The sequence below is a fragment of the Glycine max genome, chromosome 15 (assembly GCF_000004515.6).
Source record: "Glycine max cultivar Williams 82 chromosome 15, Glycine_max_v4.0, whole genome shotgun sequence".
NCBI lineage: Eukaryota > Viridiplantae > Streptophyta > Magnoliopsida > Fabales > Fabaceae > Glycine > Glycine max.
In genome coordinates this window covers 33,464,620-33,536,708 of record NC_038251.2, presented here as the reverse complement: position 1 = coordinate 33,536,708, position 72,089 = coordinate 33,464,620, and the positions used below count along the sequence as shown (strand labels likewise).

Sequence of the window (72,089 nt, the reverse complement as noted above, 5' to 3'; positions counted from 1 at the left end):
CAGCCAAATACATGTCTTAAAATTTAATAATAATCTAAATCTATGAAGGCGATGGTGGAAGGTCGAAACACAGACAGATGAAATTCATATCCTCCTCATGCTGAGTGATGCGTGTATCAATTCCTGCAAACCGTGCATCAATGGCATCAATGCGGCTGTCCAAGGAGTCAAAACGCTACCGACGAAGGTATGGAGACCATCTAACTTGTCTAGAACGTTTTGCATAAGGGATGAAGAGTCATCCCTCTAAGGAGGAGGAGAAGGAGAGCGATCATCTGCTTCCTGTGGCTGAGCGTCCTTCTTCACCCAAGAACCTTCCCTCTCTTTGCAGTATCCAAAGGAGGAAACCACACCAGCATCGATAGAAAAAGATCTCTTGACTTGAACAAAGGGCTCAGAGTCAAGAGGAACATTAAAATGACACAAAAATAGAGTGATCAAATGGGGATAAGGAAGAGGAGCGTTTGATCGCAATGCCTTATGCATGCGATATCTGACAAGGTGGGACCATTTGATTTGACGACCGGTAAGTAAAACCCACATGACAACCAAGTCTTCCTTAGAAACCTGAGCAAGGTTAGATGACCAAGGAAGAAGGATACGCACAATCAGATAGTGCATGATGCGGCATTCAAATGCTAATGATCCGGAAAGTAATCTACCGGTCATATCCGCTTGATTGGTGCAAACCAACCTGCGGGCATCATGACTGGAGAAATCAAACTTCCAGTCCTCATCAATGGTGCCCTCAAATGCTACACCATCACTAGACAATTGGGTTAACTCAAAGAAAATGGATTCATCAATAACCATTTTAATCCCATATACCTCGGAAACTAGAGTACCCTCCTAAATTTCTAAATTTGAATAAAAAGCTCTAACTAATTCAGGATAGAAAGGAAGTTTCATAGTCATGAATTGGATTAACCCGAAGTTTTGAAATGCTTGAAAACAGTCAAACATTTCATCATCAAAGAACTTCAAGTCAAGAAACTTAGGGTCTAGTATAGAACGAGAGGAGAAAAAGGAAGTGTACCAGATACGTTGTTCTTTTGAAGAAAACGACATGGAAGATGAAATAGTGGGAGGAATTGGTGTTGTCTACGCTCTAGAGGCTTCGTGGCTTCGAGTTCCGGTGGATGCGGATGAGGTGGAGATGCCTTTTCTTTTCTTTGATGATTCTGCCATTTTAGGAGTTTTTTGAAAGTGTTGATTGGTAGAGATGAAAGAGAATAAAAAATGATGAAGAATGGGCTTTGTGGGAGGTGATTTGGTTAAGAAATGAGAAAGTTATACGAATTTTAAGTTTTGGGGGTAAGGAGTCCCGCAGAGAAGAAGAAATGCGACTCTACGTTTCTGTCTGCTTCGTATTTATAGGAAGAGATGATGAGTAGTAATCGATTACACCTATCTTGAAATTGATTACGTAATCAATTACACAGTTCTTGTAATCAATTACCAGAACCAAGTTTGTTCTACTGTAATCGATTACACATAGTGGTAATCGATTACCAGAGAACTAAACACTAAATACTAAGTATAAAATAACAATCATCAACACATATCATGATAATTCTTTACTTAATTCAATTATTCTAACATGTCAAAACATTTTTTTAACATAATCTAATCATCTTAGAAACAAAACATAAGCAATTCAAGCATTAATCAATTCAAGCAAAATTCAATTAATCATGTATATTCAAAATTAAAACTAAATATAGTTAATTAAAAATTGTAAAAACACAATCAAACAATTTCAACAATTATTTTCTATTAGCCACAGTAATAACTTAACTGAAAATATTAATCATACCTTAATTCATAGAGATAGTTTAGATGTTACCTTTTTTGAGATTTTACCGATAGTGTTGTCAAGAAGATGTTTTAGGAGACAATCTACACTTTTTGAGAGTCATCCTCCTCACTTTCATAGTTTTTTGTTAAGAGGTTGATCTCTCTTTCTCAGAACCTTCAGATGAATCATTATCGTCCCAAGCAATGTAGGCTTTCTTACCCTTCCTTTCTCCATAATTTTTATTTTCAGTTTTCTTAGTCCATTGCTCATTTGTTGGACAATTTGCCTTTAGATGTCCAGGCTGATTGCACTTGTAACATCTTAGAGTTGGAGAAGTCTCTTGTGATCCCTTATTTTGATTGAAATTTTGACGTCTTTGATTTCTTCTTGTTTTGATGAATTTGTGAAATCTTTTCACAAACAGAGAGAAATCTTCTTCATCATCCGAGTCCTCATTGTCAATATCTTCTTGGAAGGAGGATGAGGCTTTAAGTGCTATTCCCCTTTTTCTTTTGTTGCTTTCTTCATTTTGATTGAGTCTTTGCAATTCCATCTCATGTTCTTGCAACTTTACAAATAATGTGGCAAGAGACATACTAGATAGATCTTTAGATTCAGTAATGGAAGTTACCTTTGGCTGCCATTCTCTATTTAGACATCTGGGAACTTTATTTATTAAATCCTCATTTGGAAATGTTTTTCCTAGTGATGCAAGATGATTAACTATGTGAGTGAATCTTTTCTGCACATCTTGTATGTTTTCATCCTAAAAAGTTCATATTCATGGGTTAGAGTATTAATCCTAGATCTCTTAACATCAGTTGTGCCCTCATGTGTGAGTTGAAGTGTGTCCCACATCTCCTTGGCATTTGTACAGTTTGAGACTCTAAAATATTCATTTATTCCTAAGGCAGAAGTAATGATGTTTTTGGCTTTAAGATTATATTGAACTCTTCTTCTATCTTCTTCAGACCATTTATCTCTAGATTTTTCTGTTGTCGTGCTTGTGCTTCCATCTACTATGGTGGGTACATAAGGTCCTATTTCTATGGCTTCCCAAATGTTTAAATCTATTGCTTCAATGAAGATTTGCATACGGGTTTTCCAATAGTGGTAACCCTCTCCATTAAAGATAGGAGGCCAATTGATGGAATTTCCTTTTGGGAATAAGAAATTTCCTGAGGCCATATTTCTTGAAGTTTCTAAACTTTCTACAAGAAACCTGCTCTGATACCACTTGTTGGACAAGTGGCCTCAGAAATTTTAAGAAGAGGGGGTTGTATTAAGGTTTCGTTGACTATCACTAATTGAAAATTTCCCATTTCTTAGATATTCCCTAGATTCAATTATTTCTTTAATTGTAAGTTACTTGAATAACAAATAAGGAGAAGTAAACTTAAAGAAATATAAACACAACAGAAAGTAAAAGAGATTACGGAAAGAAAGAATGCAAAACCGGATTTATATTGGTTCGACCACAACCCGTGCCTACGTCCAGTCCCCAAGCAACCCGCTTGAGATTTCCACTATCCTTGTAAAATCCTTTACAAGCCATGAACCACAAAGGACTTCCCTCCTTTGTGTTCAGTGATTACAACCAAGAAGTTATTCCACTTCTTGCAATGAACCCCAAGGAATGTTGGTCCCTTGTGTCTAGTGATCAACCAAGAAGCAAATCCTGCTTCTTGCAATGAACCCAAGGAACGTTGGTCCCTTGTGTTCAGTGTTTCAACCAAGAAGAGCTTCTCTTGAAAACAGTCACCAATAGTAGGTCTCTTGAAAAGCTTTTTGTAAGAATGGAGGAGAGGAAGAAAATAGAATAGCATAAGTTTTTGCCCAATAAACTTTTCTTGACAAAGCAAGTGTTGAACAAAAACTTTTTGAAAGATGTTCAGAATCATCATTTTGAAATTCATGCCATGGTCACATATTTATAGCCTTTGATGGCTCTTGAAGAAACCATGTTAAAAGTTGTGACCTTTGACAATTTCTTCAAAACCAGTCACTTTAAAAAAGTTGTGACTCTTGGCAATTTCTTCAAAAAACCAGTCACTTTAAAAGTTATGACTCTTGTCAATAACTAATCACTTTAAAAGTTGTGACTCTTTGGCAATTTATTTGTCAAAACCAGTCACTGGTAATCGATTATCATTATGGTGTAATCAATTACACAGTTTATTTTATCAAAAGTTGTAACTCTTCATGTTGAGGTTTGAAATCGAACGTTCAAAAACCATTGGTAATCAATTACAAATATTGTGTAATTGATTACACTATTTTGAAAATATTGTCACAAGTTGTGACTCTTGAGATTTGAAATTCAACGTTCAAAAACATTGGTAATCGATTACATGCCCATGGTAATCGATTACTACTTTGTAAAACAGTTATAAAACTGTTTTGGTCTTATGATAATCGATTACCAGAGAGTAAAAACTCTGGTAAAAGATTTTTCTTTGAAAAATTCTTTTGGACAAATTGTGCTATTAAATCGTTTCTTTGAAAAATTCTTTTTGTACTTATCTTGATGCTTTTCTTGAGGTTCAATTCTTGCATATCTTGAGTCTTCTCTTGAATCTTCACTTGAATCTTGATTCTTGATTGAATGACTCTTTGATTCTTGAAACTTGCTTGAATATTGATTCTTGAATTGAGTCTTTGGCATCATCAAAATAAGCTTGGAAGCTTTGCTTCCATAGAAACAAAGGCCTTCACCAAGTTCGAATTAATGTGATTCGTAATTTTTTTGGACTGATTGGTTTAGAAGACGATACCGTTTTGATGTTGGGTTTTCTTAATTTAATTATGTTATCTCCAAAGTTAAAATAGTTTACAAAACCTGAAACAATAAAATGTTTAAAAAAAACAATTAAAGATATAAAAAAGTGAAAATCATTACAATAAAGAAGAACATGAAAGGCAATGTAAAAGTAAAAATGAAAATAACAAAAGAGTTTGATGCTTATGCAATGTAAACTAAATTTAAATTATCATTTAATAATAAATTATCATTCATGACTTTTAAGATAGTTCCTAGAGCATCTTTAGAAGTAGTTTTTGACAATGGTTCCTATGCCAAGATCTAGGTTCTTCAAAGAACTTCCACTAGAGCACAAGGTAAAATCTCCACGATGGAAAAGGTAAGATCTTGTGGAAGAAGTCTCAATATTCCAACTTTTTCAAGAAAAAGTTAATCAATAGTGCTTAAGAAAAAAGTGAAGGCACTATTACAAATAAGTCTTTCTAAGTTGATCATTGAGGCCAATCTACGACAGTTTTGACCCGTCTTAAATAGGGGTGTCGTAAAATATGGTGGGCTATACAAGGTCAGTTTTGAACCTGTCTTAGTATATCAGTATTTCTAAGATGATTATTTGGATAACTGTCTTAGAATGTGCATGGCTTTCTACATCAGTTATGTGTATAACCGTCTTAGAAAGATATTACTGTAGTTGGCTTTCTACATCGGTTGTATGAATAACCGTCTTAGAAACGCATTACTATAGATGATTTTCTACATTGGTTATCTGAACAACCGTCTTAGAAATGCAATACTATAGATGGTTTTCTCGATCGGTTGTCCAAATAACCACCTTAGCAGCTGTACCATTCTAAGACGGTTTTTTGTGTAGCCGACTTAGAATTTAAATTTTTTTTGGTGCTATCATAGCTTTAAGCAAGACACTACTAGCTTTACCTCAGTCCATCAATCCAAAAGATTTGGAGGAATAGAAACTATGATAAATACAATACACACACATGCACTCTTCTGTATTAACTCTTTTTTATTCAAAGACATGATTCTAATTGTTCTTTAGCATTTGGCTCAAGAGTGTTGAATCTGATTGACGAACTTGTTCACTAAAATCCAAACATCTACCCAAAATATTATCCCAATACAACTGAACTATACCCCCACATATGTTTGTATCCCTAGCACCAACAACAACAGGTACACTATGCCCAGCTCCAACTGAGTAACCAACAACATTTTCATCATTTTTATCTGTTCCCATTTGGCTTTCAGCTTCTAGAAGATACTCGAACATGTTTTGCCATCCTTGAATCTAATTACCAAAAAGATTTAGTATACACAGTATATGTATATATATATATATATATATATATATATATATATATATATATATATATATATATATATATATATATATATATATATCAAGACAAAATATATTACCTTAATGCGAGTATCAGACGCAGAGGCGCAAAGGATAATGTTTCCTCTAGTATTTTTCCAACATCATTTTCCAACATATATTCAGGCCTAGCAATTAGAACAAATCCTAGTGCCTACAAGAGTTAAAATAAAATATTAACAGACTTCATGATGAAACCAAGATAAGAACTAAGTTAACAAATAAATCTTACCTGCAGTGATCTAACCTTGACAACAAAATCCTCCACAACCCAATGAGTTTACTACTGGAGCTTGCTTACAATTGATTGCCATAACGGATAAGCAACCCAAGACAAAAGAGAGATCATCCAACTTTTTGTAAATAGCAGGGAATATCAAATTTTTATTTTACATCCCATATAAAAATAAAACAACCTTCATCATCAAGGTAAATAAAACATAAGTATAAACACTCCACAACCCCAAATTACATAATACTTTTCATGTCCAAGCTAAATTTTCAAAACTATATTTCTCTACACGAGCTACAATCCACAACAAATAACAATTTTCCTTGACACTAATGTATGTCAGATGTATAGTCCACATAACAAGAGTTCATAATACATAAACTACCTCATACATCATTTAGCAAAATCCTACAAACTTTTAAGAAACAATAAATAGAGTATTGAAATCAACTCCATTTGATGTAAATACAAAAAAATGTAGGTCAATGTCTAAAGGCGAGAAGATTGTCCAAGTCATAGGAGTATTTTGACCACATTCCAACTCCAATTGATATTTTTTTACTAAATCCCCATTTAACATAAATGACAACTTATCAAAGTCTGACGATGCACAATATTTTGATGATCAAAATATAATTTGACGTATTGTTAATTTAATTTTTATATTTTAATCGCAATTTGAATCAGAAAGCTACATCAAGAGTTGGATGCAGAGTTCAAAACGCGATGTCTACCTTGGAGCCTACCTGAATGGGTAAGTCAAACATAACAACTGAATTTAAATAATCTATACCACTACAATAACCCATATTCATCTCCACTACAGCGGACACTGGCAAATGGTCGTCATTTTGCCTAAGGAAAACCTAGTTGTCATGTTTTGTTCTTTAGATAACAGGCCAAACAACTACCTTAAGGGAATAATTAACAGGTCAGTGTTATTTTCAATACATTTGCATTAGCATAACTCAACAACGTCAATATTTTAATGTTCCTCGTATTCAACAGTGCTTTGAAAGGACTTGATGATACTCCACAACCTAAATCCAAGGCTGCTGCTAGGTGGATTGTTGTTAAGGTACGTGATTTAAATAAAACTTCTACTTATATATATTGCTTACGTGTGTGTACACTAATTGTAGTTAACGTTTAATTAATATCCAAATTTCATTATGTATTTAGTGTAATAGACAAAAAGGAAGCACTGAAAGCGACTATTACGTTATGCACCGGATGTCCACGATAATCTCAGGAACTTTCAGGAATAGTTGGGAAACGGTAATTGTTTATTTCAAACAAAGTTGATTTTCTTATCATTGTTATTACATCATTAATTTATCTTTTATTTGATCATGCATTATTTTAATGATGTTAGACCATTGGAAGCAGAGAGATTCAAGGCGCTTCGCATCCAATGGGCACAGTATTATCTAAAAGTTAGAAATCAAACATAGGATGTTAGGGAACTATGTAAATTTAGGTTACTTAATTAGTTTACTGTACTTTGCATTATATTTTTTGCAATTGCTGTTTCATTTTAATAGTTTACTAGCTAGTTTTCTGCTAAAACCTATTTGCAAGCAGAATGCAAATCATATATGTTGTGTGGTCTGATTTTAAATTTACAGGTTAAATTTTGGTTTTTTTGTAAAAACAAAGACAGTATTTAAAAAAAATTCCTGAAAACAACATCGGTTATTTGGAAAAACCAATGTTAATCGTTAACATCGGTTTTCTGTAAAAAAAATCGATGTTAACATACGTTAACATCAATTTTTCCAAATAACCGATGTTAACTGTCAACATTAACACATACGTTAACATCGGTTTTTTCAAAAAACCGATGTTAACTGTCAACATTAACACATACGTTAACATCGGTTTTCTGTAAAAAAAAAACCGATGTCAAGTTATGTTAACATCGGTTTTTCCAAATAACTGATGTTAACTGTCAACATTAACACATACTTTAACATCGATTTTCTGTAAAAAAAAAACCGATGTTAAGTTACGTTAACATCGACTTTTCTAAAAAACTGATGTTAACTATCAACATTAATACATTTTTTTGGATGTTGTAAATTTAACGTTAACATCGGTTTTTTGGAATCGATGTTAACGAAAATACATTCAACATTGGCACTTTTAACATCGGTTAAAAATCAATGTAGAAAGTCATAAATAACCGATGTAGAAAACATATTTTCTAATAGTGTTTATATAAGGCACGAAATAATAAAAGATATATGTAGAAAGAATCCTTGGGTGAAAAATGAGTAGTATTTGATAGTATTTAGATATTGTGAGGTGACATAGATATATGTAGTGTGATGAAAAATATTAAATATTTAAATAAAATATTTTGGTAAGTAAAAAAAACAAATATTAAATAATATATATTATTTATTATATTTATTTATTATTAATGTTACTATTATATTTAATTATTATTAGTATTAGTATTATTTACTATTATATATAGATATAACAAAATAACATAGATGAATGAAAAATAAAATAGAAATGAAAGATATTTGATGAAGACAAGAAAAAAACACAAGAGACAGATAAATGAGTGAAAATAAATTAAAAAATATTATAATTTATTTCACATATTTTAATGTTATTTTTTCTCTAAATCTTCTTTACTAGACAACTAACTAATTTTTGTCTCTTTCCCAATTTCTTATATACTAAACAAAACATTAGTGTTATACTAGCTAGGTAAAAAAGATACATGAAGATATATATGTAAAGGCTCGTTGATTTATCATTTAGGGTGTAGATTAATTGATAAAATTATTTTAATGTAACCAATAGTTTTAAGTTTTTCTCTAACACTACAATAAATTTATTGTAGTGTGATGAAAAATAGTAGTTTTAGGTTTAAATTAGTTTATATGATTATATAAACTACCGAGCAGTGTGCAGCATATTTACAGCTGCAAAAAGAGAATGGAAAGGATATAATATACTATAGAATAGAACATTTCATATTTCTTTTAATTGGTTGTGCATCCTATAAACAATAATATTCATACCTAATTTCCAAAGCAAGCATCGGGTCAAGTGGATATGCTATTGCATGGAATGGCTGGACACTAGGAATAACGAACATCTGAAAGACATGATAATTATTGGGTCAAGTGAATATGCTAACACTGTAATTTCTTTTTAGGTTGTGGGAATGGGCAGAGTATCATCACAAGGCATTGAAGGCAATGCTAAAGATAAAAGTAAACAACAATGAGAGAACATTGTTGCATTATAACATATAGAGCATCATTTAAACCATGACTTCAATCAATTTTACTGGAAAGCATATCCAAAACCCAAGTTTATGATATAATCTAATCAGCTTTAACAACAGAAGGCTATACTTATTATTCATTCCAACCACATGACATGACTAGCAACATCTATTTGAAGCCAATCAAAGCAATAGCCACTTAACCATATCGGGGGTGCATTGGGATAGAAGATAATGAATTCATGTAACAAATAAGCAACAGGATTATATCAAAAGATACTTTGCCAAAATCACTGAAAATAATAAATATTATAATAAAGAATGGACAAAACCTAGTATGTATGAAGGAGATTGCAAGTTGCTTCAGGGAAGTCTGGACGAAGAATCAATGCTTGTTTATAGCTCTTCACAACATCACTAACTCTACCAATCTCCTTATACGTATTGCCTCTATTAACTAGCCCATAAGCTGCTAAGGGATCAATGTGGAGGACCTCATTGTAGCATGATATGGCATCAACATAATGGAAAGGTTGTTATAAGAAGCAGACAATCCAGTTTTTACATTCAGTGATTCGTATAAATTATGTTTACTATATCGATAATTGTAAAGCAGCATAATTTATATAAATGAAAAGTAAATTTGGAGTTTGCAAATGGGCAATAGTTATCTGCATATAGGACACAAAACTGGGAATCATTTAACTAACGGATATTCCCCAAGTGTGCTTCAAAGTCTAGAAGCACTCATAATGGGTGAGAGAGGATTTGGCAGTTGAAGTTGATGTCATACCCTAATTTCGTCTGGGGACCATCTGTTTGGTGGGATGCGACCTTTGCTTGACCACTTCGAGGTACTTGATACCCATCGTTAGGCAATCCATGAAGTTCCGCGACATGCCGGAAGTCGAAAGGAAGCATTGTTGCGCAATCCATAAAGTTCCGCAACATTCCAGAAGTCAAAGAAGGGATTATTGCACAATCCGTAAGGTTTCACGACATTATGGAAAGAAAACAAGTATCGTTACGTAATCCGTAAAGTTCCGTAACGTTACGGAAAAAGAATCAGCAAAAAAAGCAAAAGGCGGTGTATTTAGTAAAATGGGTCCTTGCTTAAGGTGGAAGCAACCTAGCTCGCCTGGGCGAGCTGGGCGGCAACCACCTCACCCGTTTTTGTTAAAAATAGCTTATGGGACTCCCGTAATGCTTCCATAAAATTCTCATAACCCTAAATAAGCATATTTCACTTAATATGGGAGCTCGCCTGGGCGAGCTGGGCGGCAACCACCTCACCCGTTTTTGTTAAAAAATGGCTTCCGGGACTCCCGTAATGCTTCCGTAAAATTCTCACAACCCTAAATAAGCATATTTCACTTAATATGGGTGAGAGGGAAGGGAAAGAAGAAGAAAATCAAGTCCTATATGCTTCCGTAACTTTTCCATAAATTACAAAAGAAGGGGGTGAACTTATCAAAATGGGGGGGGGGGGGGTGCAAATAGCATATTTTGAAATTTTGAATTTGCGCCTTCTAGAGTATTTTTGAAGCAGGGTTGCTTCTGAAGGAAGTAACCCAGCTCTCTGGGGCGAGCTGAGCTCGCTTGGGCGAGCTGGGCGGCAACCTCCTCCCCCTTTTTCCTATAAATAGGCGAAATGGGACTGTTCCAATGATCCCTCATCCCCCTGGCTATGCATTTCAGCTATTTTGGGTGAAAAAAATTGTTTCCGTGAAGAAAATCCAAGCCGAGGTGCTTCCGTAACGCTTCCGAGACGTTTCCCTGAGCGAATCCGTGAAGGTTTTCCATCGTTCTTCATTGTTCTTCATCCGTTCTTCGTTCTTCAACGGGTAAGTTTTTGAATCCGAGACTTTCAATTCATTTCTTATTTTTTAAGCTTTCATCTTTATTTTGTTCACTTTCGGTTTCTTTTCTTCCGTTTGTAACGAGCTTTAACCGATCGTTTAAGCCGTTTTTCTCACTTAATAAATGATAAAATGAATTTCAATCGATCATTTGCGTTGTAATCTGGTTTAATCACTGTTAAAACAAAATCTAATCGATCGTTCACGTTGTAACCTCGGTTAAACCAAAAAAAGCAAAAATAATAATAAAATAATCAAAATATCTTGAAAAATAATAATAAAATAATCAAAATATCTTTGAATAAAATAATAAAAAAAAATCAATCGGACGTTTTTCTTTGGAAGTTTCCTTGGATCAATTGATTAATAAACAAAGTGAAATTAAGGCTAAAATCAACTCACAAATCAAGCTTTGCCCGCAAAAATCACTAAAAACCGTTTTAAGGTCCAATGCCTTAAACGGTCATCTTTGCTTTTATCGGTTAACATGGACCGTTCAAAAGCATAAAATCAACATGTAACTTTACCGCTTTTTGCAAGAACTACGTAGGTCTGATTTCCTCATCGCAATTGAGGATACGTAGGAGCAAAAGCCCCGCTTTTGTCGACCACCCTAAGAGATCGTTAATGGTCCAACGCCTTAACGTTTCTCTCCTTTCAAAAACAAGAGATCGTTAATGGTCCAACGCCTTAATGTTTCTCTCCTTTCAAAATCAAAAGATCGTTTAATGGTCCAATGCCTTAAACGACTTTTGTTTGGTCAAAATATATCTTGCAAAAAAGATAAAAACAACTTAGCCAACGTTCAATTCTCAAAGAACTACGTAGGTCTGATTTCCTTATCACAATTAAGGAATACGTAGGAGCAAGGGAAACATCCTTGTCGACCACAAAAAGATAAAAAAATACAAAAAGCATAAAAAGACATAAAAACGTAAAAAGGGAAAATAAAACAAATTGAAGTCATATTTGCACACTTGATTAAAGGTTGCTGTCCCTTGTGACGGACGCGTGGGGTGCTAATACCTTCCCCGTGCGTAAATACAACTCCCGAACCTTTCACACTTAAAGTTCGTAGACCACACCTTTCCGGTTTTTCCGACGTTTTCCTCGAATAAACGTTGGTGGCGACTCCACGCGTTTTCCTTCCTTGGAAGATGCACCCGTGAGTCTCGCGTCGCCCTCCCGCCGAAGGGTAGGTTGCGACAGTTGGCGACTCCACTGGGGACTATTGTTAGAGAGTTAGGCCAATCAATCAGTGTGCTTTCCTTACTATGACTTCCCTTTTGTTCTTTTTCTTTGTCTTTTTTTTCTTATGTTCTTGTATATATAAACTCTTTTGATGCTTTTAGTGTGTTTTAAAATGTATGCATGAGGTAAATATTTATTCATTTGATGCACACAAACACCAACACTATTTGCACACACGGTGAGTTGAAAAGGGGCCCTATACCCGGGTCATGGGAACACAAGGAGTGGAGGTGAATCTGTGGTCATGCTGGGTCTCCGACTTGCTTGATAACAGTGAACCCTCATCTAGAGTTTTTCTCTTTGATAACATATTGTTGCTAGTAGTCCCTACTACCGCAATATGTTCTTCGAAGGGGATGATACCTCTAGAGACCATCAAGAGAGATATGACCACCTTGGGAATTATCACTAAAAGCCTTTTAGTTCCTCCCGTTTAGGTCCCTAAAATTGGGGCACGAAGCGAACACACTGCGTGCCTTTTAAACACTGCCATGCATATAACCTAAATGTCATGGGTGCCTTTGCTGTGTGATTTATTTGAGGATATTGCCATGCTGTGTACATCCCCTGTTGCGCTTTTGCGCATCTGCATCATGTCGTCACACATGCATTGTATGTTGGTCTCTTCTTTTGTCACGGGAAGCCGGAAGGTCCATATCACCTTCTTAACTGTACACATGGGGCACTGCGCCCCCAAATGCGCAAGTAAGAAGATATGATTTTTCAGTCTCTCATGTCCGTAAATGCATTCATATCATGCACCGCATAAGCATCTCTTCAAGGCATCATAATGAACATATTGTTCCTGCATTTGTTCGTTATCATATTCCAACATCGCATTTTGCATGAGTCATTGTGTCATCATGCATATGTATTCAACATGCTTTTTGTTCTACAAACTACATACCTTTTGTTTTCATGTTTGCTCATGCATGATCCTTGTGTTTTCCTCTGCAAAACAAAAAAAAAAGAAGTGTGAAAATTCACACTACATTCTTAGTTGCATGTGTTAGGTACCATGAGCCAACCATGTTGGGATCATAAACCCATTTCTAAAAAACAAAAAAAAAACAGCAAAACAAAATGATTGAGCATGGTACCTAATGTGTTGCTAACTAGGAAATGATGTTTCTACGGGCATCTCAATCTCAACATTACATTTTCCATGCATAGCATACGTATTCCCGAGTCTTTCATCTCTATGAAATATTGTTGAAGTATTGGTAATCAGAATTGCCATTCCTTGGATTACGGGGTTGAACCAAGCTCATGCTTTTACAAAAAGGTTCATCAAGTCAAGTTGAAGTATGGAAGTAACCATCTTGCAAAAAATTGGGGCAAGAGATGGGTTGAGTTACATCGCTGCTTCGTCTACTGCCAAACACGTTTAGGATTGTTGATATCCTTGTTGCTTCCAGTTTCACCTTGACAAAGATGTCATGCACCATGTTGAAAATCTAAATTAATTCAACCCCATGTCCTGCGTAAAAATTAGCAATACTTCAACTATGCATCATTCGCATACATCCATGCTTTTCATTGATCGCATCACTCATTGCATTCTTTCCTTGAAAAAAATGAACTTAATCATTGTTATCATAAAGAAAAGAACATGCTTTACAGCACCCTTACCAAACCCGTGCTAGTGCTAGAGTAATGGGTGAAGTAGAGGAGGTGCAAGAGCAGATGAAGGCCAACATGGAGGCCATGTAAGAGAAAATGGCCACAATGATGGAGGCCATGATGAGCATGAAGAAGATAATGGAAGCCAATGCGGTTATAGTTTCCGCTACCAGCACTGTTGCTAAGGTGAACCCGATGCCCCCATCTGATCTCAACCAAATGAATCATCCAACCTCAGATATGGTGGGCAAAGATTTGGGAAGTACAGACAGCCCCATGATGTGTAAATTCAAAACGAGCACGCATTCCCGCCATATGGCTTGCCTCCCAACTATACACTACTCAATGTGGCGTACACTCCTAATGAGGATGTCAATAACTCTGCCCCCATACTCATTGAGAGCCGACAACCTCATCATGTACATGTCTCTCAACCCATGGGGGAGACACATGAAATTCCCTACCACAATCTAGCGGACTTTGAGCCTTGCCTCAGATATGCCACTGAAGGGCAAGCAGTTGCTGGTATACCCCTACAAAACACTTTGGAAGGCCCTCAGTTTCGCCTCCAACCACAACCTTTGCATTCCACAGTAGGTAAAATCCCTCTTATTATGGAAGGAAAGGGAAAAGTTGGATCATCTAGAGGAAAGGCTCAGGGCCATTGAAGGAGGCAAAGATTATGCCTTTGCTAATCTAGAAGAGTTGTTCCTAGTACCCAATATCATCACCCCTTCCAAGTTCGAGGTGCCGGACTTTGTCAAGTACAAGGGGACTACTTGCCCCAAGAACCATCTAAAGATGTATTGTCGGAAGATGGGGGCATACACAAAAGATGAGGAACTGCTAATACATTTCTTCCAAGAAAGTCTTACTAGGGTAGCTGTTACTTGGTACACTAACTTGGAACCTCCCCGAGTCCATTCTTGGAAGGACCTAATGGTTGCCTTCGTTAGGCAGTGTCAGTACAATTCTGATATGGCTCCGGATAGGATGCAACTACAAAAACATGTGGAAAGAGGGGGGCACGGATCTTTCAAAGAATACGCCCAAAGGTGGAGGGATCTGGCAGCCCAAGTGGTTCCCTCAGTGACGGAGAAAGAAATGATAACAATGATAGTAGACACATTACCAGTTTTCTACTATGAAAAGATGGTGGGCTACACACCTTCAAGCTTTGCTGATTTAGTTTTTGCTTACGAAAGGATCGAAGTGGGTCTGAAAAGAGGCAAATTTAATCATCCTGCTTGGACGAATGAGAAAACTGGGGCAAATGAAGAGGGTGAGAATGAGGGAGAAACCCATGCTGTGACTGCCATTCCTATACGACCAAGTTTCCCACCAATCCAACAATGTCATTACTTAGCCAATAACAACCCTTCTCCTTACCTACCACCCAGTTATCCACAAAGGCCATCCCTAAATCAACCACAAAACCCACCTTCCACACAACCAATGCTAAACACCACCTTTAGCACGAACCAAAACACCAACCAAGGAAGGAATTTTGTTGCAAAAAGCCTGTAGAATTCACCCCAATTCTGGTGTCCTATGCTAACTTGCTCCCTTATCTACTTGATACTGCAATGGTAGCCATAACCCCTGCTAGGTTTCCTCAACCTCCATTTTTCCGAGGATACGACTCGAACGCAATGTGTGCTTATCATGGAGGAGCCCCGGGGCATTCCATTGAGCATTGTATGACCTTGAAGCGTAAGGTGCAAAGTCTAATTGATGCGGGCTGGCTAAAATTTGAGGAGAATCGCTTGTGAATCCTAACATTGACAAACAACACCACACATGGGGCAATTTTGAAAGCTATTGTTAGATGTCTCTAATGACTCATCAGGATTTTCAAGTTTATGCCATTATTATAAACCACAGTTACAATGCTAAAATGGATGAATTTGACATCCTTGTCTCTCTCATCCTCTCACAAACACATCTTTGCTTATTCAACTTCCACCGGAATGTGAGTGTAAGCCATTGGTTTGTTTGCTCAAAGCGACCTGCGCTCCTGAGTGTTGACTTCCAAGACCGTTCAATCAGAGATTACTCGTCCTGCACGTTGGTGGGGTGCCGTAAGCAACGAGTAAAGCAGAAAAGTTCAAAAATAAAAAAAAAGCATTTGATTGACTGTGTTTTCAAGTAAAAATATAGACATTCATGTGACCTCATTTTATCATTCCAGAAATTTTGTCTTTTTAGAGAGAAGTGAGTTATCAAGAATAGGAGTCATTTGACTTAATCTGTCGATTGAAAAAATCCTTCAGCTATTTCTCGTCCTTGGAAAATTCTTTTTGCAAGAATCAACCGCTTCTTTCATTCTTCCTTGCTACCAGGTTGTGAAAACAAAGATGGATACCTCAGAGCCCTACACTGGGGCAATGAGGGGCATCATGCATGAACCTCAAGTGAACCTAGGGGCAGATTAGAAGTTCTCACCAATAGGTTCCCTGCTACAAGGTCATGACGAAAGACAACGGTTGGTACCTCAAAGCCTTACACTATGGCAATGAGGGGCACCCTACATGAGCCTCAAGTAAACCTAGGGGCCGATTAGAAGTTCTCACCTAATAGGTTCCCAGCTACAAGGTCATGACGAAAGATAACAATTGGTACCTCAAAGCCTTTCACTGGGGCAATGAAGGGCATCGTGCATGAGCCTCAAGTGAACATAGGGGCAGATCAAAAGTTCTCACCCGTCGATGTTTTTAAACAAAAAAAGGGGGGGACAAACCCTGAAATTTCAATGGATTGATTAAACGTCAAACCGCTCCATTGCCGTCACTCCAAAATGGTCAAGTGACTAAATCAAACAGAACATACACTCTGAGGGAGTTCCTGGAGAGATTTGCAAAAGATAGGATAAGGTTGCATGAATTATCACATCTTTCAAAAGGACAGTCAATCTGTGTTTTCCAAAAAAAAAATCAAATCAAAGTCAAAATCACAAAATAGGGAAAGAATGTCATGAACATTGTACAACTTTCCATTACATTGCATTGTTTCGTATGGATTCCGCATTTACCAAATTGCATGACAAAGGTTGCATGCATCTGCATCCCTAAAAATCATGTTAACTGCATAGATTTCCTACATCTAATGTCTAATCTTTTGAATTTGGGATGACCGACCCTCTCGATGAGTCAATCTCTTGCTTTCTCATAAGGGTGGACCCTTGGGTACTAGTACCCTCACCCTTAGAGGGCTACACATCCTCGCCTTAAGAGGGCTACACACCCTTGCCGTCAGAGGACTATACGTCCTCACCTCCAGAGGAATACACGTCCTCGCCTTCAGAGGACTACACATCCTCGCCTTCAGAGGACTACACGTCCTCACCTTTAGAGGGCTTCACGCCCTCGCCTTCAGAGGGCTGCACGCCCTCACCATCATAGGGCTACACGTCCTCACCTTCAGAGGACTACACGTCCTCGCCATCAGAGGACTATACGTCCTCACCTCCAGAGGACTACACGTCCTCGCCTTCAGAGGACTATATGTCCTCGCCTTTAGAGGACTACACGTCCTCACCTTCAGAGGGCTTCACACCCTCACCTTTAGAGGACTACACATCCTCACCATCAGAGGGCTATACGTCCTCACCTTCAGAGGACCACACGTCCTCACCTTAGTGGGCTACACGTCCTCGCCATCAAAGGACTACATGTCCTTGCCATCAGAGGGCTGCACGCCCTCACCTTCAGAGGACTGCACGTCCTCACCTTCAGAGGGCTACACGTCCTCGCCTCCAGAGGATTAGACGTCCTCGCCTTAAGAGGGCTGCATGTCCTCGCCTTCAGAGGGCTACGCGCCCTCACCTTCAAAGGGCTGCATGTCCTCGCCTTCAGAGGGCTACGCGCCCTCGCCTTCAAAGGGCTACACGTCCTCGCTTTTAGAGGACTACATGCCCTCACCTTCAGAGGTCTACACCCCCTCGCCTTTAGAGGACTACACGTCTTCCCCTTCAGAGGACTACACGTCCTCGCCTTCAGAGGATTACACGCCTTCGCCTTCAGAGGACCGCACGCCCTCGCCGTCAGAGGACTACACGTCCTCGCCTTCAGAGGACTGCACGTCCTCACCTTCAGAGGGCTACACGTTCTCGCCTTTAGAGGATTACACGCCCTCGCCTTCATAGGATTGCACGCCCTCGCCATCATAAGACTACACGTCCTCCCCTTCAGAGGACTACACGTCCTCGCCTTCAGAGGACTACACGTCCTCGCCATCATACGACTACACGTCCTCCCCTTCAGAGGACTACACGTCCTCACCTTCATTGGGCTACACGCTCTCACCTTCAGAGGACTACACATCCTTACCTTTAGAGGGCTACACGCCCTCGTCTTCAGAGGGTTACATGTCCTCACTTTCAGAGGGTTGCACGTCCTCGCCTTCGGAGGGCTACACGCTCCCGCCTTTAGAGGGTTACGCGTCCTCACTTTCAGTGGGCTCCATATCCACACCTTAAGAGAATTTAAGGCCTCTGCCCTTAAATGCTTAACCGAGACTCGCACTCCCGGTTAAGGGGGCCAGTAGTTTCCTTTTATCAGTTCCTGGGCCACACCTTGATAATGGAGGGCGACCAACTATGTGAGCACAACCAGAGAGGGGGGCTATCACGTAGCTACTATGCATACCGGGGCAAGATTCCACCCGTGCCGCTGCAAAGAGACGAGTGCGGATCATGTGCACCAACATGACCACTCTTACACAGATATAGATGACGTTGCTACTTAGCAACATTATGCCCAGCGACCGCAATGCCGATCTCCCCCTGCGAAAGTATCGGTTGGTCTGTGCCATCCCGACATAGGTAAGTATGCACATCGCTCAACTGATTTCTGATGTCATCTATTATTTGCAGGGGTTGCACCCACAAGACACCCAGTGGACCCGGAGGAGCCCAACAGGGCCCTGGGGTTTCCAGCTCTGGTTACGGGCCTCTGTCAGTTCTACAGGGTGCCCATCCCCCCCAGCAAGGTCATGCCATCGTGACATAGGTAAGTATGCACTTCTCTCAACTGATTTCTGATGTCATCTATTGTTTGCAGGGATCGCGCCCGCAAGACACCCAGTGGACCCGGAGAAGTCCAACAGGGTCTTGGGATTTCCAATTATGATTACGGGCCTCGGTCAATTCTATGGAGTGCCTGTCGCCCCCAGCAAGGTCATCAGGCCCCCTACTAACCGAGTTTTCATCAAGAAGTACTGCGTCCCTAGGCAGGCGCAGGACGATACACCCCAACAGCCTGGGGATGGCCGGCAGTGGGCAACAGACACACCGCCGCCACCTCCAGAGCACCTTAGTTCATCCACAAAAAGGTTAGAGCGTTGCCTATGACACATGGTCGACCAATAGGCAACCAAGTCCAAAGCCAAAGGTAAGCAAAGTACTAGGTCCATGACCGACAAGTCATCACGCGTCCAGCTCAAGACGTTAAAGAAGTGCTACTAGGAGGCAACCTAGTAACTTTTAAGTTTCTGCTTGTTATTTGATAACCTTTTGTTTCTCAAGTCATAGTAGGACACACCTAGTTGCTCATGATCCTAGGAATTTAAATAAAACAAGCACAAGCTCGAAAGGTAGTCATACCTCACAAAATATATGTATGTGTGTTTAGGTAGCAAGATACCTTGGATATGCATGTATGTAGCAAAAAGATACCTCACAAAATATATATATATATATATATATATATATATATATATATATATATATATATATATATATATATATATATATATGTATGTTTAGATAGCAAGATACCTTGGATATGCATGTATATAGCAAAACTACCTCACAAAATATATATATGTATGTTTAGGTAGCAAGATACCTTGGATATGCATGTATATAGCAAAAATACCTCACAAAAATATACACATGTTTAGGTAGCAAAATACCTCATGAAAAAAAGGAAAAAACAAAAACAAACAAGAAAAAGAAATAAGCAAATGATAAAAAGGAAAAAAGAGAAAAAGGAAAAATAAGTTGTCTAGCTAAAAAACAAACATGCTTTTGAAAAGAGATAACTTCCAGCTTTTCTTTGAAAAAAATTCACTGATCATAACCAGTTTTTGAAAAAAATGTGAATACACCTGAAGAGTGAATGCTGTGAAAATTTTCCCGAACGCCCAAAATAGACTCGGATGAATGCATGAATTGATAAAAGAACATATTTTGGAAACACTGGGTTGACTAAAATAGAGAAAATGAATCCTGAGCCCTAGTATCACATGACCATAAAAATTTGATGCTTGAGTGTCCACATGGGTGCATGCATGACCAGTTTTGCATAAAATTTCCAAATCATCATTGTTGCGTGTGTATCATGGAAATAATGTGGGACATCCCCTTTTCCCCGAACTGCTGGCCAAACCAACACCCTGACATATATCGTGTCTAGCCATTCTACAAGCCTTGAACCAAAATCCCAACTTACCATAAACCTTGCCCTCGGAAGAAAACAAAGAAAAGAAAGTTCCCGATCAAAGAATCGGAAGAAAGCAAAAGGAGAAAATTTTCAATCAAAGAGTGGGAGAAAATAAAAAAAAAAGAAGAAGAAAGAAAATTCCCGATCAAGGATCGGAAGAAAACAGAAGAAATATGCAGAAAATTCTTTGGACCAGACAATATCTGGACAATACAGAATTGTCACCAAGTAAACGAAAAAAGAAAGGAGATCACAACCTAAAGTGGTCCTCTCCTTTTGATTGCCAACCAAAATCCTGTGCGTCGGTGACTTGTTCACCTCACACTAAACAAAAACAAAAAAGGAAAATGGCAAAAAAAAACACTCAAAGCCAAATTTCCCACCAAAAACCCGTTCCCAAGAAAATTCATATTGATCCATGATCACGCATGTAATCTTTGATTTGATAGGAAATGATTTGCAAAATCAAGTCATGACATATATATGGTTCGAAATTAGGATGAAACACTTACCCGTGTGAGATTGATACACTTTGAGTGATTTCCTTCTACTTTTGTTGGACCCAGTGTTTCCTCTAAATGGTCGTTTAGAAACAAAATGCTAACACCCAAAATCTCATTTATGGTTATGAGAAAATGTCATCAGCATACTCTCCTTCCCCGATAGACACATTGTTTTTCATCCAAAAATCATATGTTGCTCTGATCAGTTGGAGGTTTTGTTTCTTTACAAAAGCATGTTCACATTTTAGTGAAAAAACACCGAGACTATTTTAGTCTCACAAAGGAAAGAACTACATAGGTCTGAGTTCCTCATCACAAATGGAGGATACATAGGAGCAAAAGCCTTGCTTTTGTCGACCACCCCACCTTTCGCTATCATAACCCAAGAGTATGGTAGCATGCGGAGGCACCTTCCGGTTATCTGTACCCCGTCATTCGAGGACCCCAAGCCCGATTGACACGCAAAGATCAATGTGGTCATCTGCACCCTTCCCCGAAGATGTCAGCATCTTCCGGTAGAGACTATTTTAGTCTCACAGTTATCCAAAACTACGTAGGTCTGACTTCCTCATTGAGGATACATAGGAGCAAGATCCTCGCTTTTGTCGGCCGCCCCACAATCTCTATCATACTGACCCTGAGGTCATATGACATGCGGAGACAATTTATGGTCATTCTGCACCTTTTCACCGTCCGGAGACAATCGTGTTCGATGACACGCAGAGAAAAATTATGGTCATTCTACGCCATTTTTCATCCAAAGGCGGCGAGCCTGATGACATGCGGAGACAAATTATGGTCATTCCGCACCTTTTCGCCATCCGGAGACTATCGTGTCCGATGGCACGCAGAGACAAATTATGGTCATTCTGTGCCTTTTGTCATCCAGAGGCGGCGAGCTCGATGACATGCGGAGACAAATTATGGTCATTCCACACCTTTTTGCCATCTGGAGACGATTGTGTCCGATGGCATGCAGAGACAAATTATGATCATTCTGCGCCTTTTGTCATCCAGAGGCGGCGAGCCCGATGACATGCAGAGACAAATTATGGTCATTCTGCACCTATTCACCATCCGGAGACTATCGTGTCCGATGGCACGCAGAGACAAATTATGGTCATTCTGTGCCTTTTGTCATCCAGAGGCGGCGAGCCCGATGACATGCAGAGACAAATTATGGTCATTCCGCACCTTTTCGCCATCTGGAGACGATCGAGTCCAATGGAACGCAGAGACAAATTATGGTGATTATGCGCCTTTTGTTATCCCGAGTACATGCGGACACAAATTTTGGTCATTCCGCACCTATTCACCATCTGGAGACGATCGTGTCCGATAGCACGCAGAAACAAATTATGGTCATTCTGCGCCTTTTGTCATCCAGAGGCGGCGAGCTCGATGACATACGGAGACAAATTATGGTCATTCCGCACCTTTTCGCCATCTGGAGACGATCGTGTCCGATAGCACGCAGAGACAAATTATGGTCATTCTGCGCCTTTTGTCATCCAGAGTCGACGAGCCCGATGACATATGGAGAGAAATTATGGTCATTACGCACCTTTTCGCCATCCGGAGACGATCGAGTCCGATGGCACGCAAAGACAAATTATGGTCATTTTGCACCTTTTGTCATCCAGAGGTGGCGAGCCTGATGACATGCGAAGACAAATTATGGTCATTCGCACACCTTTTCGCCATCCGGAGACGATCGTGTCCGATGGCACGCAGAGACAAATTATGGTCATTCTGCGCCTTTTGTCATCCAGAGGCGGTGGGTCCAATGACATGTGAAGAAACCATATGGTCCCGCACCTTTTTCCACTTTCCAGAGACAATCAAGTCCGACAGCACGCACAGACAAATTATGGTCATCCGCACGCTTTTGCTATTTGTAAGACTCGATGCCTGTAATGCGCAGAGACTAACATCGTCTTTTGCACCTTTTGTCATCCAGGGGCAGCGAGTCGGGTGGTGGGCGGAGATACCTTATGGTCATCCGCGCCTTTCGTCGACCGAAAGACAATCGTGTCCGATGGCACGCAGAGACAAATTATGGTCATTCTGCGCCTTTTGTAATCTAGAGGTGGCGAGCCCGATGACATGCGGAGACAAATTATGGTCATTCCATACCTTTTTTTCCATCCGGAGATGATCGTGTCCGATGGCACGCAGAGACAAATTATGGTCATTCCGCACCTTTTCGCCATCCAGAGACGATCGAGTCCGATGGAACGCAAAGAAAAATTATGGTCATTCTGCACCTTTTGTCATCCAGAGGAAGCAAGCCTGATGACATGTGGAGACAAATTATGGTCATTTCGCACCTTTTCGCCATCCAGAGAGGATCAAGTCCGATGGAACGCAAAGACAAATTATGGTCATTTTGCACCTTTTGTCATCCAGAGGCAACAAGCCCGATGACATGCGGAGACAAATTATGGTCATTCCGCACCTTTTCGCCATCCGGAGACAATCGAGTCCGATAGCACGCAGAGACAAATTATGGTCATTCTGCGCCTTTTGTCATCTAGAGGTGGCGAGCCGGATGACATGCAAAGACAAATTATTGTCATCCGCACACCTTTTCACCATCCGGAGACGATCGAGTCCGATGGCACGCAGAGACAAATTATGGTCATCTTCACTTTTTGTCATCCAGAGACGCCGGGTCCGATGACATGCGAAAAAACAATATTGTCCCGCACCTTTTTCCACTATCTAGAGACAATCAAGTCCGACATCACGCAGAGACAAATTATGGTCATCCGCACGCTTTTGCTATTTGTAAGACTCGATGCCTGTAAAGCGCAGAGACTAACATCGTCTTCTGCACCTTTTGTCATCCAGGGGCAGCGAGTCGGGTGGTGGGCGGAGATACCTTATGGTCATCCGTGCCTTTCATCGACCGAGAGGAATGAATTCGGCAGTGTCAGGATGATGTTGGTCGTTCGGTGCTGATCGTTTTCAAAAAAAATTTCAGGTTTTTTCACTCTCGTCGTCCGGAAACATTCAAATTCAGCGACGGGCGGAAATTCTTCTCTGCTGGGTAGAGACGATTGGGTGCAATGGCAAAGGGAAGTGTCGTGGTTGTCCAACTTTGTCGTTTTCAAAACACTGAAGTTTATTGATGCTTCTGATGCCTTTTCTTTTCATACTTAACGACAGGTTCCGCTGGCGGGGATATTGACCGGCCGAATGATGTTCCGCTCGAACGAAATTAGTGTCTTATTTTTTCGTCCCGCTTATCTCCAATAAAAGACAAGTAAAGAGGGACAACTGTCATACCCTAATTTCGTCCGGGGACCATCTGTTTGGTGGGATGCGACCTTCGCTTGACCACTTCGAGGTACTTGATACCCATCGTTAGGCAATCCATGAAGTTCCGCGACATGCCGAAAGTCGAAAGGAAGCATTGTTGCGCAATCCGTAAAGTTTTGCAACATTCCAGAAGTCCAAGAAAGGATTGTTGCACAATCCGTAAGGTTTCGCGACATTATGGAAAGAAAACCAGTATCGCCTTGTAATTCGTAAAGTTCCGTAACGTTACGGAAAAAGAATCAGCAAAAAAGCAAAAGGGGGATGTATTTAGTAAAATGGGGGGGTGCAAATAGCAATTATCAAATATGGGCCCTTCTAGAGGATTCTGGGCATTTCCTTGCTTAAGGTGGAAGCAACCAAGCTCTCTTGGGCGAGCTGAGCTCGCCTGGGCGACCTGGGCGGCAACCACCTCCCCCGTTTTTGTTAAAAAATTGTCTATTGGGGCTTCCAGGACTCCCGTAATGATTTCGTAAAATTCTCATAATCCTAAATAAGCATATTTCACTTAATATGGGTGAGAGGGAAGAGAAAAAAAGAAGAAAATCAAGTCCTATATGCTTTCGTAAGGCTTCCGTAACTTTTTCGTAAATCACAAAAGAACGGGGTGAACTTATCAAAATGGCGGTGTGCAAATAGCAATTTTTGAAATTTTGAATTTGGGTCTTCCAGAGCATTTTCGAAGCAGGTTTGCTTTTGGAGGAAGCCACCCTGCTCATCTGGGCAAGCTGGGCGGCAACCTCCTCCCCCTTTTTCCTATAAATAGGCGAAAGGGGGTTGTTCTAATGGCGGGGTGCAAATAGCGAATCCGTGAAGGTTTTCCATCGTTCTTCACCATTCTTCATCCGTTCTTCGTTCTTCAACAGGTAAGTTTTTGAATCTGAGACTTTCAATTCATTTCTTGTTTTTTAAGCTTTCCTCTTTATTTCGTTCACCTTCAGTTTCTTTTCTTCCGTTTTTAACGAGCTTTAACCTATCCTTTAAGCCGTTTTCTCACCTAATAAATGATAAAATGAATTTCAACCGATCATTTGCATTGTAATCTCGTTTAATCACTGTTAAAACAAAATCTAATCGATCGTTCATGTTGTAACCTCGGTTAAACCAAAAAAAGCAAAAATAATAATAAAATAATCAAAAATATCTTTGAATAAAATAATAAAAAAAAATCAATTGGACGTTTTCTTTGGAAGTTTCCTTTGATCAATTGACTAATAACCAAAGTGAAACTAAGGCTAAAATCAACTCACAAATCAAGCTTTGTCCGCAAAAATCACTAAAAACCGTTCTAAGGTCCAACGCCTTAAACGGTCCTCTTTGCTTTTATCGGTTAACATGGACCGTTCAAAAGCATAAAATAAACATGTAACTTTACCACTTTTTGCAAGAACTACGTAGGTCTGATTTCCTCATCGCAATTGAGGATACGTAGGAGCAAAAGTCTTGCTTTTGTCGACCACCCCAAGAGATCGTTAATGGTCCAACGCCTTAACGTTTCTCTCCTTTCAAAAACAAGAGATCGTTAATGGTCCAACGCCTTAACGTTTCTCTCCTTTCAAAATCAAAAGATCGTTTAATGGTCCAATGCCTTAAACGACTTTTGTTTGGTCAAAATATATCTTGAAAAAAAGATAAAAACAACTTAGCCAACGTTCAGTTCTAAAAAAACTACGTAGGTCTGATTTCCTTATCACAATTAAGGAATATGTAGGAGCAAGGGAAACACCCTTGTCGACCACAAAAAGATAAAAAATACAAAAAGCATAAAAAGACATAAAAACGTAAAAAAAGGGAAAATAAAACAAATTGAAGTCATATTTGCACACTTGATTAAAGGCTGTCGTCCCTTGTGACTGACGCGTGGGGTGCTAATACCTTCCCCGTGCGTAAATTCAACTCCCGTACCTTTCACACTTAAAGTTCGTAGACCACACCTTTCCGATTTTTCTGACATTTTCCTTGAATAAACGTTCGTGGCGACTTCGCGCGTTTTCCTTCTTTGGAAGATGCACCCGTGAGTCTCGCGTCGCCCTCCCACCGAAGGGTAGGTTGCGACAGTTGACATAAGAGAAAATGTAATCACACAACAGAGTAAGGAAAGAAAACAATTAAGCATGCAGACCTGGGTTGAAGAATCTTGAGCCGTATGATCTTCTGAAGGATTTCCCTGATAATGTAAATAATTACATCAAACCTGAATGATTGGACATAATTCCTGGTGGTGGTAGATCAGGTTTCCTGTTAATTGTCTTATACGACTAACTTTTGTATATAAAATATTTTCCAAAACTTGTATAGTTCCCCAATTTATGGTTATTTTGTAGTGATTTTTGTTAATAAATCTTGTTTTATTGTTAAAGTTGTCTCTAGAATATGTCCATTGGATTTAATGATGAAATCTGTACAATTTCAGGTGAAAAAGAGGCTAAGTCATGAAGTGCTAAAAGTGACAGTTGAGCTTAGCTCATCAGTGGGCTAAGCGCGCATCCACTGCTAAGCGGAGCTTCAGTGCACTTAGCGCAATAGAAGAATCTAGCATATCATCAATATCAAGGCTGCATGCTAAGCACGAGATCAATGCACTAAGCACAACAGTTGTCTTCAGCCAGGCTCAGCGCACAACTGGTGCTAAGCTCAAATATACTTACGCGCGCTAAGCGTGAGGGTGGCGCTAAGCACAACATCACAAATTTAGAGCCTATTTAAAGCCTGTCTTGTGCAGAATTAGGGTACCACCTTGTACAGAACTTTTACAGCAGAGTTTTACAACATTCCAGAGCACACCGTAGTGCCTATTTTGGGAAAAGAGCTCTAGAGGAAGCAAGAGGAGCAACTTTTGCAAAGATACCTAGGTTTTGTAATCTCATTATTATTATTAGGGGTTTTTCTGTAATGGCTGGCTAAACACCCTTGTTGGGGATTGGTTGAACCCGGCAAGTGCACCGGATCACACAAGTAGTATAAAACGATATGAACCGAGTATCGAACTCTCGGGGAACTTGTGTTACTTGGTAAAGCTATATTCAGTGAATAGGTGTCTAGTATGAAACGATATGTGTGGGCTATGAACAGGTGTGTAAACTAACTATTAAAAAGGAAAATCACGTGAGTAATGATGTGTAAAGACAAGTAGACAATGCGTTGGTCTTCCTATTAGGATATTCTCTACTTAACAATACTCATGTGTTCTATGGTGTCTCCTGAAATGCTAAACCCCGATTCCTCGTGATAGTCTAGCCTAATCCTGATCAAACATCGTCCTCAGATTCCTCTTGTTGGACTGAACTCGACCAGAACCGTATTAAGACAAACATACAAACAACTAGGTTACCATACCCCAATCCCTCGTGATAATACGATAAACTAGCCCCATCCTATCAAGTTCTAAGAATCAGACCAGTTTTCACTATTGAATGATCCTAACAAAGCATGCATCTACATGATCAAGGAAAAAACACACTGAAATGACGTACTGATAGCACAGAGAACACATAAAACATCATTAAATAGATATACAAGTATTTACATCAAGTACCTACAAGGAAGAACCAACAGAGGATTTAGCTCTCCATATATGGGAAACTTCCTTTACAATAAAGAGAAGATAAAAATGAAGGATTGAATAAATGCAAGTAGTGGGGATGTCTCCTCTACCTCTAGAACCTCAAAATCACTCACAGACTCATCGCATGCTTTCAGGATGGCTTCCTCTTCTGTTCTCTGTCAGTCTTCGCATAGCAAAAGCTCTCAAAACTCTCTGGAACTTGAACTTTTCTCTCTCTAGAAATCTCTAACCATGCAGAAGCTTTGAGAATTGCCCAAACTTCCTTTCCATTTCTGATTTCAGGCTTAAATAGGTGGCCTTGTTGGTGCTTGTGCGCTTAGCACAACTCTGGATCGCTTAGCGAGCATAAGTGAATTTCAACTTAGCGCTCGTCTTCTCGCTTAGCGGATGCATGCAAGTAGTGCACTTAGTGGGATTAGCCCTCGCTTAGCACATGTGTCCAGCTCATCCTTCTTCCAGATTTTTCCTCGCGCTCAACCGCAAGAATGGTGCGCTCAGCAGATGGCTCACTAAGCCGACAGATTGGCTTAGCGAGCATATCAAAATCAGCACTTCACAAACTAGCCTAATTAACCTGAAATTGAAAGGAAATGATTATTAAATTTACAAAATGGGAGTACTAAGTATTTATTACCTATATTTAACAAAAAGTAATTACAACATTACAAAATAACCATAAATGGGAGGAGTTAGATACAATTTTCACAGATTTCTTACACAAAAGTTAGTTGTATTCATCGACTAACAGGGATTTCTAATGAGCAGCTGATGTAATTATTTTAATATCTAATTGATTGTGTTTCTTGTGTTCAATGCTTCTTTCAGTACATAAATTATGTATGCTCTTGGTCTGATCAACCATTTGTGTGCCTAGCTAGGTGATTTTAACATTGGGAAATGTATTGTTGCCTTAGAACTTGAATGAAGCAGAATTGAAACTTAGTCATACAAGAGGGATTTGCGGATTAAGTTTTTCTTTTAAATATGTTGTTACAATAATGTTGTTTGGTCTAAGTCTAGTCCAACAAGAGGGATCTGAGGATAAAGCTTAGGCTAAATTAGTCTAAACTTTCGTAAGCTATTTAAGCTGAGTTTAGTCCAACAAGAGGGATCTGAGTATGAAGCTTAGTTTTAGTTAGTCTAAACCTAGGAAGGCTGTCTAAATTGAGCCTAGTCCAACAAGAGGGATCTGAGGACGGAGCTTGGATTGATTCAGTCTAACTAGGGGTCGAGGTTTAGTAATTTAGGCTACAACATAGAACACAAAAGCATGATTGATTAGAGAAACATCTTTATATGCATCAACCGGTCTTTTAGAAAGACCCAACACTTCTACCTACTGCTGTCAATTTTACTTATTTGCAGTTTTACTATTTTTAGCCTAGACTTAGTTTAATCCTGTTCTAAATCATCAATTATCAATGTTTCTTTCAACAATGTCTTATTTCTGAATTTAACCCTGTCTTAGACTAGTTCCCTAAGTTCGATACTCGGATTCATCTGTTTTAATTTTAAATACTTGACGATCTGGTGCGCTTTTTGGCAAACCGGATTTCCCTTGAACATATTTGTATAAAGAAAAAGTGGACCAAAAAGTAACTGCAGGGGAAATCCAACAAAGTATTTATGGCGTCGTTGCCGGGGAACTAGATTTAAGAAAAGTTTAGTTCAGTTTTACGACATTGCTTTATATTTTTCTCTTTAATTCATCGATTCTTTTGTTTATATTTTAGTTACCGTACATTCATTGTTCTTTTGAACTAGATAATTGTTGTTTGATTTTCTTGTATGCAAAGAAGATCTATTGCAGGTGATTTGATTCCCATTGATTTGGAGATTAACACCACCTGCAGAAGGCATAATTCAGAGAGAATCAGAATTTTTTTTGTAGGATTTAGAAGCAGCAGCAACTCCAGAAAAAGAACCTCGATCTTCCGAGGCATCTTCTAGTTTTCCTACTGCAGGGCATTCTCATATAGAACCTGTTTAAGACCCAATCATGGCTGAAGAGCCAAGAAGAGTAACCCTGGAGGATTATTCAAGTTCTACTGTGCCACAATTTTTCACTAGTATTGCACAACCAGAAGTTCAATCTCAGACCATCACATATCCTCCTTCTTTGATACAGCTGATTCAAAATAATTTGTTTCATGGTTTACCCATTGAAGACCCTTATGCTCACTTGGCTACCTATATAGAGATATGCAATACTATTAGGTAAGCAGGTGTTCCTGCGGATGCAATCAAGTTGAGTCTGTTCTCATTTTCTTTATCTGGAGAAGCTAAGAGATGGCTTCATTATTTTAAAGGAAACAGTCTGAAGTCATGGGATGAAATAGTAGAAAAGTTCTTGAAGAAGTACTTCCCTGAATCGAAGACTGCAGAAGGCAAAGCTGCCATCCCTTCCTTCCACCAGTTTCCAGATGAATCGTTGAGTGAGGCACTTGAAAGATTCAGAGGTTTATTGCTGAAGACTCCCACTCACGGTTTTTCAAAACCAATACAGCTCAACATATTCATAGATGGGTTGAGACCACAATCTAAGCAGCTCTTGGATGCTTTAGTTAGGGGTAAGATCAAAATGAAGACCCCTGACGAAGCAATTGACTTCATTGAAAGCATGACTGCTAGTGACATAGCCATTTTGAGAGACCAAGCCCATATTCCTACCAAGAAGAGTTTATTGGAGCTAACCTCACAGGACGCTTTGTTGAAACAAAACAAGTTATTGTCTAAGCAACTCGAGACACTAACAGAAACACTCAGTAAGTTGCCAACTTAGCTTCATTCTGTACAAACTTCACATTCTTCTATTTTGCAGGTTGCAGGATGTACAATTTGTGGTGGAGCTCATGAATATGGACGTTGCATCCCTTATAAAGAGCAAATTGCACATGAAGTCAACTATATGGGGAATCAGCCCAGAGGCAATTTCAATACAAGTGGATTCCCAGGATTTCAGAACAACCAGCAGTATCAATAGCAGAGACAGTGGCAAAATCACCCTGGTAACCAATTTAACAAAGACCAGGATGGTTCATCTACAAGGCCACAACAGTAGATGCCAAGTCTCTATGACCGAACCACAAAGCTGGAAGAGACTCTAGTTCAATTCATGCAAGTGTCAATGTCTAACCAAAAGAGCACTGAGTCTGCAATTAAGAATTTGGAACTCCAGGTGGGCCAGCTTGCAAAGCAATTAGCTGAAAGATCATCAAACAGCTTTACAGCAAACATTGAGAAAAATCCTAAAGAAGAGTGCAAAGCTGTGATGACTAGAAGCAAAATGGTGATTCAAGCAGAGGAAAGTAGAGCTGATCAGAAGGTGGCGGGATTTAAACAACAGTTGTTGATGAATTGGCACTGGAACCGGTTGATGATTTAGTTGAACTTGAAGAAATTGTTGAGGAAGCAGAAGGTGATGAAGAAGGAGAGACACCAATAAGAGATTGTCAAGAGAAAATAAAGAAGAAGGAAGAAAAAGAAGAAGAAACAAAAGAAAAAGAAAAAAAGTTGAAAAATGAAAAACTAAAAGAGAAGGTTGTTGAGATTGATAAGAAGAAGGGCAAGAGTGAGGCTAACATAGAAAAGAAGAAAGAGGCTACTCCTATTGAATGCAAGGAGGTACCTTATCCATTGGTACCCTCTCGGAAAGATAAAGAGCGACATTTGGCCATATTTCATGATATCTTCAAGAAACTGGAAATTACTTTGCCATTTGGAGAAACACTTCAGCAAATGCCCCTCTATGCAAAATTTTTGAAGGATATGTTAACCAAGAAGAATCGGTACATCCATAGTGACAGAATTGCTATGGAAGGTAACTGTAGTGCTGTTATTCAACGCATTCTTCCACCCAAGCACAAAGATCCTGGAGTTGTCACAATATCGTGTTCTATCGGTGAGGTTGTTGTAGGCAAAGTTGTCATAGACTTAGGAGCTAGTATCAATTTAATGCCTCTTTCCATGTGCCAACAACTTGGAGAGATAGAGATAATGCCAACATGCATGATCCTCCAATTAGTTGACCGCTCCATCACAAGGCCATATGGAGTCATTGAAGATGTTCTGGTGAAGGTTAAACACCTTATATTCCCGGCTGATTTCGTTGTCATGGACATAGAAGAGGATGCTGACATTCCTCTCATTCTTGGCCGCCCATTCATGTCTACTGCAAGTTATATGGTGGACATGGGAAAAAAGATACTGCAAATGGGCATAGAAGATTAGAAGATCAGCTTTTATTTGTTCTAGGAGGACAAAGATCCACCTAGCCAAAATGTCTGTCTTAAAGTGCATGTGATGGAGGAAAAGAGACCTGAGAAGAAGGTCCTTGAAGTAGGAACTCTTTTGGATCTTGGATAATAGGACGATGCGTCAAGCTAGTGACGTTAAAAGAGCGCTTACTAGGAGGCAACCCGGCTTTTCTTTCCCTTTCCTAACTTTCATTCTTATCTCTTGCATGTAGTTAGGATATCTTGCTTGTGATTGTGATTAATTTCAACTTGTTTAGTAATGAACAAGGAGTTTTGAGCTTGTGTGAAGAGATAGACAGAAAAAGACTTAGAAATTTTTTTGCAATTGTCTATCCGCTAAGCACAGTCCTTGCGCTAAGCACTCAGTCTTCACGTGCTAAGCCGAGCTTGCTCGCGCTAAGCGCATAGACCTTTGATTGATTGGCTAAATAGTTCAGCTAAGCGCACATCACTACGCTAAGCCCCACATCTTTGCGGTCATTGAACTTTAACCAGTGGGCTTAGCATGGATGATGCACTAAGCGCCACTTCTTCATGGGAAAAATTTTATTGTAGCAGCACTAAGCGTGCTATCTTGTGCTAAGCCCCAGATCCATTCTGTAACTTGATTTTTTAAGCTGGGCTTAGCGGGCCAGGAGGTGCTAAGCGCCAATCTCTTACGGGTTTTGAATTCTTGGAAGTGCGCTTGTTGCGCTAAGCCTGAACTACTCTCTATAAGTTGAAGCTTGATGGTACGCTAAGACTTATATCTCAGGCTAAGCGCATATTGCAGAAAAATTTGGTGTTGCAGAAAGCGCTAAGCGCAGCCTACAGCGCTAAGCCCCAGATGCTTACTGGATTTTACAACTTCAAGTTGGGCTTAGCGCAAGGCTAGGCTAAGTGCTTGGGTTTTAAACTCAAACGTCACGTAGGCACGCTAAACGCAGCTATACACTTGTTGGACCAGCGGCCTCAATAACTTAAGAGGGATAAGCTTATAATGTAGAAGAAGTAACAATCAATTTAATAATATTCTTTAAACATGCAAGACAAAATTGATTGCAACAAAATAAATGAGATAAGGGAAGAGAGAATGCAAACACACTTTTTATATTGGTTTGGCAAAGTCCGTGCCTACGTCCAGTACTCAAGCAACCCACTTGAGATTTTCCACTCCCTTTGTAAAAATCCGTTTACAAAGTCTGAACCACACAGGGACAACCCATCCCTTGTGTGTTCAGGAATCTTACAACTTAAGATACCCTCAGTCCCTTAATCAATCTCTTTGAATGAGAAGAAAGAAAGAACAATTCTCTCTTGAAGAGAAGGATATTACAATTGAAGTCCATGGAGAAACTCTTAATGGATTTGCAAGTGTTTGCCCAAGAGTTTCTTTTGAGAGAGCATTTGGCAATGAAGTTCTCTTGGAATCTCTCTCATTTCCTTTTGAGAGGATAAGACATTTTGAACAAGCAAAACTCTCTCTTCAAAATTCGTGCCCAAGTCACCTATTTATAGGCCTTTGATGGCCATTCACAAATCCAATGAAAATATGTGAATGTTGGCAGTTTTTCTAAAAACTCTCCACTGGTAATCGATTACAATGTTTACATAATCGATTACAGTTATAATTTGAAGGGTCATGACTTTTGAATTTGAATTTCTAAAGTTTCATTATTGGTAATCGATTACAGACATATGGTAATCGATGACATGTTGAAAATTCAAATTCAAAACCCTTTTCAATAGCTCTTTTTCAACCTTCCCTTCTGGTAATCGATTACACTTCCTGGTAATCGATTACCAGAGCCTTGCATGACTTTGAAACCCATTGTGTATTGAGGCAAGGCTTGATCTTTAGTAAATCTTGAAACAAGGCTTTGTTTGTTGAAGCAATCTTGAATTAATCTTGAAGCAAATGCTTATCCTTTGAAGCGGCCTTGTTTGATTCTTCTTTGGCATCATCAAAATCATCATACATTCACATTCTCCCCCTTTTTGATGATGACAATCAAGTGATTTATTTTCGACATCATCAAAACAATGCATGATCCACATTCTTCCCCTTTGTCAAGAAAATTCTTTTTGACATCATCAAAACCTGCATGATTTACAACGCTAAGCGTGCCATACAAATTTCTGTTGTTAAAAATCAAAGGCAGAGGCACTTTGGGTGTTACCTTTGCACCCAAACCTCTGCACCTTCCTCACCTTGAGCATTTGTGTATTTTTTGCTTCTTGTGTACTGTTTCTCTACATCTTCATTGCTTCATCTCAAAAACAATCCAAGTAAGTTAGCATATTTCTATTTTTGTTTTTTATTCTTCAAACCTTAGGATAGATGACTTCTTGTTTTCTTCGTTGGTTGATGTTAGGTTAAGGTTATTAGTTTTAGGGCTAGTCAATGTAGGATTTTTGGTAACTTAGAAGCCCATTAGGGGCAATGTGGCTGAAAAGGGGTGAAGACCCCTGTGGTTCTTTCTAGAAATCGTGATGAACGCGCTAAGCGTGCCTGTGCGCTTAGCCTGTTCATCGCAACTGTTAAAATTTTGGATTTCCAGATGAACACACTAAGCGGACCATGTCACGCTAAGCACGTTCATCCCTGCTGATGAACATAAGTGATGAGCCCGCTAAGCGTGTCTGTGCGCTAAGCGGGACTAGTATTCAGACATTAAGGTTTTGAGAATTTTTGTTCAGCGCTAAGCTTGACCTGTCAGGCTAAGCGCCATTTGCTTCTGTAAGTTTTCATTTGAATAAGGCTAAGCGCGTCTGTGCGCTAAGCCCTTGTTGTGTGTTGAGCTAAGCACCCTGCTGCACTAAGCTCAACTCTCTCACTGTCTTTTAAGTTTTTGTAGTTAGGCTAAGCACGCCCTGTGTGCTAAGCCCGAGTGTTATCCAGTTGAGGCTGAGCTAAGCACGCCATTCTGCGCTAAGCTCCAACTCTCTTTGGTTTTGAAAATTGTAGACTTAGGCTATGCTCAGCTGTGCGCTAAGCCTACTCTGCAGAAAAAAATGTTCTCTGTGTCTTCGAGCTAAGCGCTAGTCTGCTACACTTAGTGCCTGAGTAAAATTTCATAAGGCGCGCTAAGCTCAGCCTGCTGCGCTAAGTGCCCAGTCAAAATTTCAGTTTTATTTTTCTGTTTTTGTGAAAATAACCTGTGCTAATCTCTTGTGTTTGTCTTATGTTTTGCAGATGGCGTCTAAGAAGAGGAAAGCTCCTTCTACACCTACCCAAGCCAAATTTGATAGATCCTGGTTCACATCCCAAGAGGCTTGGGAGAGATATACAGACATTGTGGTGCCTCGCAAGCTACTACTAGAGAGGAATGTGGTAGTCTATTATACAAAGTTTGATGAGTTCAAGGAGGAACCCGAGAGACGCCATTGGGATGAGAAACTGACTGATTTTTCTGACAGTAGCATAGACATCGCTATTATGAAGGAGTTTAACGCCAACCTCTATGACCCCGAGGATAAATCACCTAAGTAGGTGAGAGGTCACTTAGAGAAGTTTGATGAGGATACTCTTAACACATTTCTGAAGACCCCAATAATTTTGGAGGAGGGGGAGAACTTATGTACTCATTCCAGGTTTGCACTCCTGAGGCCTGATCCTCAGGAGTTGGCTACTAAGCTTTGTATCCCAGGGAGGGGATTTGAGCTTAATGTTGATGGGCAGCCTTTGAAGATTTTGAGGAAGAACATGACCACTCTAGGTCATGCATGGAGCGTTCTTTCCTTCTCAAACCTTATTCCCACCTCCCACACATCTGATGTGACCTTGGACAGAGCCAAGTTGATTTATGGTATAATTATGAAGATGGATATGAATTTGGGGTACCTCATCTCCCACCAAACCTCTCTGATTGCACAACATGATACATCCAGACTTGGATTCTCTGCCTTGATCATAGCTCTATGCAAGGCCAGAGGAGTTCAGTTAGATTCTAGATCTCTAGAGAACTTGTGCCCTGCCATTAACTTGGCATATATTAAGAAGAACTGATGGAATCTTGATGATCCAACAGTGACATTTAGAGGGCCAAGGAAGGCCAGGAGTAAGAGATCAGAGGTCTCCACTACTTCAGCAGCACCAGAGACACCAGCTCTTTCCTCTTCCACAACTTCAGTTCCTCTCACTCAGACTCTAGTTATTCCTCCTACATCTACACAGACACCACTTCCAGCTCCTATATCTGTAGGACCATCAGATTTTATATTTACACCTCATATGCTTGACTCCATGCTCCAAAACATCCACAAGGGGCAGTCTATTATCATGTAGAGCCTGCAGGGCTTGGGCTTGCCATCCATGATGGGCATGGATGAGTTTTATGCACAGGTGGCCTGGCCAGGAGCCCAGCCTTCTCCTTCTGGAGGGGGTGGGGCCTCCGCAGCCCAGGAGCCCAGCAGCAGAGGGGGAGGATGAGCTCACCCCTCTTGAGCCTTTTTATTTTGATGCAGGTATACACATGGCTCAGGAGGAGGAGACTTCTAGAGACCAGATCCCAGAGCCATCCCCAACACCTATACCTGATGATGCCATACCATCTGCACCAGCATTTGAGTTAGAGCAGCCTATCTCTCAGGACTCACCAGCTGCTCTGGTGTTGGACCTTAATGAGCATGCACAAGAGCAACCACATGAACAAGACATTTAAATTTGTTCATCTTGAACATTTTAGTTTATTTTTGGTTATTTTATGATTTATGTTCAGTCATTTTAATTTCAGCACTTTGAGTTGTTTGCTTGTACCAAAAAGCTTGTTTGAATAGTGAATTGATTGAAAATGATATGCAATGAATTGTTTTGCATGAAATGAGTGTTTGAGAATGATTTGAATGAGCAATTGTATGATTAGATAATTGTTTTGATCAATCTTGTAGCCATTAGAAGAGAATGAGCATGTGATTGGAAGTATTACTGAAAATGTTAGTTAGTTTGTCAGATTGATTGTGAAGGAATGCATTAACCATATCCCGGTGAGAGTGTGATCCTTAAATTTTGAGAGAAACGACTATCATTTAGAACTTATTTTTGCGTGAATCTTTGAAGTATGGACTGGATGAATGAAATTGAGGATGATGAAGGCCATGCTTGATTGTGATAGCCACTTAGCCAAAAAGTTGACCATGTGCTTGAATGAATTATCCCTTGTACCCAGTTTGAGCTGAATGAATTATTGATTGATTGAACCCTGAGCCTATACAGTGTTATCTCCTGCTACCTTGACTTAGGTTGTAGGAGAGCATCATCCACAGGAAGCGCGGTTCAAAGCAAATTTGTCCCAAATTTGGGGGAGGCACTGGGTAAGAATTGAAATGGTCAAAGTAAATAGCATACACACACTATTTCTGTATATACACATAATTTATTTGTATATCTTGTGTTAAAAAAATAAAAATAAAAAAATGAAATTAATAAGTGCGTATGCTGCAAAATAATGAAATGAAGCCGAGTGCCTAAATAAAAGGCAAGTATGGGATGTGAATGAATGAAAAAGTGAAGGTTTATCTATGGATGAATGCTCTCCTAGAACCTAAGCTTTTGAATCTAGGAAAAACCATGATTTGTTGGAAGCCTAACCCCATTACAAGCCTAGAAAGTCCTGCGGATTGAATTTTGGGTGTTCATTGTTGTATGATATGAGATGAAATGCAAAAGTTGGGACTTGTGTTAGTTGTTTATGATGGAATGAGCCTAAACACTTGAGCTTGAGTGAAACAATGACTGTGAGGTTTGGTTGATGATTCTTCCTTGATTTCTGCCATCCTTACTAGCTTATTTCAGTTGTGACTCTAATGTGGATGTTCCTATCTTTGGAAAGCTGCATGTTTGTGAAAAGCAATTGATTGAAGCAGTCCATGATATTCAGTTCATATGGTTGAATTTCTCTATGAAGCAAACACAATTTTTGAGTGATCACTATAGCTTGTCACTCGAGGACAAGTGAATTGTTCTTTCTTTGCTTGAGGACAAGCAAAAATGTAAATTTGGGGGAGTTTGTTAGTCGTCTTATACGACTAACTTTTGTATAGAAAATATTTTCCAAAACTTGTATAGTTCCCCAATTTATGGTTATTTTGTAGTGATTTTTGTAAATAAATCTTGTTTTATTATTAAAGTTGTCTCTAGAATATGTCCATTGGATTTAATGATGAAATCTGTACAATTTCAGGTGAAAAAGAGGCTAAGTCATGAAGTGCTAAAAGTGACAGTTGAGCTTAGCTCATCAGTGGGCTAAGCGTGCATCCACCGCTAAGCGTAGCTTTAGCGCACTTAGCGCAACAGAAGAATCTGGCAGAGCATCAATATCAAGGTTGTGCGCTAAGCGCGAGATCAGTGCGCTAAGCGCAACAGTTGTCTTCAGCCAGGCTTAGCGCACGACTAGCGCTAAGCTCAAATCCACTTACGCATGCTAAGCGTGAGGGTGGCGCTAAGCGCAACGTCACAAATTCAGAGTCTATTTAAAGCTTGTCTTGTGCAGAATTAGGGTACCACCTTGTATAGAAATTTACAGCAGAGTTTTACAACATTCCAGAGCACACCACGGTGCCTATGTCGGGAAAAGAGCTCTGGAGGCAGCAAGAGGAGCAACTTTTGCAGAGATACCTAGGTTTAGTAATCTCATTATTATTATTAGGGGTTTTTCTATAATGGTTGGCTAAACACCCTAGTTGGGAATTTCTAATGAACAACTAATGTAATTATTTTAATATCTAATTGATTGTGTTTCTTGTGTTCAATGCTTCTTTCAGTGCTTAAATTCTATATGCTATTGGTCTGATCAACCATTTGTGTGCCTAGCTAGGTGATTTTAACATTGGGAAATGTATTGTTGCCTTAGAACTTGAATGAAGTAGAATTGAAACTTAGTCTTACAAGAGGGATCTGCGGATTAAGTTTTGGTTTAAAATATGTTGTTACAATAATGTTGTTTGGTCTAAGTCTAGTCCAACAAGTGGGATCTGAGGACAAAGCTTAGGCTAAATTAGTCTAAACTTTCGTAAGCTATTTAAGCTGAGTTTAGTCCAACAAGAGGAATCTGGGGATGAAGCTTAGTTTAAGTTAGTCTAAACCTAGGAGGGCTGTCTAAATTGAGCCTAGTCCAACAAGAGGGATCTGAGGACGAAGCTTGAATTGATTCAGTCTAACTAGGGATCGAGGTTTAGTAATTTAGGCTATAGCATAGAACACAAAAGCATGATTGGTTAGAGAAACATCTTTATATGCATCAACTGGTCTGTTAGAAAGACCCAACACTTCTACCTATTGCTGTCAATTTTACTTATTTGCATTTTTACTGTTTTTAGCCTAGACTTAGTTTAATCCTGTTCTAAATCATCAATTATCAAAGTTTCTTTCAACAATGCCTTATTTTTTAATTTAACCCTGTCTTAGACTAGTTCCCTGAGTTCGATACTTGGATTCATCTGTTTTAATTTTAAATACTTGACGATCTGGTGCGCTTTCCGGCAAACCAGATTTCCCTTGAACATATTTGTATAAAAAAAAAGTGGATCAAAAAGTAACTGCAGGGGAAATCCAACATTGCCTCACAACCAAATGCAAGGTGTGACCATCTTCAACATCTACTTGTGTTAGGGAGGATACCCATTTTGAAGATAGGGTATTGTAAAATATGGATATAGTTACAAGAATAAAGTACAAATGCTATAAGAATAGTAGGAACAAAACTTCTTTGCCATAACAAACCATCGCCTTTGAGTTTAATCAAATTTTAATTTTAAGCATTGATAGAAGGCCTACATTTGCAAACTTAAATCATGAACAAGAAAGCTTCACTGTTTTGTTCATAAAATTAACAACAGAGATTGATATTAATACATTTGGTGAACAAAAAAAACTATAACATGGGCATATATTTTAACTTCCATATACTTTTTTTATGAAGGTTCAAGCAATTTGGCACAAAAGCCAAAAGCCACCACTCAATAGAAATTTTACTGTTATGGCATTGTGTCCACTCAAAAGTCACCAGGAAGATATTTTATGCTGGAGCCTTTTGCCTCAAAATCTAAGCTCTTAATAAAATGTTTGATCAGAAAGCAGATGATTACACTATTACAGCAAGGATCATATATAGTTTTGCAAACACACATAAGAAATTTTATCAAAATTAAGGAATTACTACAAAAGCTAAAAGATATAGCACCATGGCAGACAAGTAAAAGGAACACAAAATAGTTAAAATCAAAAGACAGGATACGATAGGCAGATAAGAGCTGATCATCCTTCAGAACTTTTCCTTGGCAAATTATGTGTTGTTGTTCAAAGAATTATCTATTTATCCACTCTGACCTACTCAAACCTAACTCGTAAAGCCAAGACCTCACTCCATCGCTCTTCCTCCATTCCTGCGACTCCGATTCAACGCCGTCGTTTTCCAAAACCCTAACCCTAGGATCCTCATTCCGATCCACGTGCCAATAATCCACTCCGTTCTCCTTCATCGACTGCACTGGACTCTGTTCGTGTTCGTGTTCGAAATCCCTAAAACCTTCTTTGTCACCATTTTCGTCGATCGTCACTCTAGGAGCCCAATTTGTTCTCAATCGCTTCGTCACTGGTCCTCGTTTTGCTTCTCCTCTTCGGTTGTTGCTGCTTCCAAACTCTTCGTCATCGTTCGTGAGGTTCGTCATGGAGTACACCTTCAAGGTTCTGGAAGATTCCTTCAGAGTCCATCTTAGAAGGAGAATCGGGACTTGATCTTAGAGGGAGAAGAACTCCACGATCCCTCGTCCATGGTTGGAGAAGGAATATGAAGAAAGGAAACAACAACAGAGAGAGGAGAATGAAAATGATGGTGGTTGATGTTCTGGTTCAATCACAATTAGAAGAAGAAGAAAGAATAGCAAAGGTCTTGGCCCTGTGTGTGCACACGTGGTAATTACTGGGAATTAAAACGAAGGCGGTTTTCTCTTAAAATCGTCATTGTTGTTTTGCCAATAATTACAAAATTGCCACCCAAGTACATTCTAAGACGGTTATTAATGATCGTCTTAGAATATGCATTGTAAAAAGCAATTTTAGGTATCCTAATTACAAGTTTGCCACCACATCACATTCTAAGATGATCCCAGATAACCGTCTTAGAATGTGCATCATAAAAGACTATTTTTCTAGTAGTGAGGAAACGCTTGGAAAAAACTGAAATGGGACCCCACAAAAAGTTTTTTTCAAAACATATAAGTGAGATTTACCATTAGAACAAAAAATAGGAAAAATCTTGATACACATATGGTATTATGCGACCCATGAAAAAGTGTCTTAAGATCCTAAAATGAAATTTTGCATTAAATATGTTCTTATAAAAGTCAATAAATTTATCATATAAATTACATTTTGTAATTAGATGACTTTTCCATGTGGATGCATTGTAATAATTTGGTCTGTATGTTTTGGAAAATAAAACGCTCCATCTATTTTGGAATCGAGAAGCCAAATATTGAATAGCTACTAATTGGTACTAATGACTACTAAATACATTCTTGATGCCTATATATAGCACATGCATGTATTTGGTCCTTGAGCTCACATCTTCTAATTTCTGATACACTATCTACAAGATACTGGAATACACGCAAGCCTCTGTATCATTGAAGGTTCTTTGATATGTATCTGTTTTTTCATATGTTATATCCTTATTTTGTTTACCTTTATAATTTTTGGAGTTTTGATTTATTTTATGCATGAATATATTCTGGAAAAAAAATAATTCTATGCATATATATATATGAAATCAAATGCATAATATTATGTTTCAATTATGAAATTATATATGAGAATTTTATTCATCATTGTATTATATCTTGATCTTGAAATGCATAATATGATTTATTCTTATATGGTTAAGTTTTATGCCTAAGTTATCTTTATAATTTTGATTAATTATGGATTAGCCACAACATCTATAATTTGATTAAAATTATATATTAAGTTGTTTAAAGATCATATAAGGAAATGGACATAATATTGTGATTAATTGTACTTTATATAATGAATTTTATCCCCCATGAATTTTTATTTTATGTATAATTAATTGGGATAAAATGACATATTATTTTTCATGGTTTACTCATAGGGATCATAAATTAAGTATTTGCTATAGAAAATTAAATTATTTTCATGTTGTACCCGTAAAGCATGAATTTGAGTATGTAATTTGATTATTTTATCATAAAATTTAATTGTTTCTTATTGAATTAAAAATTTAGCCCACGGACAATTTTTATGTCACAAGATTCAATTTTTTGGTATGTTTACATTGGCAAAACATACAATTAAGATTAATATGCCTCAAATTTTGACATAAGTCTTTGGATTTTGCAGCTTCTCAAACTGTTAGTTTTTCTAATATTCAATGTGATGTTCTCGAACTCAAATGAGATAACTATAAGATATGAAAGGAGAGAATTTTCTACAATTGGGGTGGATGGACATAGACTATGCTATATGGAAAAATGAACCACCCACAATCATTGATGAAAGTAGCCCAGCTGTTGTTGTGCTATATGAGCAGTGGGAGCGATCCAACCAGCTTAGCCTGATGTTCATTAAGACCAAAATCTCAGCCAAGATACATGGTTCTGTCGACCAGCATGAAAAGGTCCGAGACTTGCTGAAGGCCATTGATGACCAGTTCATCACTTCAGATAAGGCTTTAGCAAGCACCCTAATCATTTAGTTCTCCTCTCTCTGGCTCATCAGTGCGAAACGTGTGTGTGAGTACATAATACAAATGCGAGATATTTCAGTTCAACTTAAGAAACTGGAGGTTGATATGTCTGAGTTCTTCCTGGTGCACTTCATTTTGAACACCATTTTGTAGGAATATAGGCTGTTTATGATTTCCTTTAACACACATAAGGACAAATAGTCTATCAATGAATTAATGACCACGTGTGTTCAGGAAGAATAAAGGCGTATAATGGAGATAGGTAAGAGTGCATTGCTGACAACTGCTTGTGGAAAGAACAAAGTAGCTATGTCTTAAGCTAATAAGAAGGGGAATGGTAAAATACCACCTCAAGCTGATATTAAAAAAGTGGCAAAGTGTTTTTTTGTAAGAAGAAGGGACACATGAAGAAGAATTGCCCCAAATTTCAGAAATGGTTTGAGAAGAAAGGTAAATCAATCTCATTAGCATGCTATGAATCTAATATGGCTAGTGTTAATATTAACACCTGGTGGATTGATTTTGGATCTACTATCCATATTGAAAATTCTTTACAGGGTATGCAAAACCTAAGGAAACTATTGGAACTTGCATTTTAACTTTAAGTAGTGGCTTTATTTTGAAAATAGAAAGGACATTTTTGTAGATGCATATGATGTATGAAGATTTTGATGATGCCAAAAGATTAAAGCTATTCAAACGTTGATTCAGGTCAAGATCAAGAAATCAAGAGAAACAATTTACAAATAGTCCTTCATATGTTAAAAGAATCTCTTAAAAAGGTTGCAAAGGTTTGGCCTTAAAAGTTAAGCTTTCAAATATCTTATAAAGTTTTTAAGTAAAGACTTCATTTTGAAAAATATGTTTTTCTCTCTGGTAATCGATTACCAGATGTTGTAATCGATTACCAGAAGCAAAAATAGTTTTAAACAACTTTCAAAAAAGATTTGAATTTTAAAGCTGTAATCGATTACTAGAGATTGTAATCGATTATCAGAAGCAAAACTGTTTTAAAACAACTTTTAGAAAGTTTGAATTTGAATTTTAAAATTTGTAATCGATTACCACTATTGTGTAATAGATTACCAGTCATGAAAAGTTTTGAAATTCAAACTAAAGAGTCATGACTCCTCAAAATTAACTGTGTAATCGATTAACACATATCTGTAATCGATTACCAGTGAGAAAATTTTGAAAATAACTTTGAAAAGTCACAACTCTTCACAAGTTTTCTGAAAGGTCACCAAAGGCCTATAACTATGTGACTTGTATTCGAAATTCTTTAGAGTTTTTCAAAACATTCATTGTCCTATCCTCTCACAAGAAAACATTTGGCCAAACACTTGCAAAATCATTAAGGATTCTTATAAGTTCTTCAAGTTGTATCATTCTTCTCTAAAAGAGAGAAAAACAATCTTTTGTACTTCAAAGCAATCAATTGTTAATCAAGAGACAGTGGGTCTCTTGATTTGTAAAGTTCTCTGAACACAAGGGAAGGGTATCCCTGGGTGGTTCATAAATTGTAAAGGGATTTACAAGTTATTGGAAATCTCAAGTAGATTATTTGAGGACTGGACGTAGGCACAGGGCGTGGCCGAACCAGTATAAAACTGAGTTTACAATTCTCTCTTCCCTAAACTCTTTTACTTTATTCCAGTTTAATTTTACTTTGCAGATTTAAAGAAGCATCTAGTAAATTGTTCATTACTTCTTTTCTGCATATTAAGTTTGCATATTCCTTTTAAAGAGAGAATTAAAATTTTTTAGGGTAAATTTTTTAAACTTAATTTACCCTCCCTCTTAAGTTATTGAGGCCACTTGTTTAACACTTTTATGTGCCAAGTTTTTCTCGTAACTTAATTTCTATTTCTAGACTCATACCTTTTGGATATTCCTTTAATTTTAAAGACACATCGTTTGAGTTATTTTATAATTATGAAAGTTTTGGGAATGTTATCTTGTTTGATGGTCTTTATCTTCTTGGGTTACAAAATTATACCAGTTATAGTTAATTGCATGTTCAAACTGGTATTACAAAGTGTAATATTAATGAGAATTCCTCTATGTTATGGCACTAGAGATTAAGACATATCTCCATTGAGAGGATTAAAAGGTTAGTGAAAGATGAGGTAATCAATACTCTATATTTTGTTGACTTTAAGACTTGTGTGGACTGCATTAAGGGTAAGCAAACCAACATGTCTAAGAAAGGTGCTAACAGGAGTTCAAGCATATTAGAAATAATTCATACTGATATTTATTGTCCAGATATGGATGCACATTGGATGCATTGGATGCCTTTAAAGTCTTTAAGGATGAAGTTGAGAACAAATGTGGCAAGCAAATAAAAATAGTGAGATCAGATAGAGGTGGAGAATATTATGACAGATATACTGAGAATGAACAAGCACCTAGTCCTTTTGCAAAGTTTCTTCAAGAACATGAGATTGTTGCCCAATACACTATGTCTGGCTCTCCAAATCATAATGGTGTGGCAGAAAGAAGGAACTGAACATTATTGGACATGGTATGGTGTATGCTTAGCAACTTCAATCTTCCTAAATCCTTGTGGGCTAAAGCACTAAAGATGACAATGTATATATTAAACTGTGTTCCAACCAAGGTTGTCCCAAAGACAAATTTTGAGTTGTTTAAAGGTTGGAAACTGAGTTTGAAACATATACGCATTTGGGGTTGTCCGTTTGAGGTGAGAATATATAACCCACAAGAGAAGAAACTTGACCTGAGCACCATTAGTGGGTATTTTATTGGATATGTCGAAAGGTCTAAATGTTATAGGTTTTATTGTCCATATCATATTACTAGGATTGTGGAATCAAGAAATGCCAAGTTTCTTGAAAATGACTTGATTAGTGGGAGTGATCAATTGAGGGACTTAGGTTCTAAAATTGATTGTATAAAGTCTCAACCTTCCATATCAAGTGAAAGATTGGTTGTAATCCATACCCCTGAAGTGCAAAGGGATGATGAAAAACACATGACTGACATTCCACAACCTGTTGCTAATAATCAAACAGATCAAGTTGATCATCTAATTCCTGAAAATGATGAACAGCCAGCTGAACAACATGATTCCTAATAAAATGTTGATGTAACATTAAGGTATCCTATTAGAGTAAGAAAATAAGCTATTCCTAGTGATTATATTGTATATTTGCAAGAATTTGACTATAATATTGGAGTTGAAAATGATCCCAAAACTTTTGATCAAGCCATGAGTTGTAAAGAGTCGAATTTATGGTATGATGCCATGAAGGATGAGATGAATTCTAGGCAGAGTAACAAAGTTTGGAACCTTGTAGAGTTGCCTAATGGGACAAAGGCCATTGGTTAGGGATTTACTCAAAAAGAAGTAATCAACTACACAAAGACTTTTTCTCCTATATCTAAGAAATATTCTCTTCGTAATATCTTGGCAGTAGTTTCTCATTTTGACCTTGAGTTGCAACAAATGGATGTGAAAATAACCTTTCTTAATGGTGATTTAGCGGAGGAGGTTTTTATAAAGCAACCCGAAGGCTTCTCTTCTAGTAGTTGTGAGCATTTGGTTTGCAAGCTTAATAAATCTATATATGGTTTAAAACAAGCCTCCCGTCAGTGGAACCTTAAGTTTCATGAGATAATTTTTTCATTTGGTTTTAATGAAAATCCCATGAATCAATGCATATACCACAAGGTCAATAGGAGTAAAATATGTTTTCTTGTTTTATATGTAGATGATATTTTACTTGTAGTCAATGATCAGGGTTTGCTATATGAGGTGAAACAATTTCTCTCTACAAAATTTGACATGAAGGATATGGATGATGCATCTTATGTCATTGGCATTAAGATTCATAAAATGATAGACCTCGAGGTATTTTAGGTCTATCACAAGAAACCTATATTAACAAAATTTTAGAGAGATTTCGGATGAAATATTATTCACCAAGTGTTGCTCCCATTGTGAAGGGTGATAGGTTTAATTTGAACCAGTGCCCAAAGAATGACTTTGAGAGGGAATAGATGAAAACATTCCTTATGCTTCATTTGTTGGAAACCTCATGTATGCTCAAGTGTGCACAAGGCTTGACTTTGCTTTTGCAGTTGGAATGTTAGGAAGATATCATAATAATACAAGTATTGACCACTGGAGAGCTGTAAAGAAAGTGATGAGGTACCCTCAGGGGACCAAAGATTACATGCTTTTGTATAGACAGATAAACAATCTAGGTGTCATTGGTTATTCAGACTTAGACTTTGTTGGCTGTGTTGATTCTCGTAAATCAACACTTGGATATATTTTCATGATGGTTGGTGGAGCTATTTTGTGGAGGAATGTTAAGAAGACTTTGACTGCTACTTCTACCATGGAAGCTGAGTTTGTCTCTTGTTTTGAGGCTACATCACATGGTGTATGGCTTAAGAGTTTCATTTTTGGGTTGAAGATAGTTTATACTATTTCAAGGCCTTTAAGAATTTTCTATGATAACTCAGATGTTGTCTTTATGGCTAAAAATAAAAAAAGTCAAAGTCAAAGTAAGCACATCAACATTAAGTACTTAGCCATTAGAGAAAGAGTAAAAGACAGGAAAGTGGTCATTGAGCATATAAGCACTCAGTTGATGATTGTTGATCCTTTGACTAAGGGCATGCCACTATTTAAATTCAAGGCTCATGTAGAAAGAATGGTACTTGGTTCCACTTTATGATTGTATACATACTTGTTAGAATTGAAACTTTTATATTGTGATATTTTCTCATATTCAGATGCACATTGATTTATTTGAAAAAAAAATTATGTTTTGGACCAAGAATAAACATTGAGTTTATTCATTAAGTTTTATTACCACTTTGAGTATACTACTTGAAAAATTAAGCATATTGTAATACATGGATGATATTACTCGTTATAAGAGGAACTATCACTATGATTTGTATATTCATTTCTTAAGAAGATTGTGCATTGACTTATTTTAATCAATGAGTCAAAACACTTGGACCAAGTGGGAGAATGTAATAATTTGGTTTGTACGTTTTGGAAAATAAAATGCTCCATTAGTTTTGAAATTGAGAAGTCAAATATTGAATGATTACTAATGGGTGGTGTCTCAACCTACCCTTCGGTGGGAGGGCGACGCGGGGCTCACGGGTCCGTCTTCCATGGGAGGAAAATGCACGGAGTCGCCACCAACATTTATTCGAGGAAAACGTCAGAAAAATTGGAAAGGTGTGGTCTAGAACTTTAAGTGTGAAAGGTTCAGGAGTTCTTTTTACGCACGGCGAAGGTATTAGCACCCCACGCGTCCGTCACAAAGGACGACAGCCTTTAACCAAGTGTGCAATATCATGTCTTCGATTTGTTTTATTTTCCCTTTTTTAGGTTTTTATGTATTTTTATGCCTTTTGTATTTTTTATCTTTTTGTGGTCAACAAGGGTGTTTCCCTCGATCCTACGTATCCTCAATTGCGATGAGGAAATCATACCTACGTAGTTCTTTGAGAATTGAATGTTGGTTAAGTTGTTTTGATCTTTTTCCGCAAGATCGATTTTAACCGCATAAAAGTCGTTTAAGGCATTGGACCATTTAAACAATCTTTTGATTCTTTTGAAAGGAGAGAAACGTTAAGGTGTTGGACCACTAACTATCTCTTTGTTTTTGAAAGGAGAGAAACGTTATGGCATTGGACCATTAATGATCTCTTGGGATGGTTGACAAAAACGAGACTTTTGCTCCTATGTATCCTTAATTGAGATGAGGAAATCAGACCTACGTAGTTCTTGCAAAAGCGGTAAAGTTATGTGTTGATTTTATGCATTTGAACGGCCCATGTTAACCGATAAAAGCAAAGAGGATCGTTTAAGGCGTTGGACCTTAAAATGGTTTTGAGTGACTTTTGCGGACGAAGCTTGATTTGTGAGTTGATTTTAGCATTAGTTTCACTTTGGTTATTAGTCAATTCATTCAAGGAAACTTCCAAAGAAAAACGTCCGATTGATTTTTTTGATTATCTTATTCAAAGATATTTTGATTATCTTATTATTATTTTTCAAGATATTTTGATTATTTTATTATTATTTTGCCTTTTTTTTTTATTTAACCGTGGTTACTGCGTGAACGATCGATTAGATTTTGTTTTAACAGTGATTAAACGAGATTACAACACAAATGATCGGTTGAAATTCATTTTATCATTTATTAGGTGAGAAAATGGCTTAAATAAACGGTAAAAAGCTCGTTAAAGCATAAGAAAAGAAAACTGAAAGTAAGCGAAATTAAAGTGAAAGTACACAAAACATGTAGGGACCACTAAGGGTGCATAGAATGAATTGAAAGATTCGATGTCGGGAACTTACTGGTTAAAGACTGAAGAATGACGAAGAACGAACGAAGAATGGTGAAGAACGATGAAGAATTTCCATAGAATCGCTTACGGAAGCGTTACAGAAGCACTTTGACTCGATTTTTCTTCACGAAAATGTGTTTTTTACTCAAAATAGCCGAAATGCATAGCTTAGGGGTCATGAATATTTTTGAAAAAGCCCCCCTCCCCTATTTATATGGAAAAAGAGAGGTGCTTGCCGCCCAGAGGCTCCTTGAGGAAGATTTCTAAGCGCACCCCAATTACTAAGTTCACCCCCTTTTTGTACTTTACGGAAAAGTTATGAAAGCCTTATAGAAGTGTTTCAGATTTGATTTATGTTAAGTGAAATATGCTTACCCAAGGTTTTCAGAAATTTTACGGAAGCCATGGAAGCCCTGGAAACCAATTTTCAACAACGTGGAGGAGCTTGCAGGCCAATTGCTTCCTCGTTAAGAAACCCAATTTCCAAAATGTTCTAGAAGGGCGTAGATTCAAATTGCTATTTACACCCCTATCTTGATAAGTTCACCCCTCCATTTTTGTGTTTTTGGCCATTTTCTTTCCGAAATCTCACAAAACTTTACGGATTCCACCGTGATGAGTGTTAAGCCTTCCGAAGCAATCAACAATGGTCCTCGGATGAAATTAGAGTGTAACAGTTTATTTACACACACCCCACTTTGCTAAATACACTCCCGTTTTCGTGTTTTTGACCGATTTCTTCTCGAAACATCTCGAAACTTTACGGATTCCACAACGATGGGTGTTAAACATTTTGAGGTGGTCAAGCGAAAGTCGCATGCCAACAAACAATGGTCCCCGGACGAAATTAGGGTATGACAGGTGGTAATGACTACTAATGAGTGGTAATGACTACTAAATGCATTCTTGATGGTAGAATGCCTATATATAGCACATGTATTTGGTCTTTGAGTTAATTTCGTCTGATACACCATATACACAGAGAGAAAGTGAGAGCTTGGAAGAATCAAAACAAGACAGCTCTTTCATGGCAATGCTTGGAGGTATATTTTGATTTTTGTTTTTCCGTATTTCGTTAATTACCTGTGTTTCATTTTGTAGTTTGTAACATCACAGGTTAAAAATTATAACTTGTGTTTTGTTTTTTTTATTGGTTATTTGTTCTATCATGTTAAAAAATGTGTTGACTAAAAAAATCATGTTGAATCCTATCTTATCTATTTTGTATAAATATAAAAAAGAAATCTTATTTTTAAACAAAATAGGTGGTTTAAGTGTGTGTCAAAAAAAGGTGGTTGAAGTGTGATATTTTATTAATCTCATCATTTCAATTTTTTTTATTAATCTCTTGCTTTAATATGTGGTTCCTAAGTTGTCATAGCTTGTTGATCTCAAACTAATTTTAAAAATTTTCTATAATTATACAATTAATTGTGGAGCAACTTTTTTTAATGAATGTATTATACTTAGAGGAGTATTTGATTAGGATTTTAAAAAACTATTTTGGTATAAAAAAACTATGGATTTTAAAAGACTTTGTAAGGAAGTAATATTTTAAAGATTTTTTTAAAGGACTTTTATGATTATGATTTTGAAGTACAAATTTTAATGGATTTAGAAACTATAAATTCATAAGATTTGAAAGGACATTATGAATTTATAAGTAAAGATCCACGAATTTGGTATAAAAAACTATTTTGGTATAAAAAAACTATGGATTTCAAAATTATAAATAAAGATCCACGAATTTTCTCCATCTAACACTAATAAAATTCATCTTATACAATTCTTCTGAAACATCAAAAAACCTTATGGAATGCGCAGCAATTAGTGTTAAGCAGTTCAATTCAGTTAGCAAGAATCCAAATGTTTGCAAATGATCATCCCCAAATGAAATTAGGGTATGACACGCCTTTTGAAAGCATGCAACGAATGAAGACATTATCGTCTTCGAAATGTAAATGAAGACATTTTTGCCTTTTGAAAGCATGCAATGACTGAAGACATTGTCGTCTTCGAAATGTTGATCGAGGCCGTACCCGAATCAAATAAACATTAAAATGTAGTAACTAGGAAGTGATCCTAGGTCGTTTCCCAACGAGCAGTGACAAGCCAAATGTTCATAATATACTTGCAGTAACAGTAACAGTAACGATGGGGGGGGGGGGGTTTGCTTTTGTAAATTAAACAGCGAATATATGTGAATTAGAAAATATCATAATTAAAACACGTTGCTTCCCCTTGATTCACAAGCAAGTCTCTTATCCTAGGTTACGAGAGTTTATCCTTTATCAGTTTAACCACTTAATCCAACCCTAAATTAAATTACTAAGCGAAATTCAATATAAGGCATTCATTATGTGATTAAGCATCACATACACCAATTACTCATAAACGATCATTAAGCATGAACGTAAATTAAGCGCAGAGACAATTAATCAAGCACTAAGCATGCATGAATTAAAAGCAACAAATTCAAAGTAATTAGTGAAGAGGAAAAACTAAACAGAATTTAACAGTAATAATAGAACCTCAAAGAGAATTGTGCTTGATCCTCAAGGGAAAACAACGCTGCGGACTTAGCCTTCCATTAATCAAATAGAGAATGAAATTTTATTGATAAAACTAAAAGTCTGAACTGGAATTGAAAAAAAACGAAAATAAAAGAGAAAGAGAAGAGAGACTAAAACTAAAAACGAAAAATAGAAGAGAGAGAGAGGAGAGAGAGAGAGAGTCTCCCGCGAGGGAGAGAGGGGGCCCTCTAAACTAGAACCTTGGTGCTGTTATATAGTTTTTTTCAGCCCCAAAGCTTACAAATATGTTTTAAATCCAAGCCCATAAGTAAAATCAAATCAAATCTAGATAAGATAAGATAAGATAAGATCTAGATGAAATAATATCTAGATGAGATCAAATCTAAATAATATCTAGATAAGATAAGATCTAATTTTATAGAATAAATTAGTCTGCCCTCTTCAAGTCCAAGCCCAATTCTAGATTCAAGCCCAATGCTTCATTAATTCCTGAAATTAGATTAAAAACATCAAATTAGCTGAATGGGCCCAAATAATAAAACTGCCTAATTAATTGACAATTAAGACCAATCAATAATTAAAATGGTGCAAAAAGGGTTTAGAAAATAGAAGAAAATGATGGCACATCAAAACCCCCCATACTTAGCCTTTTGCACTCCTGGGCAAAATGAAACAAAGAACAAAATCCAAGGATATCAGAGGGAGACAAACAAAAACATTCACATATTTCTCAATGAACATCAAGGAATAAAAGGAATGGGTAACATCTAACATAAGGAGATCCAAAAAGTCAAGACATTCATGAAAATCATCCAAGCAACCCAATCATGGCAAAATAGTTAATCAGCTCAAGAATGAAAAGTGATAAAGCCTCACAAGATATACACTCTATCTCTCAAGTGTCTAGGCTACTATTTACCCTCAAAGCACCCATGAAAGCAAACACCACATAAACTTGGCAAGATTCTAAAATTGACAATCAACCCATAAACACAAGCACATGAGGATCAAAAGGTCTTTTAAGGTTGTAATGGGGCCAAGGACAAGTGAAATTCTGATACCAGGGGACAGATGTCGTACCGGATGTCACGACATCACGCTTCAGAACATGGAGATCGTATGTGTCCGTATGAACAGATTAAACAAGTAAATAACACAAGAGAATTGTTTACCCAGTTCGGTGCAACCTCACCTACATCTGGGGGCTACCAAGCCAGGGAGGAAATCCACTCTCAATAGTGTTAGTTCAAGGTCTAACAGCCCCTGTTTACAACCTTCTCACCTAACCACTACCCGTGCGATCTCTACCTAAGACCCAATCTTAGATATGAGAACCTCCGCTCACTCCCTCTCACTCACACTCCCGTGTTTACAATTAAATCAAAGACACACCAGAGATCAACTCTGAACAAAAGAGATCAACTCTACACACTAGAGATCAACTCTAGACACAAGAGATCAACTCTACACACATAGGTCCAACACTTGATGCTAGGGTACCATCAAGGTGGCTCACAAAAGACTCAAGTCCCAAAAACTCACAAACTAACTCTTCAATCCCGGACTTGGTACAGAACTCGTGCAGCCTCCATGATTATATAGCAATTTGCGTTTCTGGGCTGCAACGGCTTGTGCTGGAGGAGATCTATCTTCTTCTGAAAAAATCTGCAGTTAAAGAACTAAAAGATAACTTTTGATCTTTTAGTTTGAATCTTTAATCTTTAATCTTTAATCCCTGAACGAACTCTTCTACTTTGAAATTTGAACTTTAATGATCTTTTAATTCGTTCCTAAAGATAGATCTTCTAATCTCTTGCTAACTGCACAATAATCTGTTAAAGATATAACAGATTTATATGTCCAGTATTTTCGGGCCGGATGTCAGGACATCGTGTCCGACATCGTGGATCCTGCAGCTTCACTTCTGCACTTGACTTTTATCTTGCATTGTACAGCAACTCCAGTATTCTCGGGCAGGATGTCAGGACATTGTATCCGACATCGTGGATCCTGCAACTTCACTTCTGCACTTGACTTTTATCTTGCATTGTACAGCAACTCCAGTATTCTCGGGCAGGATGTCAGGACATTGTATCCGACATCGTGGATCCTGCAACTTCAATTCTTCATTTGACATTTTATCTTGCCTTGTGCATTGTGCAGCCCGATCTTATTCCTTGACATAACGTTGGACATCACGTGCAGCAACTCCAGCTTTCCTTCATTGTCTAAGTGCTTATGTTTTAACAAAATCTTAGCCAATCTTTTAAAGCTCAGTAGAGCTAAGCACTAACAATCTCCCCCTTTGGCAAATTTTGTCTAAAACATACTTAGACACTTCCTGAGCAGGTACGAGCAGTTATGCAATTGGGATCAGCAACTTCCATTATCAGAGTAATCAAGCACAGCGGAAATTCGAAATTCTTCAAGTTGCAAATCTACAAGTCTTCTCCAGGATGTCAAGACATCTCTCGTGACATCAGCTTTCTGCTTCTGCTCCCCCTGTCTCCATGCTTACTGCAACATCTTCTATCAGCTACTAGTCTTTTCCAGGATGTCGAGACATCTCATGTGACATCCGCTATCTGCTCCCCCTGTCTTCATGCTCTTACTGCAGCATCTTCTATCAGCTTCTAGTAGCTTACATCAGTCATCCTCAGCAGCAGTCTCCCCCTCAAGATCATATTCATACAACTCCCCCTCAAAATCATGAATCATGCATACATCGTTTCCTACTGCCATACATCGTATCAATCATGCATAATACGACTATTGCATACATAGTATCCTACTCCTCAACATCATGCATAATAGCAAGCATAATACTATTACTCCCCCTTTTTAGACATAAATTTGGCAAAAGTAGGATGCATGAAATTAATGTGCAAATATTACAGACCCATAGTAAACAATTGTTCAAAGGGACATGCCCCTTTAGCTAATAACAGTAAAAGCAAAAAACATAAAGGTCTGATGATCATGGGGTGGCTTCAGAATCATTATCATCTGATTCTGTCTCTTCTGCTGCATCTTTCTCTTCCTCAGCAGCTTCTTCTTCTTCTTCAGCTGCTTCTCCTTCTTCCTCAGCTGCTTCTTCATCATCAATGCCACTCTCTGAGAGCCTTTTGATCAGTAGTTCTAGCTCCATCTTCTTCTCTGTGGTGGCTTTGATGGTTGCTTCCAGCACCTTGCATGTGTCCTTGAGTTCAGCTATCAAGGCATCCTTGGACACAGCACCTGAAGCAGCAGCTTTCCCTGATGTCGAGACAATGTCTGGGACATGTGTCCCCTCAAACAGTTTGTAATACAGGGATAGAGGAGATTCTCTCTTCATTACAGAGTCAATGTTGTTTAAAATATTTGGATGTTGACTCAACATAATGCCACACAATACAGTAGGGAAGGCAATGGGCAATTTGACAGCAAATGATTCTGAATGCTTAACAGTTTGATCAAAAATATAGTTTCCAAAATTAAATTTGGACTTGGTTCCAACAGCATACAGAAATTTACCCAAACCTGTGGCAACAGTGGAAGTATGATTGGTGGGTACCCAGTTTGCAGCACCAATCCTGTGTAGAATTGCATACTTCACACTTAGCTTCCCTGCTGAAAGCTTCCCTTTCTTTGGCCAATGCTGGACTTGTTTGGCAGTGATTTCCTTGGCAATTTGATGCTCAGAAACATCAATATCTATCACTCCATCAGTAGGTCTGCCCAGATATTTGTTGATCACAGCAGGGGAGAATCTAACACACTTTCCTCTGACAAACACTCTTTGATAATCATCACTTTTTCTGTTTGATATGTCAGAGGGAATGTTGACAATGGATTCCCTGACTAGGCCTTCATAACAGTCTCCCAACTTGGTGACTGTCTTCAGTAGTCCAGCAGCCTTGATGAGGTCCATGGTCTCCTTGCAATCCAAGGCATCTCTTCCCAGTTCTCTTTCAACCGCAAGCCAGGCACCTTTCTTCCAGATTTCTTGGCCCTCTTAGATGTCGAGACATCTAGTTCGACATCATCATCAGAATCGGATGAGGAAATTTCTTTCCTTTTCTTGGAGGGGATAACAACCTTGCTTCTTCTGGATGTGGCAGGAGTGATTGGAGTACTCTTCTTCTGTGCCATAGTCTTGATTCTTCCAGACCTCTTAAGGGGGGTTTTTCCCTTTCTGTTTTGAAGTCTTTCCGCAATGCCAGGTGCCAACCTGTTGGCAATAGGTTCTTCATCAGATTCGACTTCTTCCAGGTCAATGAGGTCACCTGGAGCAGTTTCTGGTGCCCTTGGTGCAGGGGTCTCCTCTGAGGCTTGATCCTCTTCTTCTGTTGATTCCTCTTCACTGGGTGAAGGGAAGGCTTCAGCATTTGGAGCGGAGGATGTTGGAACATCTTTCTCAGCATCAGGCACAGAAACACTTGGGGTGGACGATGTTGGAACATCTTTCTCAGCATCAGGCACAGAAGCATCTTTCAGAATGCTACTCACAATACTGCGGATTTTCTTGTCCATCTCCGTGTCTACTTCCCTAGGACTTGTTGCAAGGCTAGAGTTTTCAGCAATCTTCACTCCCTGTTGTCTTCTGGGAACCAGTTTCTCAGGGACAGAAGCTTGACCAGGAATTATTTGTATGGGTTGGATGTTGAATTCTGGTTGTTCCTGGTGCGGAGATGATGGTACAGCGGGTGAACCAGAAGCGGAAGTTTTGTTTGGTGAGGAAGCCATGGAAAAACAGAGCGTTTGGAATGATTTCGTAAATCTCAGAAAACTATTGGGGAATGCTGGTGAAAACATGAATGCCAAGCAGATATAAATTTGAATGAAGAATGTAGAGGGGCGTGTGAAGCAACGGTTGAATTTGCTTTGTAGTGAACGTGCTATTAATGTTAAGTGATTCGTTTGGGCACGTTCAGATTGCAGTAGCTGCTATAATTCCTCTAGCAGACAAATGCCCAGCTTGCCCCTCAGTTTTTCAAACTGATTTGCATCCAAAGCCTTTGTGAAAATATCTGCTATTTGTTCCTCAGTGTCAACATGCTTCAGTGTGATCACTTTATCATCAACAAGATCTCTGATATAGTGATGTCTAATGTCAATGTGCTTGGTTCTGCTGTGTTGAACAGGATTTTTAGAAATATTAATAGCACTCATGTTGTCACAGTACAATGTCATGACATCTTGTTCGACATTGTACTCCTTCAGCATCTGCTTCATCCAAACTAGCTGTGAACAGCTGCTTCCTGCTGCAATATACTCGGCTTCCGCTGTAGATAGGGACACACAGTTCTGCTTCTTGCTGAACCATGAAATAAGATTGTTTCCCAAATAGAAGCATCCACCAGAAGTGCTTTTTCTGTCATCTGCACTTCCAGCCCAATCAGCATCACAATACCCAACCAGCATTGAATTTGAACAATGACAGTACATAATCCCATAGTCACTAGTGCCATTTACATATTTCAGAATTCTCTTTACTTGATTCAAGTGACTTATCTTGGGATTGGCTTGATATCTTGCACAAACACCCACTGCATAGGTGATGTCGGGTCTGCTAGCTGTTAAATATAGTAAGCTCCCTATCATGCTTCTGTACAGGCTTTGATCAACACTGGTGCCTGCTTCATCCTTTGACAGCTTCAAGTGAGTAGGTGCAGGTGTCCTTTTATGACTGGCATTCTCCATCCCAACCTTCTTGACAATGTTCTTTGCATACTTGCTTTGTGAGAGGAACATGGAGTCTTCCATCTGCTTCACTTGGAGTCCCAGAAAATAAGTCAGCTCTCCAACAAGACTCATCTCAAATTCAGATTGCATCTGTTGGACAAAATGTCGAAGCATCTCATTCGACATCCCTCCAAACACAATGTCATCAACATATATCTGTGCAATCATCAAGTTTTCAGCATCTTGCTTGACAAAGAGAGTCTTGTCAATTCCTCCCTTCCTATACCCTTGCTGAGTAAGAAACTCTGTCAGCCTTTCATACCAAGCTCTTGGAGCTTGCTTCAATCCATAGAGAGCCTTCTTGAGCCTGTATACATGATCTGGATGAGTTGGGTCTGCAAATCCCTTTGGCTGCTCCACATAGACTTCTTCATGCATAGCATTGATCCAGAACTCATCAGTCAGTGCCTCTTTCACATTCTTGGGCTCAATTCTGGAGACAAAGCATGAGTTGGAGACAATTTCAATCTCCCTTGATCTTGTAGTGACTCCTCTGTTTGGATCCCCTATAATCAGCTCCTTGGGGTGCATCTTCTGGATTCTAATGGAGGGTCTCTTGTCAGGTTGGTTGATGTTTGAATCATCTGTAGCAGAATCAGAGTTTTCTGTATTTTCTCCACTGTTAGCTGTATCTGCTACATTGTCTCCCGATGTTCTGACATCTTCTTCGACATCCTTCTTTCTTGCTGGAGTTAGATCATCATCAACCACATTGATGGATTCCATCACAGTTCTGGTTCTGGAATTGAATACTCTATATGCTCTGTTGTTTGTAGAGTATCCCAGGAATATTCCTGCATCACTCTTGGGATCCATCTTTCTCCTTTGCTCTCTATCTGCCAAAATGTAACATGGACTTCCAAAGATGTGGAAGTGCTTGACAGTTGGCTTCCTCCCTTTCCAGATTTCATACAGTGTGGTTGGAGTGCCTCTTCTAAGTGTGACTCTGTTGTGGATGTAGCATGCTGTGTTCATGGCTTCAGCCCAGAGATTATAGGGAAGTTCTTTGGCATGAAGCATGACCCGAGCAGCCTCTTGCAAAGTCCTGTTTTTCCTCTCAACTATCCCATTCTGTTGTGGTGTAATGGCTGCAGAGAACTCATGAGTGATGCCTTCAGATGTGCAGAATTCAGTGAACCTGCTGTTTTCAAATTCTCTGCCATGGTCACTCCTGATTCTCTTGATGACACAGTCTTTTTCTCTTTGAAGTCTTAGACTCAACTCTTTGAATACTTCAAAGGTTTCTGATTTCTCTCTGATAAAGTTGACCCAGGTAAATCTGGAGAAATCATCCACAACAACATAGGCATACCTCTTTCCTCCAAGGCTTTCAACCTGCATAGACCCCATCAAATCCATGTGAAGTAGTTCCAGTACCCTGGAAGTGGTCTGATGTTGAAGCTTCTGGTGGGACATCTTGACTTGCTTTCCAATCTGACATTCACCACAGATTCTGCCTTCTTCTATTTTCAGATTGGGAATGCCTCTAACAGCACCTTTGTCAATGATTTTCTTCATGCCTCTTAAGTGCAGATGTCCAAATCTTTGATGCCATATTCTGACTTCATCTTCTTTGGAGGATAGACATGTGGAGGAGTAGCTGGTTTCTTGGGGTGTCCATAGGTAACAATTGTCCTTTGATCTGCTGCCCTTCATTAGAACTTCACTCTTCTCATTTGTCACCAAGCATTCTGACTTTGTGAAGTTTACATTGAATCCTTCATCACACAGCTGACTGATGCTGATCAAGTTTGCAGTCAGTCCCTTCACCAGCAGTACTTTGTTCAGACTAGGAAGTCCATCATGAACTAGCTTTCCCATTCCAATGATCTTTCCTTTAGAGCCATCTCCAAATGTCACATAACTAGTGGAGCAGGGCTCAATGTTCAGCAGGAATTCTTTGACTCCTGTCATGTGTCGGGAACAGCCGCTATCTAGGTACCAATCTTCCCTAGCTGATGCTCTAAGTGAAGTATGAACAACAAGACTAACAGCCTTGTGTTTTGGAACCCACATCATCTTCTTTCTGCTATTGCTACTTTGAGTTCCATGATGTGGATGGCCATGTAGATGATAGCAAAAGGGCTTTATGTGACCATACTTGCCACAGTAGTGACACCTCCACTTCTTTCTTTTGCTCTTTTTCTGCTGCGTTCCATGATGTCGAGACCGATGTTGTGACATCGTGGCTCCAGTCCTGTTTTTGGCAGGAACAAATTCTGTCATGGTCGTTCTGCCAGCAGACTTAGGATTAAATCCAAGTCCTCTCTGGTTTCCAGCATTCTTTCCAAGCAGCAGCACCTCATCAAGCGTATCTGAGCCTTTATTCAGCATCTTTATTGATTTGGTCATGTTTTCCAATTTAGAGTTCAGAAAACCGACTTCTCCTTTAAGCTCAGAGATCTCCTCTTTATGTGCCTCCTTTTCAGCCTCCAGATCTGCAATGACCTTCTTCAGTTGTGCTTCTTGCTGAAGAATCTTCTCACTTCTGATGCATAGTTCTCTATAGGATGTAGCAAGCTCATCAAAAGTGATTTCACTGTCTGTATCACTTGAATCTTCAGCAGTGTCAAATCTCCCAGTGAGTGCATTCACATCTCTGTCAGAGTCACTTTCTTGTTCACTCTCTGTATCAGAACGACATACAGAAAGTCCTTTCCTCTGCTTCTTGAGATGAGTGGGACATTCAGCTATGATGTGTCCATAGCCTTCACACCCATGGCATTGAATTCCTTTGCTGTGACTGGGCTTTACATCTGACTTTTTCTGGTATTTGCTGCCTTTCCTGATGTCGAAAGGGATGTTCTGGACATGTGGCTTCTGCCTCCTGTCCATTCTGTTCATCACATTGTTGAACTGTTTTCCAAGGAGCACAACTGCATTAGTCAGACCTTCATCAGTATCCAGGTCATACTCACCTTCTTCTCCTTCATTATTTGACACGAACGCCAGATTCTTGCTCTTCTTTTCAGCCCTATCCGAGAGTCCTAGCTCAAAGGTTTGAAGGGAACCAATGAGTTCATCCACTCTCATGTTGCAAATGTCTTGGGCCTCCTCTATTGCAGTGACTTTCATGTCAAATCTCTTAGGCAAGGATCTGAGGATCTTTCTCACCAGCTTTTCATCTGTTATCCTCTCTCCCAAGGCAGTGCAGGCATTGGCAATTTCAAGAATGTTCATGTGGAAGTCATGAATACACTCTTCCTCCTTCATCTTCAGATTTTCGAATTTTGTAGCCAATAGTTGCAATCTGGACATCTTCACTTTGGAGGTTCCTTCATGAGTGGTTTTCAGGATCTCCCATGCATCTTTGGCCACTGTGCAAGTGTTGATCAGTCTGAAGATATTCTTGTCAACTCCATTGAATAGAGCATTCAAAGCTTTGGAGTTTCCAAGTGCCAATTCGTCTTCTTCTTTAGTCCAGTCTTCTTCTGGCTTCAATTCATCAGTGGGCTTTCCTTCTGTGTCCAGCATCTTGGGATGTTCCCAGCCTTTGATGACAGCTTTCCAGGTTCTGCTATCCAGTGATTTGAGGAAGGCCACCATTCTTGCTTTCCAGTATTCATAGTTGGTTCCATCAAGAATTGGTGGTCTGTTCACTGGCCCTCCTTCTTTCTCCATGTTCATCAGAATTTATCTCCCTAGATCTCACTCTGTGATTTCGAGTGTTGGCTCTGATACCAATTGAAATTCTGATACCAGGGGACAGATGTCGTACCGGATGTCACGACATCACGCTTCAGAACATGGAGATCGTATGTGTCCGTATGAACAGATTAAACAAGTAAATAACACAAGAGAATTGTTTACCCAGTTCGGTGCAACCTCACCTACATCTGGGGGCTACCAAGCCAGGGAGGAAATCCACTCTCAATAGTGTTAGTTCAAGGTCTAACAGCCCCTGTTTACAACCTTCTCACCTAACCACTACCCGTGCGATCTCTACCTAAGACCCAATCTTAGATATGAGAACCTCCGCTCACTCCCTCTCACTCACACTCCCGTGTTTACAATTAAATCAAAGACACACCAGAGATCAACTCTGAACAAAAGAGATCAACTCTACACACTAGAGATCAACTCTAGACACAAGAGATCAACTCTACACACATAGGTCCAACACTTGATGCTAGGGTACCATCAAGGTGGCTCACAAAAGACTCAAGTCCCAAAAACTCACAAACTAACTCTTCAATCCCGGACTTGGTACAGAACTCGTGCAGCCTCCATGATTATATAGCAATTTGCGTTTCTGGGCTGCAACGGCTTGTGCTGGAGGAGATCTATCTTCTTCTGAAAAAATCTGCAGTTAAAGAACTAAAAGATAACTTTTGATCTTTTAGTTTGAATCTTTAATCTTTAATCTTTAATCCTTGAACGAACTCTTCTACTTTGAAATTCGAACTTTAATGATCTTTTAATTCGTTCCTAAAGATAGATCTTCTAATCTCTTGCTAACTGCACAATAATCTGTTAAAGATATAACAGATTTATATGTCCAGTATTTTCGGGCCGGATGTCAGGACATCGTGTCCGACATCGTGGATCCTGCAGCTTCACTTCTGCACTTGACTTTTATCTTGCATTGTACAGCAACTCCAGTATTCTCGGGCAGGATGTCAGGACATTGTATCCGACATCGTGGATCCTGCAACTTCACTTCTGCACTTGACTTTTATCTTGCATTGTACAGCAACTCCAGTATTCTCGGGCAGGATGTCAGGACATTGTATCCGACATCGTGGATCCTGCAACTTCAATTCTTCATTTGACATTTTATCTTGCCTTGTGCATTGTGCAGCCCGATCTTATTCCTTGACATAACGTTGGACATCACGTGCAGCAACTCCAGCTTTCCTTCATTGTCTAAGTGCTTATGTTTTAACAAAATCTTAGCCAATCTTTTAAAGCTCAGTAGAGCTAAGCACTAACACTACACTATTTTTCTTCTTGTTGTGCCAAGAGACAAGAGCAGACCCTATGAGCAAAGGGGAATAAGTGCATATTAAGAAAAAAAATAAGAAAATAAAAAGAAGTAAAGATAAAAATTAAACATGAAGAGTAGAACCAAGAGTTTCATCATTCTTGTGCCATTTAAGATCTTATTCACTCAACTTATTGCTTTTCTTTTTTTTTTTTCTTTTTTTTTTTTGAATTTTTTTTTTTTTTTTTTTTTTTTTTGCCTTTGAGAAACAACATTTCATTCAGCATGTCCAACATTTAACCAATATACAATGTACATCAAGTATGGCCCAAAATACATCATGAAGCATAGTCAACAAAACAAGTTGTCCAATGAAACAAAAACCCCCCACACTTATTCCCAAAACAATTCCAAAGCTCCAAAATTCCTTAAGGATATGGTAATATCATGGTTTTTCACTTAAGGCTTGTAGTGAGCTTCAAAACAAGGAAAGGGAAACAAGGCTCAAAAGGGCTATCAAAGGAATTAATTCAAGGTAAGTCCATTTGGCTAGAAGCTTATAAGAACAAAATTGCCTTAATCATTTCCAAATATGCATGTGAATTAGGACGCATCAACAAGAATCAAGCCAAGGCTATTGTGCAAGCAATCAATGGGGCAAAACACACCAAATGATTATAATGATGGATGGCTCAAATTCTCACAAAGGTAAAATCATCACTTTCAAATTGAGCTTTCAAAACTATCGTGACATGTAGAGAAGAATCAAGGATTTCAAGTCACAAAATGTCAAGAACTTTTATTTTCAAAACAATTACCCATTTCTTGAACATATCCTATAATTCAAAGAAAAACATGCAAAGTCGTACGTGCACACAAAATTGACCCAAAATATTAAACTGAAAATCCGACGAAACTAACAACATTAACAAATTAACACAACTAACAAATTAACAAAACCAACAAAACTAGCAAAACCAAAGAACACTCCCCCCCCCCCCCCATACTTAAACAACACATTGTCCTCAATGTAGCACAATTAAAAGATTAAAAACAATTAAATCATCAAAGAGAATCGGACAAGTGTAATAAAAGCAAAGAAGGAGATAGGAAAAGAAAAACTCCCTAAGTCATGGTGGAGGAAGAGTAGGGTGGAGTAAGGAAGTCTCCTCCACCACTACGTCCACTAAAGAAGGGTTCGTGAGGAATGGCTTAAGTCGATGTCCGTTGACCTTGAAGCTCTTGTTTGTGGAGTCGCTTTTGATCTCAACTGTACCATAAGGAAAAACATTAGTAACAACAAAAGGACCAATCCACTTAGACCTCAACTTACCACTCATGAGTCCAAGCCTAGAATTATACAATAACACTTTTTGCCCAACCACAAAGTCTTTTTTAACTATCATGCTATCATGGAACTTCTTGGTCTTTTCTTTGTAGAACTTGGCATTCTCGTAGGCGTCTAGGCGGATTTCATCTAACTCACTCAGTTGCAACTTCCTTTCCTCGCCAGCTTGATCCATAGAGAAGTTGCAAGTCTTCACTGCCCAGTATGCTTTGTGCTCAATTTCCACTGGAAGATGACATGCCTTTCCAAAGACAACCCGATAAGGAGACATTCCTATGGGTGCTTTGTAGGCAGTCCGATGTGCCCAGAGAGCGTCATCAAGCCTGGTACTCCAATCTTTCCTGCTTGGCTGCACAATCTTCACAGCAAAACACCCAAGACTGAAACAGGGACTTTGTTTGTATTTAGATTAATGCAAACCCAATTTAAAAGCAAGAGATAAGAATTTAAAATAGAAGATAGAAGATAAGGTAAAGAAAAGATAAGATATTTAAAGATAAAATTAGAAGATAAAAGAAAAGATAAGATATTTAAAGATAAAATTCGAAGATAAAAGATTGAAAGATCAAAATAGAAGATAAAGATAATAGATAAGATAAGATAAAAAATTTAAAGATAAGATATGATAAAATATTTAAATTGCGATAAAGATAACTACTTCTAAGAAATTCAAATAAATAAGATCTAAATCTACTAAATCTAAATACTTACTCCTAAAACCCAACAGTAAAAAATAAGGAATAACTACTTCTAAGGAAGACCGACAATGAAAATAAGGACTAAAATCTATATATTAAAATCGCTAAAACCTGACAAGTCTAATTAGCCTAGATATATGGATTCTGGATTTGTCTGTTATCAATACCAGTGAACTAATCAACACTAACACACATACTAACACAATACTAACAATTAAACATAAAACACGAAAGGATTAAACACACAACAATAGCTAGCTATTATGAACCTTTGGACACTGCTCCCCGGCAACGGCGCCAAATTTGATCGAGGTCGTACCCGAATCAAATAAACATGAAAATGCAGTAACTAGGAAGTGATCCTAGGTCGTTTCCCAACGAGCAGTGACAAGCCAAATGTTCATAATATACTTGCAGTAACAGTAACAGTAACGATGGGGGGGGGGTTGTTTGCTTTTGTAAATTAAACAGCGAATATATGTGAATTAGAAAATATCATAATTAAAACACGTTGCTTCCCCTTGATTCACAAGCAAGTCTCTTATCCTAGGTTACGAGAGTTTATCCTTTATCAGTTTAACCACTTAATCCAACCCTAAATTAAATTACTAAGCGAAATTCAACATAAGGCATTCATTATGTGATTAAGCATCACATACACCAATTACTCATAAACGATCATTAAGCATGAACGTAAATTAAGCGCAGAGACAATTAATCAAGCACTAAGCATGCATGAATTAAAAGCAACAAATTCAAAGTAATTAGTGAAGAGGAAAAACTAAACAGAATTTAACAGTAATAATAGAACCTCAAAGAGAATTGTGCTTGATCCTCAAGGGAAAACAACGCTGCGGACTTAGCCTTCCATTAATCAAATAGAGAATGAAATTTTATTGATAAAACTAAAAGTCTGAACTGGAATTGAAAAAAAACGAAAATAAAAGAGAAAGAGAAGAAAGACTAAAACTAAAAACGAAAAATAGAAGAGAGAGAGAGGAGAGAGAGAGAGAGTCTCCCGCGAGGGAGAGAGGGGGCCCTCTAAACTAGAACCTTGGTGCTGTTATATAGTTTTTTTCAGCCCCAAAGCTTACAAATATGTTTTAAATCCAAGCCCATAAGTAAAATCAAATCAAATCTAGATAAGATAAGATAAGATAAGATCTAGATGAAATAATATCTAGATGAGATCAAATCTAAATAATATCTAGATAAGATAAGATCTAATTTTATAGAATAAATTAGTCTGCCCTCTTCAAGTCCAAGCCCAATTCTAGATTCAAGCCCAATGCTTCATTAATTCCTGAAATTAGATTAAAAACATCAAATTAGCTGAATGGGCCCAAATAATAAAACTGCCTAATTAATTGACAATTAAGACCAATCAATAATTAAAATGGTGCAAAAAGGGTTTAGAAAATAGAAGAAAATGATGGCACATCAAATGTAAATGAAGAAATTGTCACCTTTTGAAGACATTGTCGTCTTCGAAATGTAAATGAGCAAATGACCTTGATTGTCTCTGCATGCCAATGAGCTTGATTGTCTCTAGAAGGCAAAGAAGATTGTAATAGTCTTAAAAACAAGGAAAACAGATGACCATGATTGTCTCCACATGTTTCCAAACTTGATTGTCTCTGGATGGCAAAGGAGACTATAATAGTCTTAAAAACAACGAAAGCGAATGACCATGATGGTCTCCGCATGACATTGGACTTGATTGTCTCTGGATGGCAAAGGAGACTTTAATAGTCTCGAAAACAACAAAAATGCATGACCATGATGGTCTCCGCATGCCATCGGACTTGATTGTCTCTGGATGATAAAGGAGAATTTAATAGTCTTTAAAACAACGAAAGTGGATGACCATGATGGTCTCCGCATGCCATCAGACTTGATTGTCTCTGGATGGCAAAGGACACTTTAATAGTCTTAAAAATAATGAAAATGGATAACCATGATGGTCTCTACATGCCATCGGACTTGATTGTCTCTGGATGGCAAATGAGACTTTAATAGTCTCAGTCGAAAGACATTGAAGTCTTCAAAAAGGGGCAGATGACCATAATTTGTCTTTGCATGCCAACAGACTTGCTTGTTTCTGGAAGGCAAAGGAGACTTTAATAGTCTCAGTCAAAAGACATTGAAGTCTTCAAAAAGGGGCAGATGACCATAATTTGTCTCTGCATGTCAACGGATTTGCTTGTGTCTAGAAGGCAAAGGAGACTTTAATAGTCTCGGTCTAATGACATTGAAGTCTTCGAAAAGAAGCAAATGACCATAATTTGTCTTTGCATGCCAACGGACTTACTTGTCTCTAGAAGGCAAAGGAGACTTCAATAGTCTTGATCGAAAGACATTGGAATCTTTGACAAAGGGGCAGATGACCATAATTTGTCTCTACGTGCCAACGAATTTGATTGTCTCTGGAAGGCAAACGGAGAATATAATAGTCTCTAAAAGCATGCATGACAGAGGACTTAGATAAAAATAGAGGACTCTGAGTCCTATAAAGGCGAGTGAGGACTTTGAGTCATGTGAAAGATAAAGACGAGGACTTTGAGTCCAATGAAAGATAAAGGTGAGGATTTTGAGTCCTACAAAGGCGAGAACTTTGAGTTCTATGAAGGCATAAAAGCGAGGACTTTGAGTCCTATAAAAGATAAGGTGAGGACTTTGAGTCCTATAAAAGATCAAGTGAGGACTTTGAGTCCTATAAAGGAGAGGACTTTGAGCCCTGCAAAGGTGAGGACTTTGAGCCCTATGAAACAAACCAATGGGCACTAGTACTAAAGGGCTCAACCTTATGAGAAAGCAAGAGATTGACTCTTTAAGAGGGCTTCTCATCTTTAAGGAGAAATCTATGCATTTGAACATGATTTTTTTTTGGGGTGCAGATGCATGCAACCTTTATCTTGAAATGCAGTAAATGCAGGCTTTGTATTCAACAATGCAATGCAATGGAAATTTGTACAATGTTCATGACATTCTTTCCTATTTTTGTGATTTTGATTTGATTTTTTTCCTTTTTTGTGGAAAACACAGATTGATTGTCTCTTTTCGAAAGATGTGATAACCCATGCAACCTCATCCTATCTTTTTGCAAATATCTTCGGGGACTCCCTCAGAGTGTATGTTTTTTTTTTATTTAATCACTTGACAACTTTGGATGATGGCAGTGAAGCCGTTTGACAGTTAATCAATCAATTGAAATGTTGATCCTAGGGTTTTTCCCTTTCTGTTCTAAAAACTTCGATTATTCTACACAACAAGAAAAAATATGGCTCTCGGACCAATCGTATGCACCGTTGAAGGATGGCAATGGACCGTCACCCTTTGGTATATGACCAAGTGAAACCTTTTGGTTCACTGATACTCAATGGAAAGGGCTAATCCTGAAAGAATTTATGACGAAGCTACCCTTGGATTTCGAAAGGAATCATAAAGGAGTCTGCATGAGAGACTAACATCAGATGTTTGGGCATCTTCCACGAGCTCTTGGTCAAATGAGTTTTTTTCTCAAATGTGCGAGTCTGAAACCTCGGGGGTTTTTCTTTTTTGTTTTAGATATATATCTTTTTTTTCAACAATCACAAGCGTTTGCCGGTTTCATTCCAAAATCCCAACTTAAAAGCAATTTAGTCATTCCTTGATTCACATGGGCTTTATTGGGCTTGTAACATGGTCAAGGGTAAGAGGGCTATGAAAGAAAGGATTAGAGGCTCAAAGAGTGTTTGAGGGTTATATTGAGTAAGAACCTTGAGAGTCTTGCTTGTACTTTTGGGTTGGGCTCTACTCTTTTTGTCTTATACATTAATATTTCATTGCACTTTTGTGCCTTTCTAGCAAAATTTGGAAATCTTTGTCTCTCTTTTTCTTTACTCGCCTTTGGTGGATTTTTTTTTGTTGTTGCCCAACTTCATGCATGTGTTGTTTGCCTTGCTCTTCCCGCTGGTTTAGCGGTGGTTCCTACTCAGGGTTCCTATTTTGCTTTTGCTTTTTTTTTGTTTTTGGAAAACAAATATACTTTGGCTCTGAGGGGTAGGCAAAGGATAAACTAGTGTTTAGGATGTTGAAACATGGCCATGTGTCATTTCAAATCCTGACTTAGATCCTTTTGTAGTTTGGATTTTGGGACAAAACCCTAATAACACGCCCCTGATTTTTCTTTCTCTTTCTTTTCTTTTTCTTTTTTTTATTTTTTATTTTTATTCAACCCTGTCATACCCTAATTTCGTCCGGGGACCATCTATTTGTTGGGATGCGACCCTCGTTTGACCACTTCGAGGTACTTGGCACCCATTGTTGCACTATCCGTGAAGTTTCGTGACATGTCGGAAGTCAAAAGGAAGCATTGTTGCACAATCCATGAAGTTTCGTGACATGCCGGAAGTCAAAAAGTCAAAAGGAAGCATTGTTGCACAATCCGTGAAGTTCTGTGACATGCCGAAAGTCAAAAGGAAGCATTGTTGCACAATCCGTGAAGTTTTGTGACATGCCGAAAGTCAAAAGGAAGCATTGTTGCACAATCCGTGAAGTTTCGTAACATCCCAGAAGCCAAAGAAGGGATGATTATGTAATACGTAAGGTTTTGTGACATTTCAGAAAGAAAACAAGTATCGTTACATAATTCGTAAAGTTCCGTAACGTTACGGAAAAAGAATCAGCAAAAAAAGACAGGGGGTGTATTTAGTAAACAGGGGTGTGCAAATAGCAATCAGGCCCACTTGGGCCTTCCAGGAAGTTCCACCAGAAGGCACCGCGGTGCCTTCTGGAGGAAGCAACCTGGCTCGCCTAGGCGAGCTGGGTGGCAAGCTTCTCCCCTATTTTCACTTAAAGTTCGTAGACCACGCCTTTTTTGGTTTTTCCGACGTTTTCCTCGAATAAACGTTGGTGGCGACTCCGTGCATTTTCCTTCCTTGGAAGACGCACCCGTGAAGGGTAGGTTGCGACAGTTGGCGACTCCACTAGGGACTGTTTTTAGAGAGTTAGGCCAATCAATGAGTGTGCATTCCTTACCATGACTTCTCCTTTGTTCCCTTTTCTTTTCCTTATGTTCTTGTATATATAACTCTTTGATGCTTTTAGTGTGTTTTAAAATGTATGCATGAGGTAAATATTTATTCATTTGATGCACACAAACACCAACACTATTTGCACACATAGTGAGTTGAAAAAGGGCCCTATACCCGGGTTCGTGGGAACATAAGGAGTGGAGGTGAATCTGTGATCATGCTAGGTCTCCGACTTGCTTGATTACAGTGAACCCTCATCTAGAGTTTTTCTCTTTGATAACATATTGTTGCTAGTAGTCCCTATTGCTGCAATATGTTCTTCGAAGGGGATGATAGCTCTAGAGGCCATCAAGAGAGATATGACCACCTTGGGAATTATCACTAAAAGGCCCTTTTAGCTCCCTCCCATGTAGGTCCCTAAAATAGGGGCACAGAGCAAACACGTTGCGTGCCATTTTTCACACTGCCATGCATGTAGTCCTAAGTGTCATGTACCCCTTTGCTTATATTTGTTTGTGGACATTTTCGTACTATGTACATCCCCGTATTGTGCCTTTCGCATATGCATCATGCACAGGGTTCGTCTTGATCCCCTCTTTTTGGCAAAACCAACGGAAGGTCCATATCACCTTCTTAAATACATACGTCAGGCACCGTGCTACCCCAAGACGTTGTATCTAAGAAGGAGACAATTTCTCGGGCTCCCGTATTCATAAATTGCATCTGTGTCATATGCATTCATCCATTCCACCCATGATAGATGTCAGAGTTTTGCTTCGCTTTGGGTTTTTGTTTCACTTTAGTAAAACATGGGAACAAATCAAACTGGAAAAAGGTTTTATCAAGTCAAGATTAAGGGCCTAGATATCACCAGCATTAAGGAGGTGGGGCGGTTGATGGGACCTCTCCAAATGCAAGCCTTCCGCAAGGCGTACAGAAAAATTTTAGATTTGACCATAGCAGAGATATCCACAGAAGCCGTTATATCACTCACCCAATACTATAACCAGCCTTTGAGATGCTTCACATTTGGAGACTTCCAATTAGTACCGACTGTCGAAGAATTTGAGGAGATTCTAGGATGTCCTCTTGGGGGAAGGAAACCGTATCTTTTCTCCGGGTTTCTTCCCTCCTTGAGCAAGATTGCAGTTGTGGTCAAGGATTCAGCGAGAGGATTGGATCGTGTAAAGCAATCTCGAAACGGCGTAGTGGGCCTACCACGGATGTACTTAGAAGGCAAGGCAAGGGATATGGCAAATCAAGAGGAGTGGGTCCGTTTATGGACGTATTAGCATTGCTAATCTTTAGGGTTGTCCTCTTTCCAAACATGGATGATTTGGTGGACCTAGCCGCAATTGATGCTTTCCTTGCATATCACCATAGAAAAGAGAGCCCGGTGGTAGCTATTTTGGCGGACTTATTTGACACATTGGACCGAAGGTGCGAGAAGAGTAGCGCACGGATCATCTGTTGTTTACCCGCTCTTTGTGTATGGTTGGTTTCGCACCTATTCCAACAAGACATAAGGCATCCATGTCCACTCCGAAGCCATCGCTCGTGTGTCGAAAAGAGAGGAGTAGATTGGGACCAACACTTGGCTGGGATAGGAGGCGGAACAATCAACTGGTTTCCTCGATGGAAGGAAGGAAAGGAGGGAGTTCTCTTCTCATGTGGGGACTACCCAAACATCTCCTTGATAGGAACGAGGGGTTGCATTAACTACAATCCCACACTTACTATAAGACAGTTAGGGTACCCTATGAGGGGAGCACCGACGGAAGAAAGCCTCTCTCCTTTCCTTGTGAGAGATTTCGGTGCGCAAAGTTTCAAAATTATACAAAGAGTACATAAGGTGTAATGACCCGCCTCGTCGCTACGGTATCCACACTCTAATATTCGATAATTTCAATTTTTATAAAAAGAACTCCCTTAATTTTTTATTATGAAAATAAAAGTGATTTTGTCACAACATAAATTCATCCAACAACACGCCATTACTTAAGTGAATATGCATAATTACATAGAAACAATAATTCGGTACATGTCATACACATAACGAAAATTAAATATGTTCATATATATAATTAAAATTCCAGTTTTACATCTTTAACTCAACAAAATAAAACTTAAAAACCAACTATGGGGGAGTTGATTACAAAACACAACTCTCTCCCAAAATAACGCCAACGTCATTACGTTGGCTCAGCGGCTCCTCACCAGAATCTTACTCCCTACACCCTACCACTGCCATTCTGCTCCCATGAACAAGGTTCGTGATCATCACAGGTATCAACCACACGATACAAAATTGCAAGGGTGAGTTTATTATAAAAGAACCAATACCAATTCCAAATAACCAAAATTAGCAAGGAACACAGGCAAACATGATAAGCATACACAACAATCATTATTCAACACTCATATCCAACAAATATTCATCATTCACATCCAACAATTACTCATCATCCATCCATGGACCCAATCAAGACTGCACAGAATGATGCATGCACCTGACTCAACACTCAGATGCAATGTGGTACGTACCAACAACAACCAAA

General features: G+C 38.6%; 1 protein-coding gene across 1 annotated transcript; it reads right to left on the bottom strand.

Annotated features, from left to right (window-relative positions):
- Nucleotides 1-40,541: 40,541 nt before the first annotated feature.
- Nucleotides 40,542-40,904, bottom strand: LOC102665610 (uncharacterized). The gene has a single exon (XM_006598434.1). It carries the CDS (start codon nt 40,902-40,904, stop codon nt 40,542-40,544), a length of 363 nt encoding a protein of 120 aa, XP_006598497.1.
- Between the last annotated feature and the right edge of the window lie 31,185 nt (nt 40,905-72,089).

Bases quoted from the DNA above. Each gene is read 5' to 3' on its own strand.
- LOC102665610 (XM_006598434.1), bottom strand. From the start codon at position 40,904: ATGACGAACCTCACGAACGATGACGAAGAGTTTGGAAGCAGCAACAAC.